Source organism: Adiantum capillus-veneris, chromosome 1 (genome assembly GCF_014529385.1).
Source record: "Adiantum capillus-veneris isolate H3 chromosome 1, ASM1452938v2, whole genome shotgun sequence".
Lineage (NCBI taxonomy): Eukaryota > Viridiplantae > Streptophyta > Polypodiopsida > Polypodiales > Pteridaceae > Adiantum > Adiantum capillus-veneris.
The window spans coordinates 184,339,859-184,411,947 of NC_140931.1; the positions used below are offsets into that span (position 1 = coordinate 184,339,859).

Sequence of the window (72,089 nt, forward strand, 5' to 3'; positions counted from 1 at the left end):
GTAGGCCCTTTATCCCAATAACCTACCACTTAAAGGTCAATGTGGCTATTGTGAGAGAGGCGGTGTGCCCGTGTGCATGCGTGCGGGAAGGAAAAACAAGAAAAGAGTAATTGGGGGAAACAACATACAATGAGAAGTCAATATGTGTTTCCTTTATTGTATATACACTTGAAGAGTAAATCAAGTTAATGAGCTAGTGTGTAGAGGGTGTTAGTCACGGACGGGCGGCCACAATCCTTTACCCCAACAATCTCCCACTTGAAGGCCAATGTGGTTGTAAGTGGCTATGACTAAAGGTAGTATGTACAACCGTGAAGCGTGACAACCACAATTGTATTCACCGTATACCCATTAACTCGATGCAATGTACAAACCATTTCATAGCCACGATCTTCGTAAGAGCATTCGCTAGGTTATTATTACTGTAGACCTTGACAAGACCCAAACCCTTATCTGTCAACGCATCCCAAATGAGATGATATCTCACCTCAATGTGTTTTGACTTGGAGTGAAACACCAGATTTATTGCAAGAGCAATGGCACTCTGACTATCACAATGCAAAGTTGGAACCTATTGAATCTCTAAATCTCCCACTAAACGTGCCAGCCATATAGCTTCCTTATTAACATCTGACGCTGCAATGTACCCAGCTTATGTAGTGGAAGAAGACGTACAATCTTGGCGAGATATGTCTTCTCCTGCAAATACTGTCTTTGCAACCCACATAATCTTCATCCGTGTAACCAACAATAGATGCATTGCTGTTACCACAACGTAAACACTTGCTCGCTATTCTCTTCAACTACTTGAGGATGTGTTTCACCGCTATTCAATGCTACTTGTTGCTAGGATTAGCTATACACCGACTAACCACTCCCACCGCAAATGCCCACCGCAAATGCAATGTCTAGCCTCGTAGCTACCATAGCATACGTAGTGAGAGTAGTTAATTTTTCTCATATATATTCATGAGCTCCCAGGAAAGCCAATTGGGCTTGAAGCTTGGCCAAAAGAATGATCAAAGAGAGGTGGAATCCAAGAGACAACAGACGTCCATCTTGGATTCTCTTGGACGAATCCAGAGAGATGTCATAACTCTAACACACCTCTCAATATCAAGAGAATTAAACTCCTTGGCGAGAAATAGAGGTAGAAACACCAGCCAAGGCTAGCTGCTAGAAAGGAGGTGGACACAACTTCTCTTCATAAATTGAACTACTCATCTAAACAAGTTACAAGTTCAAATTTTGAGTGCAAACAATGCATCATGTTTCTTCACCTTCTATTGATCAAAAAAGACGTTGGAGAGCTAAAACATCTTCTACTTGAAGGGAGAGTCTCCCACGAGAACAAACACAAGAGATGAAGAGTCGAGCACAAACATAGGCCTATATTGCTAGTCAATAGAGAGCGATGCTCCATTGTAAACAAGGTTCTCGCCAATGACCAAGGTTTGCTGACGGCATCGCTACATTCTTTCACAGCTGCTTGGAGACTATCAAATTGCGCACACCAGGTGAGAATTAGCTCGAACCAGAGGTCGTGGATGGTCTCAAACAAATGGGAGTAAGGGATGAAAGCATTGAGTTGCTCATGCGAACAAGATGGTGAGGCTTCTAGTTAGCTCGCCCAATACATCATACTCCTAACTGCAAAAGCCTGAGTGAAGAAATCAGAAGCGGTGGTGCATCCTTATCTATATGCAAAATTGTCTGCCCTGCGCCTCTCAGAAGTTAAGGACCGGCTAGAGACAGTCGTTGACCATGAAGGTGCTCCTAGTTAGCAATGCCACCAAGACTCTCTATAAGGCAAAGGCGAGATCACAAAGGCCACAACTCTAAATCCATCACCTCTCAACAACCCTCTTCGATAGTCACAAAGGCAATGCCATTGAAACTCCACGATATGGTCCCTTCACCAGGAGGTGTATTTTTCATGTTGCCTTCTTCAAATATGTACTACGTATTTCTATTTATTTTATTTTTACTTATTTTTTCCAAAACCCTTGAAAAGGTGCAAGTGAACATTGCATGGCCCGTGCGAAATGGTTGTAGCCAAACGGGTCTCTCACATCGAAAATCTAGGTCAGTCAATCAGGGACTAGTGGAGCCAATTAGTGGAGTGATTCTACCAATTAAATACCTGGACTTTTCATTCACACATAGACTTCAAATCTCACTTCCTCACTCAACACCAAATTGGCCCCGAAGTCCGGCGCCCCTCCGGTATTTCTTTTTCAATTAAGCATAGAGAAACTACAAAGATTGAGTGCTTCAAAGTACACGACCTCTTCACGGGAGATTTTCACCTATTCTGGAAAATCTCGGCAACATAACGGCACTATAACTTGCCCAAAACAAAATCTCATTTAGGGAAACACTTTCTTTGATCAAAACCCTTCCATTTGAGCCCAAACAGTAAATTTCAGACCGTTGTAAACCCTGCTTTGGACCTGTTTCCAGTTCTAATCAATCCCTCTCCTGTTTCCTATACCTTGGGCTAAGTTCCCATCAATTCTTGCACTATTCTGGAGGCGAAACAGTCCAAAACAACACTGATTCAAAGCTAAATTTTAGTATAGTACCTGTACAGAGAGGTTATCACCCTCTCTTGGGATAGTTTCCAAAACAATCTTCTTCTTCTTCTTCTTCTTCTTCTTGCTTTGGAGTAGCAATTAGCTACTCTTGTTCCTGGACAAAGAGGCTCTTGCCTCGGTGTTTCAACATCAAACCCACACAGTGATACATAAAGTCAAATGAGCAGCCCTCTAGTGGGGCATTACCACTACTCATAAGAGATAGTAGGAGTCAAGAGGGAGCAAGCTCAACCACATGTGCATGAGAGACAAGGAGAGGGCAGCACACAATAGCTTTAGTACCTGCAACAATCCACCACACTTGCAAAAAGAGCCCAACGCTAGATTTCAACACCCTCTTCACTCTCAAGTTGGAAAGTCGCCAAAAATATGCCAAGTGGCACTTATGCATGATTTCCCCCGTTTTGTACTTACCAATCTAAAAATATATCAACCGGTTGCTCAGTTGACTTAGCGATAGAGTAATAAAATGTTCCTCTCGTCATTCTGGAGCTAATAATGCGAACACTTTTCAAGGTCCAAAAATAGTAACTCCCTAAATTTTAGGGATCACTTCCATTGCATTCCCTCGGGTCTTCTGACCATCTTTCAACACCGTGACCGCATCTAAAAATGCAATGTGGCTCATATACGATGCCTTTCAATAAGTGACAACTCACAGGAGTGTGTTTTCATGTCCGATCATACACACTGATCAGCACATTCTCCAGTGACCAAGCACACGGTCCTGATCCACTGTCAATCTGTTCTCTCGTGCTAGTTCTAAGGCTTACACAACCATTAGTCCAATGTCCCAATGACCCTCTTCTTTGGCCATGCAATGGTCCAAGCTTAATCCAAGAAAATTGAAGGAAAGCAACAGCAGCAAAAGAAGAAGAAAAAAATATATCTATATATATAAATAGAGGAAGCAACTGCAAAAAGATAACAACCTGGTGACATAGCCCCCTCTTGAAACTATATATATAAATAGAGAAATCAACTGCAAAAATATCACCAACTCGTGACACAAGGATCTTGCAAAATGCAAATAACTTAGGTGGCCTAGAGATGGTCCATCTCAAGTACAACCACTCGTTTCCATTGTTCAAAAATGGGAAGTCAGAGGGTGACCTCTATCATCTATGGTAGAGCAGATGAGGCCCGAGGGGGTTGTAGGTGGGCTCAACGCGAGTGGAAGAAGGGGTTTCTGTGATATTCATCTAAGCAGAAGGAGAGGACCCCATATGTGTTTACTCCAGGAAGACTGAAGCGGTAGTGGAGGGAGAAGACACATCAATGGTGAAGCTGCAAAACATACTCAGGTGTGGCCGACAAAGCTGTGACAATGAATGTGTGCTAGTGAGTTAGGGCATATGAGTCGCCAGGGAAGATGTGAGTGAAAGAGGGATGCAAAGAGCAAAGGATTGCCCTGGGAAGGAAGGAGAAGGGGGTTTGGGCCGCGGGGGGATTTTGGGGAGGCGAGGAGGGGGCCAAATTTCAGTGTTAGGATTTGACGCCCTTCTTCCCTTCTTTGACTCTCGAGCCCTTCGTATGAAGGCCACTTTGAGGCAACGCCGGTGTTTTGAAGGGAGAAGGAAAAATCTGCCCATCCTCATGGAAGGATGCTAATCCCACTCTCCTGTCATTAGAAGGGCAACCCTTAGGAAAGCCCTTCGTGGAGTTTAACTGAGGTCAAGGCCCACCAACGATAGGAGTGGAGACATTTGCATTCACATTCACATTAAAAGTAGATGAGGGGGATCGGGGTCTGTGGTTAAGCCATTCATAATTTGGTAATTTTCTAAATTCTAATGGGAAACGGGCCAGGGGCCATTGCTAAGTTCTAACTTAACCTAATGGGAAATGGACGACTCAGTGCTTACCCAAAATTTGAAACGAGCCAGACTCCAGACCGTGGCACGAGCATCGCGAGTGTAACTCTTGCTCTCAGACTCTCTCTGTAGGTGTCTGTAGGGATTTGGAAACATATTGGGTGTCGATGGTCACAAGGGCGGCTAACATCATCCCCACACAACAAAGGAACTACAGCAAAAGAGGAGAAAGAAATGTGGGATTTTCTACATCAACGCATGAGAGAGTTGGAAGGTCTTGTGACAACATGAAGTGTCACAAACTGTGACGTGGCATGCCCACAACACACATACACACTCTCTGCTGCCTACACCCGAAATCCGGCTGATTGCTCACGTGGCACTACTGTACGGACAGGGTCCCGCAAATTCCGACGCAAATTACGGACGCCAGTGAAAATTGTGAAGACTGAATTGCAACAGATTTGCTTTTTGGGCATGCTTTTTGGAAATCTCACGCAATCTTTAAAAGATGCTTTATTTTACATTAAGCAAGAATGAGAGAGAAAGAGTCTCTTGCTTTATTTTTCAAGGAGCTTTTAACTTGAAGCTTTTGGGGGTTTTTAATTTTCAGTTTTTGGGGGCTCTACTTTTAGCATCCCTTTGTATTCTTTAAATAAGCAGGCAAGGCCTCACAACTCAAAGCATCTAGACAGAGTCTGAGTGTGAACGACTGCCCACACTCTTGTACTTTGAACACATTAATACATAAAGAAATATCGAAAGGGGCACCAGTCTTTGGGGCCAATATCTCTACGCACAAAACTCCGTCGGACTAGTGTCGAATCAATTGTGAACTATGAATTGTTCTAAAGTGTTTATTTGTGTTGTCGCGGTAGATTCTCGACTTGGAGTGTCCAAGTCTGTTACACAAAGACTCGTGAGCAGAGACTTGCGAGCAACCTTCGAACTCTTCTCAGGCTCTCAGTCTGTCCCCTATTAAGCTTCAGCCTCGGACAATGTAAGAATTGATTAGTTTCTTAATAGAGTCTACTTGTTTCTTGTATGGAAAATAAATGCCTTGACATTCAAGCTGCATTTTTACAAATGAATGTTGCTACAACTCTTTGCTGGCCTTTGTCATGAACAAGTATTTGGTAGTGCTAAAAAATGCTTGTTCTTTAAGTTTTTTGTGCTGTGTAAGGGGACATTTTTTACTCTTCCATCATCGAAAGGGCAATGTTAAATTTTTCCCTTCTATCCAGAAGGGCATACTTCTTACGTACCTATCTTTTGACATTTTGAGTTGCCTGTCAAATCCTAACACTCGGGCCAATATAGTTTTTGTTTACATGACGTACATACAGTATGGTACAGCAAAGTAAAGTAGCCTTTTTTTCAAAATTGAAATTTTTGGCAATAAATGAGGGATTGAATCGTTGAGATGCATAGGTAGGCTCCAGAGGCTTGAGGGAAAGGGGCCTCCTTTACAAGGGAATGGGAACCAACAGACCCAAGTTCAACCAGGGATATATAACAGCCCTATACAAGCTACAAGAAAAGAGTTAAACCTAAGTAAAATGGTCAAATCTTGAGAGGGAGACAGCTGCCAAATACAGGGCATTTACAAAACGGCCAGTACAGTATGTTACAGAAAAGTCAGTATGTAGTACAATTGCAGTTATGACACACATTCAATGCACAGACATGTAGTTACATCAAAACCGCATAAAGAATAGAGGTACGGTTTACTGATCTGTAAGATACAGCCATAATTTACATTCATGATTAAGTGGCTCCCATCCCAAAGTTGCTGCTAAACAGCTCAAAGGTAATCCAGGACAGCACGTTGAATTGCACGATCCCTGGTTGAGCCAATCGTAACATTTTGAAACACACGTGGACATTCCAAACTCGATAACCTGCTCAAAGGTGATTAAGGACAGCACCTTGACATCACGATATCCCTGGTTGAACGAATCCAAGCATTTTGAAACAGACATGGCATGACATTCAAGGCGTGGAGGACAGCCTTATGGAAGAAGACACAGCTCTTTGCTTATCATCTCCACATAGTGAGGTTGGGTGTGAAGAAACTGGAATGACAGGTCGTATTCCACCAGGATTCAAAGGAAAAAGAACCTTGTAATATCCATCCATTATAGTTGGCAAATCACATGTTGCAGCAACACCTGACATCTGAAAAAACAAGAGAAAACCAGTAACTATGTAAGCATACCAATTTCTACTTATCCTCTGCTCAAGTGTCACTCAACCCCCTCCAATTTGCCTGGATTTTGTCTCCGATGACAAAAAATTATATTAAAAACAACAAGTCTGTTACAGCACAGATTGCAGTTAATATTAACACTTCGGGGGCCATTAGAAAGAGGGAAAAGATACCGTCCATATATAAAACCAAATACCAGGAAGATAACTTAGAAATGAAAAACAAATCCTCAAATGTAATCCTTGGAACAGGCACGCATGAACACGGCAAGTATGAGCTATCACACCAGCATCAACCAAGAAATTGAGAAGGTCTTTCAAAGGGATAACAATTGTCACAGTAACTAAGACAACTCTCCAAAATGTGAGCCGAGGATAACACAGTATCAAGGCATGCAGATAGTAGACACAGAAGCTCAGCTAGCAACCTCAATGAAACTGTACCAATCAGTGGAGAGGACACTTACCTATACTTGAGATTGCACACTACGCTTATTTGAAACAACTAAAATTTGTTGTTAAAAGACCTACTCTTTCCTGTGCATTGATAACATCATTCTGATAATCACCTTCCAGAAATCATAATTTCCATGTTAGTCTTCAGATCGAACAAACTTACCAAGAGCCCATCCTAGATTTTCCTTAAACGAGCACTTTTCGTTGATACAAAGATTCACTTCTTTGTCTCCATGGAATGGCAATTGTAAAATTGTATTTCGTATAAAGCCTAATCTAGCTTTCTGCTTTATTCAACAGTTTTTATGGTCTCATATGTACCTATTTAAGATACAAATATTATAATTTTCTTTTAAATTACTCATAAACGCACATTTACAGTCAAAAAAACTTCACTTCATGCAAGGCAGTTCAGTGGTCATGGATGTTCTTCATACCTGAAAAATTTCACCTAAGTATCTATACAGACTAGGGTACTCCAGCAGCTTCTTCTTGGAGCACTTGAAAAGCACATAATAGACAGGATCAAATCGATAAAGGGTTGTAAAAAGGCGAATATCTGCAAGCGTAAGGATATCACCACACAAAAACTTTGAAGATGCAAGGTGTTCCTCCAGCATGTCCAAAGTTGTAAAAAGCACGTTTATGGCCTCGTCATATGCTTCTTGTCCCTGGGCAAACCCACACCTGCAAAACCACAAGCAGACATGCCTCATGTAGACTTGAGATAGATTATAACAAAAAGAGAAGCAATTTGCAGCTATCTGCTATGCTACAATTTCCTTCAGCTAGCAAGACCACTGACGAAAGAGTGAGCAACTTGCTGCACCTTTGGAAAGCTCAAAGTAGCCAAGCTCTTCCACCATGTTTGTGACAATTAGCAAGCAGAGGAGTCTGTTCTCATAAAAGGGGAAGCACCTTGTGTGGTGCCAAAGATGAGAGAGTCATGCATACCAGATCTTATGGAAGTCAAGTATCCTCATATGTATGGGTAGTACTAAGTAGGAGGTGAAGGAATGAAGAGAGGAACCGATGGAGGAGACAATATGTCACCCAAGAATCTCAGCAGGCCGAGTTGCCAAGCAAGTTGTCTATTTCAAGAATCACCAACACATAGTGCTCAAGGAACTTGGTTGGAGCAATAGATTGCCTCCTACGTGCCGGAATCTTTATGGTTATGAAAAAAGATCACCCCCTTAACCCCCTTTGCATCAGTGACAGATGGGACCAGTCTAACTGCCAGCCAAGCATCTTGATCCTGAAACAAATCAGCAAGCTCCAGATCTGTGAGCTGTTCCTCTGAGTCCCAACCGCAAGGAGGCCAACTCATCTCGGACACGAAACCCAGCATCATGTCAAAAATCGGGTCCGGCTCAAGGAGGGAAGTCCTCTGGAAGTCAGCACACAGGAAGCTCTCCCGTGCAGTACTCCAATGACGTAGCTTCCTCCAAATAATCAGGAGGAGAGGTGCAATCTACCACTCTGGTGACAAATCAAGTCCTATCTGGAAACCCAAGTATCTGACTGCAGTGCCTGATGGAATCCATCTTAAACCAGAGTCAGGCATCCACACAGGCGTAGGGGAAAGACTTATCCAAAAGGCCACAGACTTGCGCCAACTGATAAGCGTCCCTGAAGCCCCACAAAAGGTCAGCAAAGCCTGCTCTGCCCAAGTCAAGTTGGCCTCTTGGTCATGCAAGTATGAACCAGTGTCATCAGCAAACTCCGCAAACAAAAGATCATGACCCCGCAGGTGTGAGAGTGCGCGTGTGCGGAAGTGTGTGTGTGTGTGTGTGTGTGTGTGTGCGTGTGTGTGTGTGTGTGTGTGTGAGAGAGAGAGAGAGAGAGAGAGAGAGAGAGAGAGAGTAGACCACAAACGCAAGATATGGTGAAGAGGGGGCGATCAGCCCCCCATGACTACCATGAGCTGAAGACCCTCTCAATACATAAGATGATCTGTATGATGAGATGTGGAAGTGGGTACCCCCATATATAGGTGCCCAAGGGGAGGTAGGGCAAGGCCTGATAAAAATCCCCACGACCGGAGGCACACTAGCCGTACATGCATGCCCTAGACCTGTGAAGCAACAGAGTGGTGTAAGTCTAACACCCCCTCTCAGCACCTGATGCTGAACAAACCGCATGAAGCCAAAGATGCGAGGCAAATAATGAAGATGTCCGCTGCGATGTCCATTGAAGGACAATACTCCGGCGAACTCCGCGAGTGTAGCAGTAGTCTGGGGTGTCCCAACCGCCAAGAAATCTCCATGGTAAAGTGCCGTCACGAGCAATGTAGCAAACTGTTGTACTCCGTCGATACAAGGTGAAGATATTGCGTGAAGGTTCCGAACTGAGTGCGAAAACAACTCCTTGTCAAAAAAGAAGTGCCAATAGCCCAATAGGATCTGTGGTGTCTGTAGTCAAACCGTTTGGAGAAAATGGAGAAGCCCAAGAACCGTCATGAGAATGGCTGAAAGCCTATCAATGCATGAACCTGCAACCCAGTGTGGCTAGGTGGCTAAGCTGTGTAAAACTCCAGGAAGGCCAGATGTACTAATCTGCGCCATAAACTCCTCCGAAACAAGGAAAGCCAGACTAAACAATCTGCACTGTAGAAGCTACCGTAAGCTGCAGCAGTCACCGAGAGACCGCACAGACCACCACCGGATGGTGTCCTGTCAGTAGGTAGGGTAATCCAACATGAGGGGAAAGCCAAACTCAACAGTCTGCACTATGAAGGGCCTCTGAGAAGAGGGGTGGTCAGACCAAGCTGTCTGCACCGTAATCATTATGTATGAAGAAGGGAAGCTAGACTGAGAAGTCTGCGCTATGAAGATCCTCTGAGAAGAGGAAAGGCCAAACTAATTTGTCTGCGCCTATTGCCTGTATATCCTGCCTCCAATCCTCCGGTGTCAACCAAAACAAAATCCACGCCGACAACACCACCAAACCGCAACTCGGTGTGGCTCTCAATGTGAATGTGTTGGGAGTGACCTGCTGCCCAGGTCAGGGGATAAGTCTAATGTAAGGTAACCAAGGGTGAGTGTAAGCAACTCTAAAGGTAGCAATCCAAAGGATCAGGAGTATAGAAGAGCAACTGCACTACCATCCAAGCCAAGCTCCGGGTGACTCCGGATGTAGTCGCGTGATGATGCTTGATCTCCCGCAGCTCGCGGGTAAACTCTCCAAAAGAGTCCAAAGCACTAAAGTCCCACTCCAGTTTGTAGATCCAAGCAATGAACATGTCCAAGAAGAGATCCAAAATCCTCTCCCTAAGTCCATGTAGATGCTCCTATGTAAGCAAGTGATCTGACATGTCGAGGTCAAGTGGTAAGTGTCTGTCCACCCAAGATGGTGGTGTCTTCTATGGGAATGTTGGAATCCCATATGCCATGAGCATGGCCATATCTTGTGTGAACTCCTCTGATGAGTGCATAGGTGTGTCCATAGCAAACCACAAGTCACCACCCCCTCTAAAGTGCGCAATCGCCGAATGATGGCTGGAATGAATGGATCTCCCAAGGATCGTACGTCCGTAAATGATCAAGCCGATATCGAAGATACCGTGTACTACAACAGTCACTAACAGACAGCACGGACCGTGTCCTGGCAGGAGGTAACTTCATTCCTTTGAAAAACACAAACCGTGTGGTTGCTATCCACCCAAAAACGCAACTGCCAGGTGACAAAAACGCTGCTGTCCAGCGTTTTTCAGCATGCTCGTACACTCCTGGCAGGGTCCCAAGCGGTGCAGAGGGTCTGGGGAAGGTGGGGAATCAATGGCACATCCCCAGGTGGGTTGAAAACAGAGAAAGCAGCAGTGGAAGTATGGCTGAAATCTATAGCAAATGAAGAGGAACAGGACCGGCAAGGCACCGGATGCCGAGCCGGGTCGAGTAGGCAAGATCCAGGGTTGAAATGCCGAGCGCTGCCCTCCTGCTGCAAAAACGCTGCAGCTGTCCAAAAACCCAGCTCCCCAAAAAAAACGCAAGGGGCAGACAAAAAATGCTAATGGAAGAGGGGCATTTCTGGCGAGGATAAGGCCTGTAGAGGCTAGCGCTGGCAGCCAGTAGCAAAAACGCAAGCAAGGCTGATGAGATCTTGCAAAAACGCAGGTGGAGGGGGGGTCCTCCTGTCCGATCGCGTGCCTGGCAGATCTGCATAAAAACGTTGATGCTTTCCAAAAACGTTGGCTGGTGTGATCCCTTGGGAGGAGAACCTGTTGCTGAAGGTGATGCACCCCAAACTCTGGCAACTGATACCATGTGAGAGTGCGCGTGTGCCGAAGAGAGAGAGAGAGAGAGAGAGAGAGAGAGAGAGAGAGTAGACCACAAACGCAAGATATGGTGAAGAGGGGGCGATCAGCCTACCATGAGTTGAAGACCTTGTCAATACATCAGATGATCTCTATATGATGAGATGTGGAAGTGGGTACCCCCCTGGGCCCCATATATAGGTGCCCAAGGGGAGGCAGGGCAAGGCTTGATAAAAATCCCCACGACCCAACAGAAAAATGAAATATATGAGGGCGCCCGGACAAAGCCGCGGCCCAGAAGTGGGCGGCCGGACAATGATGCAGCCTAAATGCATATGCAAAGGGTGGCCAGCCCGGAGGCACACTAGCCGTACATGCATGCCCTAGACCTGTGAAGCAATAGAGTGGTGGAAGTCTAACAGCAGGGGGAGCTCAAGATCACGCAGCCCCACCTCTTGAGCCGCAAGATACATGCTCAAAGCCTCGGCAAAATAGAGAAACGGGCAAGGGGCTAAAGGACATCCCTGTCGGACCGATTTGGTCAATGCAAACTTAGGGCATCTTCCCCAAGCAATCAGAATCTGGCTATGAGCTGTGTTGTAAAAAAGGGCAATCCCCCAAATCCAGAGCTCATCAAAGCCCATGCACAAGAGCGTGCCCTCCAAGAATCCCCAATCCACCCCGTCATAGGCCTTCTCAAAGTTGAGAAGGATCACAGCACTGAGCAAAGTCCTCATCCTGCATCCGGGCCAAAGCAATGACCTCCCAGACAGTAAAGATATTGTCAAGGATGCTACGCTCCTTGACAAAGCCTGTCTGTCTCGCATGAATCAAATTCCCAAGGAAGGGCTGAATCCTCAAACTCAAAGTCTTAACTAAGACTTTGTAAACAGTATTGAGGATCGTAACAGGCATCCACTGTTGAATATCATCTAACACACCTTCCCCCTTGGGAATAAGAAAAATCAAGCCCTCTGCAAAGCCTGCCTCTATCCAGCACATGTTGAAAACCCCTGTGCTGCAAGCCGAGCCCAAGCACCTCCCAATACTGCATAAAGAAGGCTGGGGTCAAACTATCCTCACTTGGGCAATTGCTACGCGACCTTGTCCGCAATGCCTCAAAAAGCTCCTCCTCCAAGAGTGGCTGTGCAAGAGCCGCGCTCATGCTATCAGAGACCCGCCTCTATACGTGTCCAGACAAGCTTTCTACATGCTTCTCTGTGATATGAGGAAGCCTCTGAGGTCAAACGCTCTCCGTAGAAGTCTGGCAATATCACGCACCTCAGGCTCAACTGGTAAAGAACCATCCCGTCTCTGCAGCTGTCTAGCCCATGCCCTGGAATGTTCAGGGCCTGTGATAACTCCCCCATCACTCTGTCACCAAGCTATGTCCACAGGGAGGCCTGTTTGTTAAAGAAAAAATTGTGGTCTTTCCACAATCTCCCGAATCTCCTATCTGGCCTAGCATCTCTGTCCCTACATCCACTCACAAGCAGGCTGCCTCTCCTAGAGTCTCTGTAAAGCAGCAAGACTCCTCAGAAGTTGTCGCTCCCGCTCTCGAAGCTCCCCAATCCCGATGAGTGTTGTCTCATGCATAAAACGGCTCAGCTCAGAGATACACGTAGGACACTGATCTGCTACATCCCCATCAGACTCCATAGCTGCCTGCCACATCCTTTCGACCTCCACTGAAAGGCCCTCATCCAAGAGGACTCGCTTAGGGGTGTGCAGCTGCTGACCAGCCACTCGGTCCTGCTCCTCCAGAAGTAAAACATCAAGTGCGTGATCAAAAACAGAGGAGCTTTCCATGGAGCCACCTCACTAGCCTAGCCAGCCACCCATGTAAAAAGGATCTATCCAAGACAGATTAGATCCACCTTGCCAGCCATCTGATCTAGAGAAACTCAAGCTGCCCGGGGAGTGCACAAAAGCCTCATGGTACCATACATCAGAGCCGCAATGTCATACATGACCTCTCCCAAGCTGCTAGGTCGTTGTCATTCAAGGTGGTCTGACTTCCCCCTATCCGATTAGCAAGGTCCTTAAGCATGTTGAAGTCACCTCCAATACACCAATGATCCACATCAGGCAATGCATCACATATCTACGTCCAGAAATCAAGCCCATGCACTAGCCTGATTGGGAGCATAGCCATTGAGCACCCCAATGAGCTCATCATGAAATTGTATTAAGTATTCCACTACACTCTGCCAGGCACAACAATACCTCTATTCACAATGGCCGACTGCTAAGACTCTGCAATCGCCATACATACACCACCACCATGTCCTCCCATCAGACCAAAGCGAGCTGACCAAAATGTCTCATACGTACTACCAAGCAAGTGTCCATAGCGCCGAATCTGACTCTCACATAAGTGGTGCTCCTCAAGCAAAACAATATCAACGCTGCCCCCCACTAAACAACCTTGTAGCTCCTAGCAGAGGCGCCCCCGGTAACGCATGAATTGCAGTCCTCCTAATCCCTATACATTCCAGGATATAATTCTCATGAGGAATTTAAAAAAAAGGGATGATGCTGCAACTACCACCAAATGGTGTGCCTTTGCAAGAGGCTTGGATGGGGAGTAGTCCATGTCCGAGCGATTACAAGTCTGTGATGGCCCTGTAGCAAATGAGCTCCGTAGCAAAGCCCAATGCCATAGAGCAGTCTTCAAGGCTATAGTCTCCACAAGATGGTCCTCATGAATGTATACATAACACGACTATCATGTGGCGGACTCCATGCTCATCAACTGCCGCCGCCACAAGAAATTGTGCAAGATCCCACAATCTCAAGATCAGATCTGTAACCTCCAAATCACTGACATGATGTCACATGCACATGGCTCTATGTGCCACGTGGACATGCTTCATTCACTTCCGGAACCAATTCTGTAAATATTGTAACGAGACGAGCACCACGTGCCAACGGAAAAGAACAGACTGAACAACTTTAAACACTTCAAATAACAAATGAACCAAAAGAGAGAGAGAGAGAGAGAGAGAGAGAGAGAGAGCATGACACACAAGACGAGGAGTGGCGAAGTTCCACCCCGAGAGAGCAGTGGCCCCAAACCTTGGAGCCCCTTTCGGTATTTCTTTATATTGCTTCAACTCAGTACAAGCCGGAACTCCACACTATGCACCTTCACGCGGAAGCGTGCCAAAGAATGAGCCCATGGCACATATTTAAAGGCCCCACGCCAATGAAAAGCTTCAAACTCAAAAGCATCTGGCCTTGAAAGCTGCCGCCCAAAGCTGTCAGTGCGAATTACGGAACCTGCAACATCAACAACGCAATTCGCGGAAATTCGTACAGGCTGCCACGTCATCAGCGCAAATCACGAGTGTCCGTACTAGCTACCACCTCATCAAGTTTTTACACAAGCTTCTGGGAGTTTTATTTTAATGCCTTTAGTCACTTGGGCCCCATCGGACGGGGTCCCATAAGTTGGTGAGAACTCTTCTTTAAAAATAGGCCTCACGGTAAGACTTTGCAAGTTGGCAAAACTTCTTCTGCTGCTGCTTCTAGGGTTTATGCTCCTTGGCCGGGATCTGTATGTTGGCTCCGTTCTCTAGTGGCTTGACACGTGAGTAGTTTGTGACACATATCCCTAGATAGGAGTGTCTAGAACCTAGGAGGATTAGTACCGGCAATTTTGAGAGCCTGTTTATAGGAATTGCATGTCCGGACGAGTCCATTAGATTAGGTTTTCGAGTTTTAGAACCCTCTTGCATAAATGGTTTGTACAAGCGTTTTGACAGATGTTATTACACTTCGGTGAGAATTTGGCATGACGTGCATGTAGGTTTGTCTAGGTTAGAGGAACATGTCGGTCCGGTCGGTTCGTCAAACGGTTCACCGAGCAGGGAGTTATCGCCCGTGTGCGCACATTTTTCCCGACTTGAACTAATTTTCCCGGCTTGACCCAGAAGTCATATAAAAGCAGAAAATCGGATAGCGTTTTCATTTATGAGAGCCAATGCCAGCACAAACCAGCAGCCCCAGTGTTTTTGCAGATCAGCCCTTGGCCTTTGTGCTCCTTCATGGCGAGCAACCTTCCGGAATTGCAAATCAGTCCAGCGTTTCAAGTTTTCAGCCCTTTTCCCTCGCCCGAACCGGCCCGGATCTTCCAACGCGAGCCTCTCTGTTGCAGCCCAATACTTTAGCCGCCCATTGAGCCTCTTCTCGGTCGTTCCCTCGCCGCATCGAGTGCTCCCATCACTGTCCATCATCTGTGTTTCCAACCCTGCTTTACGCGACGGATCAGCTTTATTCTTGCAGCCAGCTTTCAGGCCTTGTTTCCTCTCACATCAAGAGCGCAAATCAGCCCCAGATCTACCCCTTGTGGCCATCAGAAACCCCTCATCGAAACGGATCCAAAGGTGCATCAAATCAGCCCGCTTCATCTTGAAGAGTTACCGCGGCGACATCCTCCATTCGAGTGAGTAGAGTCTGCATTGAGGTATTGCATGTGTGCACATTCCATTTACGCAATCAAAAGCAAATACCACACCAGCAACGGGGGGGGTTTGGTTGGCACCCCATCAGGTGTCATTCTCTCTCTCTCTCTCTCTCTCTCTCCCCCCCCCCCCCCCAAGGAAATAAAAGGAACCATCTCTCATGCTAAATAGTACACATCCAAGCAAGGAAAGAAGTGAAGATTTGTGGAAGTGCAAAGTCTAGATCTTGTCACCATTTCAATTTCGCAGCACCTGACATTGGTATCAAAGCTTTGAAGATTTTGCACTAATCTCCTAATCCCCCAAAAGAAAATTCTCTCATGTTTTCGGTTGTGTTTTGTAGCACTTCGGTGATACTCCTCCCACTCTTGGAACAGTAGGCCTGCCATAGCATGTGGGCCTGTGCGCCTTCAGCATCGGAAAATAGCAGCCAATTGTATACATGTAAGGTGCAGCGGAATGAATGTTGTTCTTTCTCAAGATGAGTGCTCCATAATGTGCTCAAGGTTCCTTTTTGTTCTTATGGAAGGGAGAGCCTTCCGTTCTTAATGAGAGAGTGCAATGATCATAAACAAAGTGAATGGACACTGTGCGTGCAAGTGTATGAGACTGAGAGATAGAGAGAAAAGAGAAATACGACACCAAGATGTTGTAAAACCCTCCTCCAAAGGCCCCACTCTCGTTGGCGAGAGTGGTCTACGATTGATGGCACAAACTGGTACAAAGTGGATGCATGTGACTGATGCAAGTCTAGGCTAGATCGACGACGACGACGGGGATGGCGAGACCGATCTAAGGGCTGAATTCTGCTGTTCTTTTACTGCTGTCCAAAAACGTTGCTGGCTGAATTCTGCTCTGCTGAAAACGCTCGAAAAAAACGCTGAATTTGCTAGTCTTTTGTCGCTGAAAATCTGCTGCTATGGATAGAGGCTGAAAATCACCTACTGAAAATCGCCCGAAGGCTTGAGATCGGTGGCGACCAAAGCCTGGAAGAAAACGCTGGCCTCGATGATGCTTGGCGATCTAGGTATCTGCTGAAAACGCAATGCACTGGAAGTGTAGGGCGATGTTGCCTTGTTGAAAACGCCAATCACTGGAAGCTATGGCGATGAGGATGAAAAACACTAGGGGGTTTGCTTGAGGGAAGTCGCCCAAGTGAGGGAGTCTTGCTGAGAGAGAGGACCGAAGGCCTGATAGTGCTAACCTTGGTTTGCTTATATATTATCTTACCCAATTTGCTTTACTCAGTTCCCAACAAAAGTCACTTAAAAGAATAAGTGAAAATTGTCAAAAATAGAAAAAATAGGTAAAAACACTGGAAAATTCCCCTGAAGGATTCTGATGGATTCTGATGGGAATGCTTATGATCATGATGTGTGCAACTAGAGGATATGTATCTACACTAAGTGCCTGGGCATGCACGGTCTGCGAACAGACTCACAAAAGTACCAGAACACTTCTAATCTATACTGATTGGACTAACGGAACCCTTGTTATCAAGTAGCTTGTTCACAGACACATAGGGTTGGATGTGTCACGTGGCATCCCTTCCTTTTTAAAGTGAGGTACTGGTACTGAGCTGCATGGCTTCCTTGTAGTCGGTCAACAACTCTTGATAATCTTTGAAAAACTCTTTGTCGACCCACACCGCTTCGTGGGTTCCTCAATCCTTGAACTTCAAAAAGTATTGTCTCACTTGCTTCTTCGAACCATGTCGAAACTGATGCAACAACACTTGCTCTGGCTCCGTGACTTCAGCTTCATCGATGATCTCGGGTTCTTCTTCTTCCGAAATGTCCTTTGGAGGCGTTCCTTGAAACACTTTCAACCAAGAAACATGAAAAACGTTATGCATTGACCATGAGTTAGGCAACTGCAATTTCATTGAAACCTCATTTATCTTTTTAATGACTGGAAATGGACCATACATACGAAAAGACAACTTGGGACACTTCTTTCCAACTTGCTTAAGACGTCGTTTCATGATTCTTAAATACACCCAATCTCCTTCCTTGATCGAAACATCCTGACGATGCTTACTAGCCAGCCGTGAATAAGATTCCTGAGCCTTGCTTAGCCGAAGCTTCACACTCTCACAAATCTCATCCAATGACTGACTTTCAGCATTGGCATCAGGCATTTGACTGACCGAGCGAGTCAAAAGTGACTGGAACGAACGGCCAAAAGCTGCCTCATACTGAGTTCGACCAATGGCAAAAGAAAAAGAGTCATTCAAAATAGCCTGAACCAATGGGAGATAGAGCTCCCAATGAGACTGCTGATAATGCACATATGACTTTAAAACATCAAAAGCCAATTGATTGTAAATTTCAGTTTGACCATCTGACTATGGATGAAAAGCCAATGAAAAATTCAACTTAGTGCCAAAATTTTCAAAGAGTGCGCGCCAAAAATTGGACGTGAACTTAACATCCCTATCTGAAACAATTGATTTTGGCAAACCACAGAGGGGGTACCAATGCTTAATGAACAACCGTGCTACATCTTGTGCAGTAACTGTGGCTTTACAAGGAATCGACATGCAAAACTTGCTGAAACGATCAACAATTATCAAACATTGAGTATTCTTTGAATGCAAACTTGGTGGTAGGTTAGTCACAAAATCCATGGAAATATCTTGAAAAGGTCCATCGGGAATAGGCAGCGGAAGTAAGAGGCCTTGCTGCTTATGTTGGGTTAAAGGCCCAAATTGCCCCCTTTTGTGTATAGTTTAAAGGTTATTAACCTTTGGCCAAGTTCACATTGAACTTGGCCACTAACTTTAAAATTGGTCCTATACTTTTAATAAAGGGAAGGTGAGTCATTTTACTCACTCAATTCTTCCCCTTCCAAAATTTAGCGCTACCTCTCTCTCTCTCCCTCTTCGTTCTGCTAGCGCCCACCTCTCTACTTGCACTCGCCCCTCTCCAAGGTACACACCCTGCACTTCTTCACGTGCTCTATCACTTGCACACACCGCTCCGCGCTCATCAACTGGTATCAGAGCCCAATTAGGGTTTACTCCCAAACCTGCAAACGCTGATTTTCATCCAAGGGGGTTAACTTTCACGTGAGATTTTGCAATTTCATCGCCAAAGGACTCGTTCCCGGACACTAGAGAGCTCCTGGCAAGCCAAATTGACCTAAAACAGACTGAAATAAGGTCAAAATCAGCAAAATACAGGTTTTGCAAATCGTGTATTAAGGTGTGGGAACATCTTTGCTAAGTCCCCGCTACTCGAAAACACTGAAATTGCCGAAAAACAGGTCCCAAAACAAGTGTTTTCAGCAAATTTTATATTTACGCAGGTTTTTGCAAGTGTTTTTATGATGCGACTACATTGGGGAAAGTGCAAATTGATGCAATCTACGCACATTTGACAAGTTTTGGCTATGTATGACCATTTGTGGCTCAATTTCGTGCAATTTGATGCTACAAATTGAGGCTCTTGCTCATGCATGCTTCTAAAGGCTATGCATTAGCCTTATGTATGTTCTGTGAGGTTAAAAACAACTAAAATTGTTGTTTTTGAGCACAAATTTGCTCGCTGAAATTTCCTGCGCATAAATTTCAGAAAAAAAAAAATTGCGCCTAAATCGACCTATTTTGCCCCAAATTGCTCATGTGACCATTTGGAGCTGTAGTGCACATCTCTGTGAGGCTATACTCCGGTTTTTGTGCATTTTGCCCAAAAAAATTCAGTGTATTAGCCCTCTTATTCGTGCAACTATGGCCTCATCTTCTTCGAATGTGAAGAATCTCTTCGAGATTAGGAGGTTCGATGGAACAGGTTTCGATCTTTGGAAAGACAGGATTCAGGGAATCCTATTTCTTAAGGATTGTGAAGGGGCATTTGAACATGTAAAGCCACAGAATATGACGGATGAAGCATGGGTTAGCCTGAACAGGAAGGCTGTTACAAACATTAAAATGGCCATGACCGATGAGACAGTCACTGATGTGAAAGGTCTCACAAGTGCTTTTGATGTGTGGGAGAGGTTAAAGGGAATGTATGAGAATACAACGCCTGTCAACCAAGTGCATTTGATGCGAAAACTTGTTGGCATGCAACTAGATGAGTCCAAGAGCGCTGCAGAGCACTTGTCGTTGTTCGCAAGTACTTTGTCGCAGTTTTGCAGGATTTAGGCTGGCCCTCTTTTGATGATAAGCTGAAAGCTATCTTCTTGCTTATGACCTTACCTGAGTCATGGAAAACATTGGTGGTTTCATTGTCCAATAACCCCAATTTGACCTTTGATGGTGTCAGGGGTTCTATCTTGAATGAGGAAATCAAGAGGAAAGCAAGTGGCGAGGGAGGCAACCCTTCCAACATGGTTAGAAGCAGGACAGAAAAGAAGAATGCCTATGCACAAAGGAGTAAGAGTAAGAGTAAGGAAAAGGGGAAATGCCAGCAAAGGCAAGGGTGATGTGACTTGCTATCAGTGTGGCAGGAAAGGTCACAAGAAACCCGATTGCAGGTACTACAAAGCCGAGTTAGAACGGAAAAAGAATGGGGGAGACAAAAAGAAAGAGAAGAAGGAAGTCAAGTCAAGGCAGATGCACAGGATAGCTCAAAGGACAAAGAGAAGGCCAATGTGGCTTCTAGTGTTGTGATTGAGGAGCTATCAGATGTAGAGGACATCTTGTGTGCCACTTTGTCGGATGATGATGCTTATGACATTGATGTCTCTCTTAATGTTCATTCACAGGACATGCAGATCACCAAGAGTGCACCAAGAGCGATCTTATTGATGCTTTGTTGACTACCAATGATGCATTATCCTAGACTTGGATTGTTCATTCCGGTGCTTCATTTCATGTGACTCCTATCAAGGAGTGTTCCTCTACTTTTGATGCAGGCAAGCATGGCCATGTATACCTTGGAAACAATCATGCATGTTCCATTGAGGGTATTGGCACTGTGCATCTCTCCATAGATGGCACGAATGAGCTTGTCTTGCATGATGTTAGATATGTGCCGGGAATCAATAAGAGTCTGCTTTCTGTTGGTCAGATGGACCTGCATGGTTACAGCATCTTGTTTGAGAGAGGATCATGGAAAATGACTAAAGGCTCAAGGCTGATTGTAAAGGGCACAAAGAAAGGGACACTTTACTTCATGCATGGAAAGGCCGTATTGGGCAAGTTTATTGCATTGGCTGAAATTAACTCTCACATGGAGTTGTGGCACAAGAGGCTTGGCCATATGAGCCAAAAGGGCCTTTCTAAGCTTTGTACTTTGAACAAGCTTGATGCTAAAGGCACAAAGCTTGACTTTTGTAATGAATGTCAATATGGCAAGCAAGTAAATCTTTTTTATTCCTTCAGTGTCTCTCCTAAATCTTGTGTGCTTGATCTTGTACATTCTGATGTATGTAGCATGCCTACTAAGTCTATGGGAGGTGCATGCTATTTTATCTCCTCCCTGGCGTTTCCAAGATCTGCCCTCTCCATCCCCATTGGCGATCCCCAAGAAGTAGCAGAATTAGCAAGATCCCTCACCATCAGTAGCGTTTTTGCCCCCATGCAGTTCAGCGTTTTAATCACCAATCATTAACGCTAAGGAGTACTGCTATCCAGAGTTTTCAGCAGGGAATAGACCCCCAGATTCAGCAGCGTTTTCCTTCTCCAAAACGCCAGCAGATCTCTGTTTTGATAGCGTTTTTACAGCAGGACTTTCAGCCTTGAAGCAAAGCAGTTTTCAGCCTATGAATCGATAGCAGAACCACCCCATTCAGTTGCAGATGATCCCCCAAGATTAGCCTCGAAAAACGCAGCCAAAAACAGTCCATTTTCAGCCTTGAAACAGTCCCAAAAAATCAGTATCTAGAAGATCTCAGATTTCAACCCAAGTCGCCGTCGTCGTCGTCGGCATAGTCCAACTTGCATCTGTCCATTGCATCTGCATTGTACGCATTTGTGCAATCAAAGTAGACCACTCTCGCCGACGAGAGTGGGGCCTTCGGAGGAGGGTTTTACAAACCTCTCAGTGTCGTATCTCTTCTCTCTCCTTCTCTCAGTCTCATTCATTTGCACGCACAATATCCACTCACTTTGTTCGTGACCACAGCACTCTACAAGACGGAAAGCTCTCTCTTTCCCTAAGAACTAAAAGGAACCTTGAGCAATAAAGATCACTAATCTTGAGAAAATACAACATTCATTCCGCTGCACCTAACAGTTGTACGCAGCAGGGATATTGTTTTTAATGAGGCAAAGCTGCTTCAAAACAATTGTGCCTCAAAGCATGACCATAAAAGGGTCAAATTTCAGTACGACCAGCCACCTATTAGGCCTATTTTTGACCCTCAGGATACACCACATATGGCTGAAAATGTAGATAATCCAGTGGTGTTTGAGCCAGATGATGTTGGGCAACAAATTGAGGCTCCTGAAGGGCATTTGCAGCCACGAAACAATGCTGAAAATTGTGCTGAAAATGATGTACAGCAGCCCATTGTTGATGATTTTATCATGCCACTGATGTAAACCCATTGCCGGATAATGTGGATCATTAGGTGAAACGGTCTACTCGTCAAAGACGACCTGTGAGCAAATATGATCCCTCTTTGCATTACATTATGTTGACAGATGAGGGAGAGCCTCTTACGTATGAAGAGGCAAAGACATGTGAGCACAGCGACAAGTGGGAGCTTGCTATGCAGGAAGAGATTAAAGCTTTGCATGCTAATCTTGGGATTTGGTGGAATTGCCCCAAGGAAGGAAGGCTATTCCTAACAAATGGGTGTATAAAATCAAGACAGTTGATGCAAAACCCAAGTATAAGGGAAGGCTAGTTGCAAAGGGATATGTTCAAACCAAGGGCATAGACTTTCAGGAAGTGTTCTCTCCTGTTGTGAAGATGACCACTTCGCGTGTATTGTTTGCCATAGTGGCTGCTCTTGATTTGGAAATGGACCGTACACACCGCTTTCTTGCATGGTGATGTGGAAGAAGAGCTTTACATGAAGCAACCCGAGGGTTTTGTTTATTCCTGGCAAGGAACATTTGGTATGTATACTCAATAGAAGCTTGTATGGGCTGAAACAATCATGTAGACAATGGTACAAGAAGTTTGATCGCTTCATGCTTAAACATGGTTACAAAAGAAGCCATGCAGACCATTGTTTGTATACCAAACGTGATGAGGATGGCAGTCCTATCATTCTTGAGCTCTATGTGGATGATATGTTGATAGCTGCAAAGAAAAGAAGCATTGTTGATGCTCTTAAAGGGCAGCTGAAATCTGCATTTTCAATGAAAGACCTTGGGACAGCTGAACATATACTTGGAGTGCGTGTTACAAGGCAAAGAGACAAGAGCCTATTGTATTTGTCACAAGAAAAGTACATTGAAAAGGTGCTGGACAGATTTAACATGGCTGAAGCAAAGCCTCTTGGTGTGCCATTACAGCCATATGTCAAAATCTCCAAGGATGATTGTCCCGAGTCAAAGAAAGAAGCCAATGACATGCAAAGTGTGCCTTACGCTTCAGCTTGTGGTTCACTTATGTATGCTACAGTTGCTACTAGGCCTGACATAGCCCATGCAGTGGGAGTTGTGAGCCGGTTTATAGCTAGTCCAGGCAGGTTGCATTGGGATGCAGTGAAGTCCATTATGAGGTACTTGAAAGGGACTAAAAACAAATGCCTCTGCTATGGTAAAGGACCATTGGAGTTGACGGAATTTTGTGACTCTGACATGGCTGGTGATGTGGATACACGGAAATCCACAAGTGGCTATGTGTTTACTCTTGCGGGATATGTTGTTTCATGGTGTTCTAGATTGCAAACGATTGTTGCATTGTCTACGACAAAGGCTGAATATATTTCAGCCACTGAGGCTTCCAAAGAAGCCATTTGGTTAGCACGTCTATCTAGCAAGTTTGGTTTGCCTGACAAGGCACCTATGCTTGGTTGTGATAGCCAGAGTGCCATATGCTTGGCAAAGAATGCCATGTTTCATGCACGCACAAAGCATATTGATGTGCGGTATCACTTCATACGAGAAGTGCTTGAGGATGGCCTTATTACATTGGTTAAGGTCCATACATCACAAAATCCAGCAGCTGCTCTCACTAAGTGCTTATCCAAAGCACAACATCATCTATGCATAGAGATGGTGCGAGTCACGTAGCTTAAAGGCGCCATTTATGCCTTTAAGTGGGATGTTGTTGGGTTAAAGGCCCAAATGGCCCCCTTTTGTGTATGGTTTAAAGGTTATTAACCTTTGGCCAAGTTCACATTGAACTTGGCCACTAACTTTAAAATTGGTCCTATACTTTTAATAAAGGGAAGGTGAGTCATTTTACTCACTGAATTCTTCCCCTTTCAAAATCTAGCGCTACCTCTCTCTCTCCCTCTTCGTTCTGCTAGCGCCCACCTCTCTGCTTGTACTCGCCCCTCTCCAAGGTACACACCCTGCACTTCTTCGCGTGCTCTATCACTTGCACACACCGCTCCGCGCTCATCAGCTTACCCCGAGGAGCTTTTACCTTTTGAAATATAGTGCAATGTGTGACATACCGAAACACATCTTTTCGCATTTAAGGCCAATAAAAGAATCTTTCTATTTTTTCCAAAGTGGTGTTCATTCCCTTGTGCCCACCCGTGAGAGAATCATGTGCATCATGCAATATGGTTGGCCAGAGAGAGGGCAACACACATAAACGTTGACGAAAATACAACAAACCATCACGAATGAGATAGTTGCTTGGCCCTTGGAAAGCAAGAGCCTGCAACCAATGCTTACCAAACTCGGAATCCGCATACTGATTCTTCATACTGTCAAAAGACTCACCCTGAATAGAAAATGTGGATCTTGACTCAAGAGCCAAAATCTATCCTTTGCGACTCAACTCATCTACAACAGGGTTAGCTTTTCCAAACACATATTCAATCAAACCTCCAAATTGCTCAAAAAATTGTGACCATCGTGCTTGGCGATCACTCCAATGTGCACTAGGCATAGACTGGAGCCACTTGAGGGCTTGATGATCTGTGCGAACTGTAAACTCTCTACCATAAAAAAAATGCTTCCAATGCTTAAGAGAGTGAATGACAGACAAAAGTTCTTTATCATAAACTGAATAATTCTTTTCCGCACTATTGAGCTTCCGGCTAAGGAAAGCTACAGGACGACCATGCTGCTGAAGCACAACGCCTATGGCGACATTGCTCGCACCCATCCATACCTCAAAGGGATCATCCTAAGAGGCAAGGATAAGACACAGTGCCTCTGTCACCGCAACCTTGAGAACTGCGAAAGCCTCAATGGCTGTTTCGGGCAAGTCTACGCGCTGACGGCGAGTTTTTACCCCTTTCAAAACATCAGTCATAGGTGCAGCAATGCATACAAAATTCTCTATGTGCGACTATATGCTTAACATAACCCAAGAAAAGAACGCACATCATATGCAGTTTTCGGCAAATCCCAATTACGAACATGTTCCACCTTCGCAGGATCTAGCTTGACACCTTCTGCAGAAATGATATAACCCAGATAAGTGACTTCAGTAAGAAAAAATTCAGACTTCTTAGCTGCAATATACAACTGACACTCATCCAAATGACCCTTTCGACATCTCTGTCATGTTGTTTACACGATGCAGAAAAAATGAAAATATCATCCAAGAAGATGAACACACATACACCGACCATAGCGCCGAAACGACCTACCATGAGACGATTAAATGTACCCACGGCACCTCTCAATCCAAAAGGCATAACAATCGCTGCGAAAAGCGGTCTTGAAGATGTTGCCTTTGAATACCCGTACCTGATGGTATCCACTCTTGAGATCCACTGTGCTGAAAACCTTTACCCCATTGAGCCTATCTAGGATATACTCAATGCGAGGCATCGGAAACTTGTTCTTGACGGTAATCTTGTTTAATGCCCTGTAATCAACACACAAACGAGACGAACCATCCTTCTTGCGAACAAACAAAATAGGGGCAGCAAAAGGACTTACACTAGGACGTATGAATCCTCTAGCCACCAACTCCATGAGTTGTCGCTCTAACTCTTCCTCCTGGGTCTTGTTCAAACGATAGGAAGCCTTATTGACAAGTTGTGCCCCCTCCATAAGCTCGATGCGATGGTCCTCCGGCCGCTCGGGTGGGAGACGAGGTGAAAGATCATCCTGCAAAAAGAGATGTTTAAACTTGGTAAACAAATTTGAATACTTAGCTAGAGCCTGAATGCTCTGGGAAATTGGAGCAGCATAGATGAATGCCGCTTGTGCTCCTCGTCGTAATTCACGCTTTACTTGCACATGAGAGATGAGAGGCAAAGAATGTAAGCCATCCTCAGCACGAATGATGAGAAGGGAGTCAGTTTTGGCATGCAAAGTGAGAGTGTTAGCCTCCCAATCAATGAGAGGGTTAAGCTCACGAAACCATTTTATGCCCAAAATTATATCACATCCTAGGAGAGAACACACAAGAAATTTCCGACGAAAAGCAGCTTGTTGAACGGTAAACATCAAATCAAGGCACTCTTTCGTGATAAGAGAGTCCACACCAAGAGCGAAGCCAGAAACCTCGAGAGGAGATTTGTGACTAACCTCTAGGCGGGCTCTCTAAACAAGAGAGGCACTAATCACATCATGCATACTGCCTGGATCAAACAATATGATAAAACGCTGACCCTTCACATGACCATAACACTTCCTGAGAGACTCATCAATGTGTGTGTCAGAGTCATGAGAAGATTCGGCTTGGTTCATTATAGTGCTTGTGGTTGTTGTGGGTGCCTTTGGTTCTTTAGGTGGGGCTGTTTTAGGACAAGCCTTCCTTAGCATAAATCACTTGTTCTTCAGCCATGATGTATCCTCCTATAATTCATCGGGGATTAGCTTAGGTTTTGCAGGATTGTTAGAGTTCTTTTCCGAGGAATTAGAGGAAGAAGGTCTAGAAGAATTACCATTCTTACTGTCCTTACCATTCTGCGTGTTCTGAGAATTCTGAGGGATTCCTTAAGAAGTCTTGTTTTCCTTAGGCTTTCCCTTGTTGTGCTTCATCTCCTGGCGAGAGCAATCGTTACCGCCTTGTTGAGATCAATTGGATCAAATACCTTCATACTTGATATACTTGTCCAATCCATAAAGGAATGCCTCCTTGCGCTCCGCATCCGATTTGCGTAATTGAGTGCCGAGCTGCAAAATACGATTAGAGAAAGACATAACCGGCATACCATTTTGCTTGAGAGCGCGCCAATCGTCCTTCAATCATGCGAGGTAGTGAGGTGGCATAAACCGCGCCTTGAGCTTGTCTTGGAAATCAGCCCAATTGAAGGAAAGGGGCGTGAATTCGTCGGCTTCCTCTAGGTGCGCGGCTAACTGTGCCTCTTGCCATGCGTGGTACCAATTGATGGCATCACCGGCAAGGTACATAGCTGTCGTCAAAACCTTGCTATTCCCTGTCTTCTTAGTTGTCGCAAAATAAGCATTAAATTGATGCAACCAAGAATGAATAACCGTAGCATCCATCTTACAGTCATACTTACTGAAAGTCAACTTCTCTGTGACTGGATTGTTGGAGTCCGCATTCCGGCTTACGCCACTTGAGGAACTACCAACATCTTTGGCTGGTTTAGACTTCAAGGCAAGAACTTCTCGAACCAATTCTTGAGTGCGGAGTTCTCTTTGAACCTCCCGATCGGCCTCCAAGGCCGCTCGTCTTGCTTCAGCTTCCTCCTGTCTTTGTGCTTTTCTTTCTTCTCGTTCACCGCGCTCGCGTTCCAAGGCAATGCGAGTCCCTTCTTGTATGGCAATTCTTTCGTTTCTTTCTTCGCGCTCGCGGTCCTTGGCTTCCTGTCGTTCTGCTTTTCTTTCTAGTTGTGCCAGCGCAACTCGATTCGTTTCTTGTTGTTGTGCCATCATCGACTTGACCATCGCCTCCATAGAATTTGGTACAACTTGTGGCGTAGATGGAGAAGGGGGAGGGTCGGGAAAGCCTCCTGGTGGGGAAAACTCTTCTTCGCCACTCCCATGCTCATCACTTGTATGCGAAGTATCCATTCCGCTTCGGGTGATGACCATGCACTATGATCTTTGGTTCTTAAGTTCTCGAAGAACTTGGGTTCTTGCGCGTCTTGGGTTCTTGAGGTTCTTGAGGGTCTTCTTTTGCTTACACTCCGTGTTTGAGAAGAATCTTCTCTTCACCCGAGTTCTTCTCTTTTCCATGGGCGCACCCCTTGGTGGCCTTGCGCTCACACCAAGGTTGCTTTTTCCCACCTTATGTCAATTGACCGGCCGCTAAGTGCACGTTCCACTCTCAATGAGTGAAAAGAGGCACAAGGGGAGGCTAGATAAGCCCTTCTTTCTTGGGATTCTTGTCACTCTTCAAAAACACTATTAGGAATCGACACGCCCAAGCGAACTTGGGTTCGTGCGACCGCAACAAGCCAAAAAAAAAAAAATCTTGTGATTCTTGTGATTCTTGTGGTTCTTTCCCTGAGTGATACAGAACACTACCAAAGCTCTGATACCAATCTAAGGTGCAGCGGAATGAATGTTGTTCTTTCTCAAGATGAATGCTCCATAATGTGCTCAAGGTTCCTTTTTGTTTTTATGGAAGGAAGAGCCTTCCGTTCTTAATGAGAGAGTGCAATGATCATAAACAAAGTGAATGGACACTGTGCGTGCAAGTGTATGAGACTGTGAGTGTAACTAAGTCAGACTTTGTAAATAATTAATTTATTTACGAAAAAAGAATTATCTAATTAGTTGTGTGCACACCAGAATAGACCTCGCAGTTCCAAGGCCTCAGGTGAGCCTAAATGCGGGCTAGAATACCTCAGAGGGACCTTAGCAGAAATTACCCTGAAGCCCTAGTGATTGGGAAATCGGGTCTTCAGAAAGGGGTAAGCAGTAGCCTCAGATTTTAGGCTCAGGAAAAATACGCGCGTCAGTACAAGCACATGAATGAGATGGGGTCCTTAGAACAGTGACCCTAAGGCTAATAAAGCTAATAAAGCCTTAGGGTAAGTTTCGTTAAATTAAATTTAACGGTCCGTGCCCGGGCGGACGGCCGGACAAGTGTGAACAGGTAAAGGCGGTGCAGTGCCAGTGCGGCATTGCGCCGACAGACCTTTGGTGTTCTCATAAAAGAATCATTGGTAGCAGTTGTTAGTTAGTTGCACATTTTTAATTAATGAGCTAGAAGTTTTTAAAGTCAAAAGTTGAATGGTTTTTAAGTTTTTAATAAAGTAAGTGTGCCAAGTGGCACACTTACCAATGCAAACTAACTCTCTCTCACTCTCACTCTCACCCTCTCTCTCTTCCTAGCGCCCCCTCTCCCTGATGGCTATTTAGGAGCCCCCCCTCCCCCATTTTCAAGGCTGGCAGTGCACCTACCCCCCCTAATGTGAGCGTGCTCTACGCGGTGGAGCCCTCCATTGAAGCTTGAGAGCAGCCCCTTGCGACATATGTGGTAGCCTTGTGCTCCCATTGTCAAGAACAAGGGATCTCACAGTCATAGACACCTTCTGGTGAAGTTTCATCGCGAGAAGCTGCCGTAGACGCTCCCTTAGCAGAGTGCGGCTGCTGTAATTCTCTGTTTTCAGCCCCTAATCACCTCGATTAGGGCTGTTTTCAGCAGATCAGCCATAGAAATTCTCTTCTCTCTCCTTATCCTAAGTCTACATCAAGTTTGGCGCGATTCCATCGCGAAGAAGACCTTTGTTTCGGCATAGGAGTGTGCACAGGTAAGAATTTCAGGTTATGTGCAGAAAATTACAGCAAGCATGTGCGTGTGCATTTTGCTTGTTTCTCTTTTGTGTTCGATGCATGAATGAATGAGCATGAAGGCAACACATAACGGAAGATGGACTCTCCTCTGCGAGAGCTTCCGATGAGCTGTTTTGGAAGATAGACTCTCTTTTCGAGAGCTTCCAACCAGTCTCGCAGAATAGGGGAAATCCCCTAAGCAGAAAGAAAGTGGAAACACTTTCTCAGTCAGTAGTCAGAACAGAACAGAAGAAAGAATAGAGGACGGGCATATGCCCCGTTCCTGTGCTTGTAAAGATTCTCCCTTAGTAATAAAGATATTCTCTTTATGGGGGGGGCCCAGCCCATCTTCTGGTCCCCAATGAAGTGTCAAGTTTTCTCGCTCCCTCTAATTCTCTTGAGTATTTGAAGTGCAATTAAACGTCAGTTTACGCTTCCGTATTTTTGTGACAGTGAGATAGAGAGAGAAGAGAAATACGACACCAAGACGTTGTAAAATTCTCCTCCGAAGGCCCCACTCTCGTTGGCGAGAGTGGTCTACAATTGATGTCACAAACTGATACAAAGTGGATGCATGTGACTGATGCAAGTCTAGGCTAGATCGACAACGACGACGGGGATGGCGAGACCGACCTAAGGGCTGAATTCTGCCGTTCTTTTACTGCTGTCCAAAAACGCTGCTGGCTGAATTCTGCTCTGCTGAAAACGCTAGAAAAAAACACTGAATTTGTTGGTCTTTTGTCGCTGAAAATCTGCTGAATTACCTGCTGAAAATCGCCCAAGGCTTGAGATCGGTGGCGACCAAAGCCTGGATGAAAACGCTGGCCTGGATGATGCTTGGCGATCTAGGTATCTGCTGAAAACGCAATGCATTGGAAGTGTAGGGCGATGTTGCCTTGCTGAAAATGCCAATCACTGGAAGCTATGGCGATGAGGATGAAAAACGCTAGGGGGTTTGCTTGAGAGAAATCGCCCAAGTGAGGGAGTCTTGCTGAGAGAGAGGGGGAACCTGTCGCCGAAGGCCTGTGTTCTCCTTGCTCATCTGCCAAATAGTGCTAACCTTGGTTTGCTTATATATTATCTTACCCAATTTGCCCTACTCGGTTCCCAACAAAAGTCACTTAAAAGAATAAGTGAAAATTGTCAATAATAGGGAAAATAGGTAAAATACACTGGAAAATTCCTCTAAAGGATTCTGATGGATTCTGATGGGAATGCTTATGATCATGTTGTGTACAACCAGAGGATATGCATCTATACTAAGTGCCTGGGCATGCACGGTCTGCGAACAGACTCACAAAAGTGCCAAACACTTCTAATCTAGACTGACTGGACTGACGAAAGCCTTGTTATGAAGCAGCTTGTCCACAAACACATAGGGTTGGATGTGTCATGTGACAATACCGGGTGTTGCATCCGGGTTGCCCGATGAGCGGGTAGATAGTGTCCCGAAGATCAGTCTGCGACCTCCCTTGAACCAAGAGCAGATATCCTTGAATGGTCGAGACTCGTAGCGGTGTGGAGAGACTCGTAGCGCCAATTTGAAGTTGCATTTGCTGAAGGGAATTTTAAAGAAAGATCCAAGCTTCGCCATGTTAGTTTGTACCTGAAAGGCACCGCCAGCAATTGGTGGTTAACCCTTATCCTGGAAGATCGCAAACCCAAGATTGGACCGCTTTCAAGAAGCAGTTCTACGCACAATTCCTTCCTCCAGATCTATGAGGAAGAGGTAAAGAAAGAATGGGATCGACTTTCACAGTCAGAGAACGAAACTGTTCCACGCTATGTGGATAGGTTTTGGGACGTTCTCTTGAAAGTCACTCCATTCAAGAAGATTGACGATTCGGAGAAGATGCGCAAGTTTGAAGCAGGTTTGCATGAAGCCTTGCAAAAGGCTATGAAGCTTTACCCTCGAGGTAACTTGCAGATACTTATGGAATCAGCCCACATAGCTGATGGAATACATGACGAGGGTACTTCAAGGAAGATGGAGCAAAGCACTTACCATGCCAAGCAGAAGGCTCTCCATGAGCAACCTACCTCTTCTACTTCTTCTCAAAAGAAGAAAAGAACCGCCTCCGAAGCAGAAGCAAAGCCAAATCAGCCCAAGAAAGGGAGATATCTCTCTCCTGCTGAGTTGCGAACCTACATTAGTGAAGGAAGATGCTTCAAGTGCGGACAAGTTGGTTATATGAAGGGTGACTGTCCAACCAAACCTCCACAACCACCCTCCTCCAATGCAGTCCCAGATGTACAGGGAAATACAACCAAGGATGGAAAAGAAAGAGCTCTTCTCAAAGCATGGGGTAGTATCAACAACCAGCGGGCTCTTATTTTGTTTGACCCTGGTAGTACAGACAACTTCATCTCTACCCAGCTAGCTGACGACCTGAACTTGCAGCCCAATCGTTTTGGAGTCTCTATTCAAGCGCAATCAGCTTTCAAAGGGCAGAACTCAAACTCTACTCCAATCATAGGGAAGTTGAATCTAAAGGTCGACGACTACAAGGATCAAGAGTCTTTCTTACTAGCTTCACTTGAAGGATGCGATGTTATCTTGGGAATGCCTTGGCACTACATATGCATCCCATTCCTGACTATGTTCAGAAAACCTTATCTTTTGCTCATAAAGGAAAGGAGTATCTTGTACTTGCAGATGCAGGTGATTGGCGTATTCCTATCGCCAACCACATTGCCATCAAGAAAGAAATGAAAAAGTGTGTTTCAGCGTACTTGATTTTTGCAAGAGAGAGAGATGTGTCTGTTTCACAACTTTCTTCCTCTTTAGAGCAAAAAAGACTTAAGTTAATAGAAAGATATAAAGATTGTTTTGCAGATGAACTTCCAAATGAACTCCCACCTTCGCGACCTGAGGATCATACCATTGATTTGATCCCAGGAAGTTCTCCTCCAAATCAGCCCCCTTATCGAGTTAGTCTAATGCAGCAAGAGGAAATTCTCAAGCAGGTTAACGAACTTTTGGAGAAGGGCTTAATAAGGCCTAGTACTTCTCCATATTGTTCACCTGTCTTGCTAGTACAGAAAAAGGATGGCACATTCCGCATGTGCATAGACTATAGATCTCTAAACAAGATCACAATCAAGAATCGATTTCCAATCCCTCGGATTGACGACATTCTTGACGAGTTACAAGGAGCAAGTGTTTTTAGTCGTATAGACTTGAAGAGCGGTTATCATCAAATCCGCATAGCTCCTCAGGATGTGCATAAGACTTCATTTAGAACAACCTTCGGGTTGTATGAATTCTTAGTGATGCCTTTTGGACTCACTAATGCACCAACTACATTCAACAGAATGATGGATAGAATCTTCCACTCATATAGAAGTTTTACATGCGTTTTCTTTGATGACGTCTTAATCTTCTCAGAGACGGAAGACGAACACTATAAGCATCTCGCCTTAGTGTTTGAAGAATTACGCAAACACAAATTATTTGTGAATGCTAAGAAGAGTGAGTTCTTTTTAAAAGAAATCCACTATTTGGGCCATATAGTATCTCACAACCAGGTGAGAATGGACCCTGAAAAGATTCAAGCAGTTGTAGAATGGCCTACGCCAACTACAGTACATGATGTACGAAGTTTCCTTGGCCTCTGTTCTTATTATCGGCGTTTCATTCGAGCTTTTGCCACGATAGCAGGTCCCCTCCATGACCTGACAAAGAAGCGGATTCCATTCCATTGGGAGTCTCGACAAAAACAAGCTTTCGAAAAGCTTAAGTATCTACTCAGTCACGGACCCGTTCTTACCGTCCCTGATCTTCGCAAACCTTTCGAGGTATACTGCGATGCATCTGGAGATTGTGTAGGAGCAGTTTTGAACCAAGAGGGTCACGCGATAGCCTATGAAAGTCGGCGCCTTAAAGATGCAAAGTTGCATGCCTCCATATACGAAAAAGAGCTAATGGCAGTAATTCATGCTCTTTCCATTTGGAAACACTATCTATTAGGAGCTGATTTTATTATCAAGACAGATCATCAAAGTCTTCGCTACTTTCTCACACAGAGAAAGTTATCAGAAAAGCAGATGAGATGGGCCAACTTTCTTTCAATGTTTCATTTTCAGATTTTACACACTTCTGGAACAAAGAATGCAGTTGCAGATGCTCTCTCCAGGCGTCCAAAGATCAATGCACTAACAACAATTTATCATGAGGAACTAGAATCTCTCAGCGAGATGTATCCTCAAGATCCAGACTTCGCCACAATTTGGGTAGATCTTCAAGCTGGTCACTCAAAGCCACCTTATTCTATCAGGGATAATACACTCTATCGTCAACAAGCAATATGCATAGCTCAGCCTTTACGACAAAAGGTGATGGATGAAGCACATAATTCTCCTTATGCCGGGCATCGGGGAATTGCTTCCACCACTAGTGCCCTCGAAAGGTATTTCTTTTGGCCAACACTCCGTGCGGACATTGAAAAACATGTACGTGAGTGTTTAGTATGCCAAAAAGTGAAATATGACAGACATAAAGTTTATGGCAAACTTCAGCCGCTCCCTGTGCCTAACACGCCATGGGAAAGTATTGCCATGGATTTTATTATGGATCTTCCTAGATCCAAGAATGGAAATGATGCAATCTGGACTATAGTAGACAGGTTCAGTAAGCAAGCACATTTTCTTCCAATAAAAAAAGACGATCAAAGCTGATCACATGGCTAGAATATTTCTAGCTCAGATTTTTAAACACCATGGATTGCCAAAGACTATTGTCAGCGATAGAGATCCCCGCATGACTAGTCTATTTTGGCAGGCATTGTTTGAAAACTTGGGAACTAAGCTTGATTTTTCATCAGCTTATCATCCTCAAACAGATGGTCAAAGCGAAATCGCTAATGCCACTGTTTTAGATCTCCTCAAGTGCTATGTTTCGGAACGACAATCCGAATGGGAACAGTACTTACCAATAGTTGAGTTTGCGTATAATAATACCATACATTCCTCAACTGGTAAAGCCCCCTTCGAAATTATTTACGGGAAGCCACTCTTACTTCCTATTATGGTGACCAAAGAAAACATCTTCGCCGCAGATGAATTTGTGCGCAATATTGATATCGCCCATCAACAAGTAAAGCAAGCAATTCTTCGTACTCAAGAGCAACAGAAGAGAAAAGCAGACAAGCACAGAAGGAATCTCAATCTTGAAAAAGGACAATATGTCCTGCTTCGGTTTGAGAAAGCTAGATTGAAAAAGCGGGTCGGCAAAGGGAAAGTTGTCAAACTTTCCCATAGATTCTACGGCCCTTTCAAAATTACAGATAAAGTCAATGATGTGACTTTCAGATTGGATTTTCCTTCTCACTGGCGCATCCACAATGCTTTTCATGTCAGTCTCCTCCGACCATATGTTGGACCTCCTCAAGTGGCGCCAGTACAAGAAGATCCTCCAGAAGTCGAAGAGACTGAGAAAATCCTTCAACCTGAACAGATAATACACCACTCGGAGAGACAACTCAAGTCGGGGAGTCTACATCGAAAGTATTTATTCAAGTTCAAGAATTACACTCCTTTAGATGCAAAGTGGATGACTGAGTCCGATCTCAAGGACTACCTTGACATATTGCACAGTTATGTTGACGCTCTACAGTTGAGGTCAACTGTTTAGAACCAAGAGGGATGTAACTAAGTCAGACTTTGTAAATAATTAATTTATTTACGAAAAAAGAATTATCTAATTAGTTGTGTGCACACCAGAATAGACCTCGCAGTTCCAAGGCCTCAGGTGAGCCTAAATGCGGGCTAGAATACCTCAGAGGGACCTTAGCAGAAATTACCCTGAAGCCCTAGTGATTGGGAAATCGGGTCTTCAGAAAGGGGTAAGCAGTAGCCTCAGATTTTAGGCTCAGGAAAAATACGCGCGTCAATACAAGCACATGAATGAGATGGGATCCTTAGAACAGTGACCCTAAGGCTAATAAAGCTAATAAAGCCTTAGGGTAAGTTTCGTTAAATTAAATTTAACGGTCCGTGCCCGGGCGGGCGGCCGGACAAGTGTGAACAGGTAAAGGCGGTGCAGTGCCAGTGCGGCATTGCGCCGACAGACCTTTGGTGTTCTCATAAAAGAATCATTGGTAGCAGTTGTTAGTTAGTTGCACATTTTTAATTAATGAGCTAGAAGTTTTTAAAGTCAAAAGTTGAATGGTTTTTAAGTTTTTAATAAAGTAAGTGTGCCAAGTGGCACACTTACCAATGCAAACTAACTCTCTCTCACTCTCACTCTCACCCTCTCTCTCTTCCTAGCGCCCCCTCTCCCTGATGGCTATTTAGGAGCCCCCCCTCCCCCATTTTCAAGGCTGGCAGTGCACCTACCCCCCCTAATGTGAGCGTGCTCTACGCGGTGGAGCCCTCCATTGAAGCTTGAGAGCAGCCCCTTGCGACATATGTGGTAGCCTTGTGCTCCCATTGTCAAGAACAAGGGATCTCACAGTCATAGACACCTTCTGGTGAAGTTTCATCGCGAGAAGCTGCCGTAGACGCTCCCTTAGCAGAGTGCGGCTGCTGTAATTCTCTGTTTTCAGCCCCTAATCACCTCGATTAGGGCTGTTTTCAGCAGATCAGCCATAGAAATTCTCTTCTCTCTCCTTATCCTAAGTCTACATCAAGTTTGGCGCGATTCCATCGCGAAGAAGACCTTTGTTTCGGCATAGGAGTGTGCACAGGTAAGAATTTCAGGTTATGTGCAGAAAATTACAGCAAGCATGTGCGTGTGCATTTTGCTTGTTTCTCTTTTGTGTTCGATGCATGAATGAATGAGCATGAAGGCAACACATAACGGAAGATGGACTCTCCTCTGCGAGAGCTTCCGATGAGCTGTTTTGGAAGATAGACTCTCTTTTCGAGAGCTTCCAACCAGTCTCGCAGAATAGGGGAAATCCCCTAAGCAGAAAGAAAGTGGAAACACTTTCTCAGTCAGTAGTCAGAACAGAACAGAAGAAAGAATAGAGGACGGGCATATGCCCCGTTCCTGTGCTTGTAAAGATTCTCCCTTAGTAATAAAGATATTCTCTTTATGGGGGGGGACCAGCCCATCTTCTGGTCCCCAATGAAGTGTCAAGTTTTCTCGCTCCCTCTAATTCTCTTGAGTATTTGAAGTGCAATTAAACGTCAGTTTACGCTTCCGTATTTTTGTGACAGTGAGATAGAGAGAGAAGAGAAATACGACACCAAGACGTTGTAAAATTCTCCTCCGAAGGCCCCACTCTCGTTGGCGAGAGTGGTCTACAATTGATGTCACAAACTGATACAAAGTGGATGCATGTGACTGATGCAAGTCTAGGCTAGAGCGACGACGACGACGGGGATGGCGAGACCGACCTAAGGGCTGAATTCTGCCGTTCTTTTACTGCTGTCCAAAAACGCTGCTGGCTGAATTCTGCTCTGCTGAAAACGCTAGAAAAAAACACTGAATTTGTTGGTCTTTTGTCGCTGAAAATCTGCTGAATTACCTGCTGAAAATCGCCCAAGGCTTGAGATCGGTGGCGACCAAAGCCTGGATGAAAACGCTGGCCTGGATGATGCTTGGCGATCTAGGTATCTGCTGAAAACGCAATGCATTGGAAGTGTAGGGCGATGTTGCCTTGCTGAAAATGCCAATCACTGGAAGCTATGGCGATGAGGATGAAAAACGCTAGGGGGTTTGCTTGAGAGAAATCGCCCAAGTGAGGGAGTCTTGTTGAGAGAGAGGGGGAACCTGTCGCCGAAGGCCTGTGTTCTCCTTGCTCATCTGCCAAATAGTGCTAACCTTGGTTTGCTTATATATTATCTTACCCAATTTGCCCTACTCGGTTCCCAACAAAAGTCACTTAAAAGAATAAGTGAAAATTGTCAATAATAGGGAAAATAGGTAAAATACACTGGAAAATTCCTCTAAAGGATTCTGATGGATTCTGATGGGAATGCTTATGATCATGTTGTGTACAACCAGAGGATATGCATCTATACTAAGTGCCTGGGCATGCACGGTCTGCGAACAGACTCACAAAAGTGCCAAACACTTCTAATCTAGACTGACTGGACTGACGAAAGCCTTGTTATGAAGCAGCTTGTCCACAGACACATAGGGTTGGATGTGTCATGTGACAATACCGGGTGTTGCATCCGGGTTGCCCGATGAGCGGGTAGATAGTGTCCCGAAGATCAGTCTGCGACCTCCCTTGAACCAAGAGCAGATATCCTTGAATGGTCGAGACTCGTAGCGGTGTGGAGAGCTCCCCCAACTCACAAGGTGAGCAAGTTTCCCCTTCGGTTCCTCCAAGTAGTCCTCCCCCTAACCCTCCATCCTTGCCACCCAGTTCCACGGATTCCATGATGCGGATGATGATGCGGCAAGAAGAAGCATGCCGACAAGAGCGTGTGGACGCGAAGGAGACACATCGACAAGAGCGTGTAGAAGCGGCGAAGCGAGAGGAACGTCGATTGGCGGCCAAAGCCGAGACTCGTAGACAGGAGCGCGAGGCAGACGTCGAGGCTCATAGGCAGGAGAGGGCAGCCATGCATGATCTCATCACATGTCTGGCAGTCCGATCTAATACCCCATCCTCGGAGCCGGATTATGAAAAGCTTGCCAAGACCATCGCGGTGTCAAAGTAGACAATGCGGAAGCGGAGAGAGAGAGAGAGAGAGAGAGAGTCTCCTGAACCAATCAACCTTGGCAATGAATAACTGAATGTGTGTACAATGGAGGCAAGGGGTTGCTTATATAGCAATCCCAGTAAATTGCCCTACCCAAGACTTTGACAAAATAAGTAAAATAAATACCTAAAAGCCAAACTAAATAATGGGATCACATTGAGCAGTTCACTTGAGATGCCTAAACTTTAACACCCTCTCTGCAGCTCATAGTGGACATCAATAGTGAGACCACGTCGATGAAGAAGCTACCATGGACACCCCAGCACCGGCTGGGATACTGGATACACCTCGGTGTTGCTATCCTCAACTTTGTACCTGAAAGTAATGCCATCTTGAGCATCGGTTGACTTTGTAGAAACTTTGAAATGTAGACCATACTACGCCCAATAATCCCCATTTGTGAACTCTAAACACATCACGTCCAAAATATAGAACTCCAAGATAATGAACTGTTGGAACACATCCTGTCCATAATCTAACCAACAACAATGAATTGGGGCGCCCTTCCCTGCCAAATGCATGTGCATTGAACTCCGACCTACGGGTCCAAACACCAATAACTTGAACTCCAACACAAGGGTCCAAATTAATTATAGGAAGCATTGCTTGCCCCTCTCTGCCACTCACAAGCCTCTCTCTGGCTGAAGCTAGTGGTGACACTTGTCATTTGACTAGAAATCTGACGTCGAGGCCACTGTGGCCACCGCCACGAGTGCCATGTCGATTTCCTCTACCAAATCTTTACTACCATAATCTCTGTCCAGCTTGCCTTTATCCTTGTCTTCAAGTGAATTCTTGCTTTTGCCTTTGGCTTCAACCTCCAGAGCCAAACAAAGCGTCGAATCACAATCATAACAATTGTGGTCGTACCTCCCGAGTACCGAGACAGCTAACTGAGTACTGGTACTACCATCCGTGTCCAACTGACCTTTGCCATTGTTCTCTAGCAAACTCTGCCATTTGCTTTTGACTTCACAAACTTGAGCCAAACAATTTGCCGGGTTCCTTGAGGACTGTGACTGTGCATAGGCCGCTAAATGGAGGGTTGATGATCCGTTATCCATAGCTTTTGGTTGTCTTTGGTCGATGTCGTCGCGGGTGCTCGAGCAAGGGGAGGCCATTTTGAGTTTGCAAGAACTCGAAACTTGTACTCCTCGCACTCCAAGGGCCTTTACACTAATCCCAAGTTGCTCCGCTCCACTCTGTTCGCCTTTCCGTCTCCCAAGCACTACGGGAAAATTCCTCCCTTCAACTCCAAATTCCCGCCTTTTTGTTCTCCCAAGCCAATCCACGGAGCTCTGATACCATGTCAAAGTTGACGATGCGGAAGCGTAGAGACCAAGGGGAGTGAGCACGAGAGAGAGAGAGAGAGAGAGAGAGAGAGAGAGTCTCCTAAACCAATCAACCTTGGCAATGAATAACTGAATGTGTATACAATGAAGGCAAGGGGTTGCTTATATAGCAATCCCAATAAATTGCCCTACCCAAGACTTTGACAAAATAAGTAAAATAAATCCTAAAATCCAAACTAAATAATGGGATCACATTGGGCAGTTCACTTGGGATGCTTAAACTTTAACACGCGAAGGCAACCAATGCTACACGAACGACCAACGAACCAATTCCTGAGAAGATTGCATTTCAGTAAGTATGACAGTAAAATAAATGCTATTGTCGTTTATTCTTGGTTGCATCAATTTACACCTTATTTTGCGATTGTTATAATAGCAAAGTTCTCTTGGCTTCCATGCATCTCATGGGTGATGCTATCACCTAGAAGGATGAGTGGATGGAGAAGGAGGACACCCACAAGGCGGGCCCCATTCCAAGTCTCTCCTTGTTCTTCCTCTCGAGCTTAGTTCAAAGGAGTTGGAGGAGGATCTAAATACTCACTTCTTGCCTCCACAGAACCTGAACCGATTGAAGGATGATTTTGTCTCAACAAGGTAAACCTGTGATGTCGTATGCTAACCGTGTGTTGTTGTATGCTAACCGTGTGTCCCAGTTAGGTGGACAATTGAGGAAATTGGATGAGGAAAGGTTGGAAGCCTTTCTCTTTGGATTGGACCACTTGATCAAGTTCGACATGGAGGCCGGTGATCAAAAGACATTACAAGAGGCGATACGCTTGGCTCAACTCCAAGAGATGAAGCACAAGAAGGATAAGCTCAAGACGGACTACGATAATGGTTACTCTTCCTCTCATGACTCCTTTGCTGACGAGGAAAAAAATTCTAAAGGGAATGGTAACCATTAAAAGAACTCTCCAAATTCTCAATCTAATTCTCCATCTACATCTCAATCTAAGAGTGACAAAGCTAAGGATATGGGTAACAGAAAATCTAATACACCTCAACTCACACCCGATGAGAAAGTTGTTCAAGGAATCGTAGGTGGTCAATTAAGTAAAGAACAAGCATTGTATGCAAAGGAACGAAGGCGTTTTCGTTGTCACACAGTAGGTTATGTGAAAAAGGATTGTCCTAAGAACAAACTGAAAATACACCTGCTACTACGTCGAGTTCTGACTCTACCCCTCAAGTGACTGTTGTGAGTGTGGTTGGTAGAGCAAGAAACTAAGCACGGACTTTTGATGAGGAGGAATTCATAAAATGCTATGGACAAATTAAGGTCAAAAAGTGCTTGTGTTATTTGACTCTATAGCACATAGGACATCATTGGTGACGCCATCATGACACGTGCCCATCTCCCATCCACTCCTATTCTCACCTACCCGGTGATGAGATTCTCGCAAGGCATGAATTCCTCTCTCTCTTGCATGTCATCATGTAGATCTTGACATTCAACAAGTTCAATTTTGTGGTTGCTAAATTAAGTGGATGTGATGTTATTTTGGGCATTAAGTGGTTTCGCAGTTTCAAGCCACGCATTGATTGGGATACCTCCTCTCTTCACATCACGTCGAATGTTTCCTACCCCAATACCATCAAAATGGATCCAGGCATCCCATCTGGTCCTCTCATCTCTCATGTCCACACTAGCAAGAAACTACACAGTGGAGTATCGGACTCGATCATTCGGGTCAATTCGACATTGACCAATTTAGGTATTCTTGACAAGTATAGTGAAAGATTTTTCAAGGTCACTTCCATGCTTACCCAAGATCATCTTTTCCTTGGACACCATCCCCATCGACAGATGGACATTGTCTCTTACCAATTTCATGACGTAGAACACGTAGGTAAAATTTTCTCTGATTTCCATAAACCAAATAAAGAAAAGCCAAAACCAGGTGAATTCTTTTTTAGGAGGCTTCGCCCTCCCAAGGTACAGTCTTTTTGGTTACAAGTTCACTTTGTTCGTAAGAAACCAACTCATTTCATTTTTGTGTGCATTTCAGGGCACTCAGGACAAGTACGGTCAAATTCCGGAAGTCGTTCTCTCTCTCTCTCTCTCTCTCTCTCTCTCTCTCTATATATATATATATATATATATATATATATATATATATATATATAGCATTTCAGGGCACTCAGGACAAGTACGGTCAAATTCCGGAAGTCGTCTCTCTCTCTCTCTCTCTCTCTCTCTCTCTCTCTCTCTCTCTCTCTCTCTCTCTCTCTCTCTCTCTCTCTCTCTCTCTCTCTCTCTCTCTCTCTATATATATATATATATATATATATATATATATATATATATATATATATATATATATATATATATATATATATATATATATATTGTCACGTGCACATCTAACCCTATGTGTACGTGGACTAGCTACTTCATGACAAGGGTAGGGTTCAGTTCAGTTCAGTCAGCCTAGCTTAGGAAGTGTTCTGACACTTCTGTGAGTCTGTTCGCAGACCGTGCATGTCCAGGCACTTAGAGTACATGCATATCCTCTGGTTGCACACAGCATGATCATCAGATTACCATCAGAATCCATCAAGAGCATTTTACAGTGCACACAACCTATTTTCCCTATTTTAGCCATTTTTCACAAGTGACTTTGTTGGGAAACTGGGTAGGGCAATTTGGCCAAGTGACTATATAAGAAAACCTAGCACTAGCACTTTCTGGCAAAAGAAGCAAAGAGAGCACATGCAACCTTTGCAGCAGGCCCTCTAGCAACCTTCTCAAGCAAGAAATCCCTGCAAGCCCTGGCGTTTTTCAACAATTACAGCATTTCCAACACCAGCGTTTTCATCAGATCGGTATGGCAACATTTTTGCGATTTTCAGCCTGCTGAAATTGCGTTTTTCAGCCCTGCAATCCAACGTTTCCAGCAGACAGAACCAGCATTTTCAGCTTACCATCAGAATATATCATGAGCATTTTACAGTGCACAGAACCTATTTACCCTATTTTAGTCATTTTTCACTTATTATTAAAAAGTGACTTTGTTGGGAAACTGGGTAGGGCAATTTGGCCAAGTGACTATATAAGAAAACCTAGAGCTAGCACTTTCTGGCAGAAGAGGCAAAGAGAGCACAGGCAACCTTTGCAGCAGGCCCTCTAGCAACCTTTTCAAGCAAGAACCCCTTGCAAGCCCTGGCGTTTTTCAACAATTACAACAATTCCAGTGCCAACGTTTTCATCAGGTCAGTATAGCAGCGTTTTCAGCCTGCTGAAATTGCATTTTTCAACCCTGCTGTCCAGCGTTTCTAGCAGACAAAACTAGCGTTTTCAGCCAACTGTCGTCTTTAGGACACAGAGAAACTTTGCAAATAAAAATCTGTAAGGGGAATTGACACTTCAAACACACACGGTTTAGAAGCTAGAGCGCTACCAAGAAGACGCCAACAACTTGTTGGCCCCAAAGACTGGCGCCTCTTTCGGTATTTCTTTATTCTTAATGCAAACACTTTCACCTAATTCTCACCAAGTTGCCCAAACCTGTCCATGGCTGGCGCCTCTTTCGGTATTTCTTTATTCTTAATGCAAACACTTTCACCTAATTCTCACCAAGCTGCCCAAACCTGTCCATGGCTGTAATTGCAGGTTTTTGACCCAATTTCGCCAACATAACGGCACAAAATATCTATAGGTCAAAAGTACACCCCTAGGACGCTTTCCCCCGCATTCTGGAAGCTTTACGGTGAGCTGCTGGTCAATTTCAGCGTGCTGTAATTTTCTGTTTTGCCTCTGTTAGTGCCTACAGCCCTGTACACGCATCCCAAGGCCTTTCCGAGGCTCCCCTAACGATTCCCTACAGTTTAGGTGTGAAACCCTAAACTTGCAAAAAAACACAAGCAGCTATAATTCTCTGTTTTGGACCGTTTCGAGTGGAGCGAACACGTCTACGCACGTCTCAGATTGCTTTTGTACGCAATGGGACAGTTCCCCTGCGATGGAACTGTGCGTACCTGTGGGGGATAAGCAATTAGCTAATCCGGTTCCTGTTCAAAAGGCTCTTGCCTTGGCGCACGTGCATAAACCCTCAGAACTGTACATGGTCAATTGAGTAGCCCATCTAGTGGGGCATTACCATATGTGCCAAAGGGGGGAGAGAGATACGCGAGAGCAAGTCATCACGTTGCATGAGACAAGGGAGAAGGCAAGGTTTCCATTAAAGTTGTGATCACCTACACCCACTACTCACCCACACATTGTAAAGCACTTGGGGAGTAAAAATCAGCCCCCTCTTGAAATGGGCGCCCCCTCTAGCTGATGCTTCTGGCAAATTGCTACGGCAAAGCCACGATGTGTCCAGTTTGCCTCTTTAGAGTTAATTCCTTGTACCCACCGACTTATAAGTGTAGCGAGGGGACCTAAATGACTTTGAATTGAGCCTAGACACCCTTTTACTGCTCGATTGCAGTGCCAGTCGGCCCAATCAACTCGTGACAACAAAGCCTTCCCGTTTGCGGGTGAAACTCTTTTAGATTTACACCACTCTGCTGCTTCACAGGTCTAGTGTTGCTAAATGGCTTTATCTGACATAAAAATAATTCTAAATGAATTATTGGATTTCTAAGTGAGAGGGTTTTCTCGCTTGGAACACCAGGAAAAATAATTCTAAATGAATTATTGGAATTATTGGAATTTTAAGTCAGAGGGTTTTTCTCACTGGAGACATCCGAGTACAGAGTATTCCTAGTGCATCATTCAAAGTAATGACGGGAGCACTGAGAACAGGAATATATGTAAGGCCATCAAGAACGGGTACTTCTGATGCGTCACATCGGATGGGTGACAGGGAGCATTGGAAAGAAGTATCCGACCATCCGGGAACGGACATCTTTGATGCGTCATAGGATGGGTGACATAGAGCATCGTGAAGAAGATTGTACCGTAAGTTCAATAGGAAAGGACTAGCTGATGGGTATTCCGGACTAGCTGATGGGTATTCCTGATGCGTCACAAGGTGGGTGACGGGTGCATCGGAAAGGGGATATTCATAGTCAAGAGGAAATTCCGAACTATGTTAGAATTGTGCACAAGGAAAAAGCAAGCACTTGAATGAAGATGGGTTCATAGGAAACTTTGAGGAAAAACAGATGCTTTTTGAGAAAGTGGGATTGCTTTTTGAGAAAGCAGATGCTTTCTCGCGAGGAAGTTTATGTCTGCATTGCAATTGTGCGTGTGATTGCATCCAGGGACGCTTGGGAAGTGCTGTGAAAGCATTGTTTTTAACTTATAAGGTTTTATTGAGTTTTTGGGCAAATTCAGACTATTTTTAAAATACGACGGCCCCCATTTAATAAGTGGGTAGCCATCTGATAAATAAGGCAACAGATCAGCCAGCGTTTTCTCCCTCTCCTTTTCTTGCAGAACAACGAAAAAACAAAATGAAAAAAAAAATTGAAAAAAAAACAAAAAAAAAAACGGCCGCGATCTCTACGCGAACAGCTATTTGTGCCGTGGCTAGGAGCTATAAAAGTATCACATGCCCTCACTCAGAGGGGGGGATCAGTTTTCACAAGGAGGAGATGCTGCTGCAGATTTAAGCCGTAAAGAAGACGTTGCCAGTGATGCCCATGGCTGCTCCAAGTGTACCCGATGTCGCCAAGACCCAATGCGCGAGTTCCCTCGCGAAGAAGTGCCTACGGAGTGTGTTTCCATCGCGACAAGCTGCTGTTTTTTTGCTGTTTTCAGCCCATAAACGTCGTAGACGAGGCTGATTTACGAGAAGGAACCCGAGAACACATCTCTTTTGTGTGAAGGATTGGAAGAGAGGATTTTCTATGTGGAGATCTCTTCCGGGCAATTGCTTTTCGAGAACCGAGTTGCGTTTCGAGCGTCGAGACTTTGAAGGTAACGATTTTCATGTTATAATCTCTGAGTATTTGATTGCAGGTGTACTTCCTCTTCGTGAGGGAGTAGGAGCAGAGGAAGGCATGAGCCTCTACAGGAGAAAAGCGCTCTGAGGAACTAGAGCCAGATCAGCCCAAGGGTTTCGTACCCGAGTTTGGGAAGTAGACCCACGGATCGAAGAGAGGTAAACTCTCGAGATGTGATCCGGAAGTTGAAATTCCCAAGGGAAGGACTTCGTGTCTAAGAAAGCAGAGTTGTTCTACGGGAAGAGTACTCTGGAAACAGAGTTGGGAAAGAGAGTTGCAGGGATGTCATGCCCTGAGTCTGGAAGGTGAGATCCAGAGGCGAGAACCTTGGTTCTCAAGGATTTGGAATAAGGAACGGAAGTTCCTTGGAATAGGGTTTTGCCCTTGGAATCGGAAGCGGAGGCTTCCAGGAACCATCAAGTCTTATTCTAGAGCGAACGTGGTAATACGTTTGGTTCAAGTGCTCGTATAGACTTCTCCTCAGTAATAAAGATACTATTATCGGGGGGGGGGGACCAGCCCATCTTCTGGTCCCGAGTACTGTGTCGGTCTTCTCCTTCTCTATCTCTCGCTCTATCTATTTCTCTCTATATCCTCTGGCTTCAGTAATAAGTGATAAATCCTATTTATCCGAATGTATCTTATATTGTTATGCACTCCCGTTTGTGACAGTGGTATTAGAGCTAAGAGGACTCTGGAAACAGAGTTGCAGGGATGTCATGCCCTGAGTCTGGAAGGTGAGATCCAGAGGCGAGAATCTTGGTTCTCAAGGATTTGGAATAAGGAACGGAAGTTCCTTGGAATAGGGTTTTGCCCTAGGAATCGAAAGCTGAGGCTTCCAGGAACCATCAAGTCTTATTCTAGAGCGAACGTGGTAATAAGTTTGATTCAAGTGCTTGTATAGACTTCTCCTCAGCAATAAAGATACTATTACGGGGGGGGACCAGCCCATCTTCTGGTCCCAGTACTGTGTCGGTCTTCTCACTCTCTATCTCTCTCTCTATATCTATTTCTCTCTATATCCTCTGGCTTCAGTAATAAGTGATAAATCCTATTTATCCAAATGTATTTTATATTGTTATGCTCTCTCGTTTGTGACAGTGGTATCAGAGCATGGTCTCTTGTCTTTCTCTGTAAAGGAGGACGACTATGGGAAGATACGGGAAGAAGCCATGACAAGCCAAGAGAGAAATATGCAAGCGGAACCCTAAATCCTGCAAGGAGAACCTCGCAGTTGGGAAAATTTTTCTCTCTCCAAGAAGTCGACACAAGACTTGGGATTCTCTAAGAAGGCGACAAGAGCATGATGCTCAAAAACCTAGAGAATCCAAGGAGCGGAATGCTCAAGATCCTTCAGAACCCAGAACATATCCATGAACATCAATACACCACGAAATTCCATTATTTCGGGAAGGATATGAAGAAGGTCTCTAGACCTAGGAACACTTCCAGTCAAGTTTGATACTTTTGACGGCAGGGAAGATGCCGCGAAAGCTATACCGCTTTCATTCGGTTGCCTTTGCAAACAGCAATTTCTAAAAAGCGTCGAAGGTGAGGCATGTGACCAAACACCTCAAGGGGATTGCAAGTGCTTGGTGGTATACCAAAGCTCTGCAAGGAACTTACAACAAGACTTGGATTCAATTCAAGGCTGAATTTTCCGACAAATTTTTTTTCTTCTACGCTTTGAGGAAGGCATCCAAGAAGATTGGGATCGGTTTGCCCAATAGAAATACGAGCGAGTCCAAGCAAGTAGTGGTTCACTCTTGCCAAAGTAGCTCCACTCTGACACTCTCTGAGGAAGGAAAGATGAAGAAATTCAACGAAGGACTTTTGCCCGAATTTTGTAGACGCATGTGCAAGATACTTTGCAGCAAATGGTGGAGTCAGCAATACAAGCTGAAAGTGTACATCTCAGTGTACATAGAATCTAATCCCTGCAGTGGGACGGGAACCATTGAACACAGAAACAACGAACTTTTGTTATATCTCCTCGAAGGATACGTTGCTATCCGGAGAAAGTTTGGAATAAGGGAATTCAATCTAACTCCTGAGTCTTGAATAGAAGACCCTCGAACTTTAAGTGAGAGGGCAGGTTTTCGATCAAAGTTACATCTTTGCGGAAATCATAAAGTGCATGGTGCTTGTTTGCTCTTTTGCACGAGGTATTGTTATGTCTAACCAGGGCTACTCACTCTCGAGTGTTTATGAGAGTAGGATCAATTTGAAACATTGTTTTCTGAGATGAATTGGTTTGCTCAACTAGCCGGAAGGTCAACTATTGATCTGGTATCCGATAGTTCTCCCACAAATTACCTGCTATTGCGGGTAGGACGGCAAAAAGGAAGGAACCTTTCCGAGATTTCAAACAGAGTCAAAAAAACACCTTTCACTAAACTTCGAGCCTAAACCAATTAATGGAAGCTATGGTAGAGCTTTTCGCACAAGTGAATGAACAACTCCCTTTACGAGGGAAGGAATAAGCGACGGCTACGACCTGTGCTCGAGGAATCCAAGGATTAAAATCCTAGTTCATTTGATGAGCGGGTTTTGCTCTAAGATTGAGCCAAGGGATCGTCAGGTTGAGCGTCTTCGCTCTAAAGATCTTACCAGGCTCACTGAAACTTATGTACACCTTTGGGTACATGGATAACACACGAACATGCAGACCTATGATAAGGTGGATCATCTACCAATTCAATTTTTTTCTGCTGAACGGAATGAGATGAACCAACTTCCTTTTCAGGAATTGGACGAGAGTTTGTCATACTCTCTTGAGCGCCTTTTTGCACGCAAGGATATTCCGACACGAGAATCTCTATTTGAAATGTGTTCGGTAGAAGGAATTTGAGTTTCTCTACCAAGAAGAGGTTTTCTGATGGTCGTTGATCATTGAGTACGCTATGTGCTTCTGCCATTACAGTAGCAACTTTTGGTTAAGGTATATGTTTCTCCATGAGAAGGTCAAGTAGCATTTACACACTGCTGGAATAAATTCGAACTATTATGTCCGTAAGAATATAGTTCGCCAACCGTTTCAAAATGGTAAGAATTACATATGGGAGAACATCCCTGAGAATCAAAGAGGGTTCGCTCTATTGTGAACCGGGTTTGAACATACGTTCAGAAAATGCTATGGCTAGAATCCTATCTGCCTGAGATTTTGCAAGTCGTCATTGATGCTCGCAAGGTGAATCATTTTTTATGATTTTGTAAGGAAGAGACGCTAATGGGCGTCGGGAAAACACTGTTCGTGGTAATAACTCGCAGGAGGAAAAGATTGGAAGGAAGTGCCGCCATGCACAAAGAATCTTCGGATTGGAACCGTACGCCTACGTTGAGCGACGGCCCAGAACAAGAACCTTCTTTAAGGTGATCGCAAACTTACTTTGTGAAAGAAAGACATCGGGCTTAATGCTCTATGACTTGGGCATTCCCTATGTGGGAGGACGCAAGAGGTTTAATACCCTCTGGACTAACAACGTAGGATTATGCGCAAGGACAGATACCTAGATTGATTTGTAGGAAGATTATTCTTCTCGATTTTGAGAAGATGGAATCAAGTTAACAGAGTCTCGGATAAGGAAACTTTGGATCATAACAATTGGCCTACCCAAAGCAAAGGCTCCGGAATAAGAACTTACTTTGGTAAGATGGCACGCTTTGTCTGCCACACAGGAAGATTCACATGAGCTTAATGCTCTCGACGTGCCCTATGCGGGAGGACAGAAGAGGTTTAATATCCTCAGGACTAATAGCACAAGGTTATGCGCAAGGACATAGACCTAAATTGATTATTAGGAGGATGATTCTTCTCGGATTCTCGGAAAGACGCGAATGACGAGTTCTTACATGGCTCGTAAGTTTAATGAATGGTGAAGGATATCCTCAAGGTACTAGAGGAAGGACATGAACTGGTAAGGTAAGTATTGAATTATGAAATTTTTTGTTTAATTTACTTTTTAAGTTCTCTACTAAGAAAGGATCAGCTCAACTCACCATTAAGCAAGATTAAGAATTTTTTCCGGTTTCTCCCCGGCAGTTCAGTTGGATCTCTGCAGTTGAGGGCACCTGTTTATAAGTGAGAGGGATGTTGCTAAATTGGCTTTATCTGACATAAAAATAATTCTAAATGAATTATTGGATTTATAAGTGAGAGGGTTTTCTCGCTCGGAACACCAGGAAAAATAATTCTAAATGAATTATTGGAATTTTAAGTGAGAGGGTTTTTCTCACTGGAGACATCCGAGTACAGATTATTCCTAGTGCGTCATTCAAAGTAATGACGGGAGCACTGAGAACGGGAATATCTGTAAGGCCACTACGAACGGGTACTTCTGATGCGTCACATCGGATGGGTGACAGGGAGCATCGGAAAGAAGTATCCGACCATCCGGGAACGGACATCTCTGATACGTCATAGGATGGGTGACATAGAGCATCGTGAAGGAGATTGTACCGTAAGTTCGGTAGGAAAGGACTAGCTGATGGGTATTCTTGATGCGTCACAAGGTGGGTGACGGGTGCATCGGAAAGGGGATATTCATAGTCAAGAGGAATTTCCGAACTGTGTTAGAATTGTGCACAAGGAAAAAGCAAGCACTTGAATGAAGATGGGTTCAGAGGAAACTTTGAGGAAAAACAGATGCTTTCTGAGAAAGCGGGATTGCTTTTCGGAAAAGCAGATGCTTTCCCGCGAGGAAGTCTATGTCTGCACTGCAACTGTGCGTGTGATTGCATCCAGGGACGTCTGGGAAGTGCTGTGAAAGCATTGTTTTTAACCTATAAGGTTTTATTGAGTTTTTGGGCAGATTCAAACTATTTTTAAAATACGCCGGCGCCCATTTAATAAGTGGGCACCTTTCTGATAAATAAGGTAACAGATCAGCCAACGTTTTCCCTCTCTCTATTTTTGGCAGAACAACGGGGGGGGGGGGGGGGGGGGAAACGGCCGCAATCTCTACGCGAGGAGCTATTCGTGCCTGTGGCTAGGAGCTATAAAAGCATCACATGCCCTCACTCAAAGGGGAGGATCAGTTTTTGCAAGAAGGAGATGCTGCTACAGAGTTCACCCGCAAAGAAGACGTTTGCCGGTGATGCCCATGGCTGCCCCAAGTGTACCCGATGTCACCAAGACCCAGTGTGCGAGTTCCCTCGCGAAGAAGGGCCTACGGAGCGTGTTTCCATCGCGACAAGCTGCTGTTTTTTTTCTGTTTTCAGCCCATAAACGTCGTAGACGGGGCTGATTTACGAGAAGGAACCCGAGAACACACCTCTTTTGTGTGTAGGATTGGAAGAGAGGATTTTCTATGTAGAGATCTCTTCCGAGGAATTGCTATTCGAGAACTGAGTTGCGTTTCGAGCGTCGAGACTTTGAAGGTAACAATTTTCATGTTATAATCTCTGAGTATTTGATTGCAGGTGTACTTCCTCTTCGTGAGGGAGTAGGAGCAGAGGAAGGCATGAGCCTCTGCACGAGAAAAGCACTCTGAGGAACTAGAGCCAGATCAGCCCAAGGGTTTCGTACCCGAGTTTGGGAAGTAGATCCACGGATCGGAGAGAGGTAGTCTCTCAAGTTGTGATCAGGAAGTTTGGATTCCCAAGTAAGAACTTCGTGTCCAAGAAAGCAGAGTTGTTCTGCGGGAAGAGGACTCTGGAAAGAGAGTTGCAGGGATGTCATGCCCGAGTCCGGAAGGTGAGATCCAGAGGCGAGAACCTTGGTTCTCAAGGATTTGGAATAAGGAACGGAAGTTCCTTGGAATAGGGTTTTGCCCTAGGAATCGGAAGCTGAGGCTTCCAGGAACCATCAAGTCTTATTCTAGAGCGAACGTGGCAATACGTTTGGTTCAAGTGCTTGTATAGACTTCTCCTCAGTAATAAAGATACTATTACAGAGGTGGGGGGGAGGGGGACCAGCCCATCTTCTGGTCCCCAGTACTATGTCGGTCTTCTCACTCTCTATCTCTCTCTATCTATTCCTCTCTATATCCTCTGACTTCAGTAATAAGTCATAAATCCTATTTACCCGAATGTATTTTATATTGTTATGCGCTCTCGTTTGTGACATCTAGGGCATACATGTACGGCGTGGGAGGGAGAGGGAGTGTAGGTGATGGTGAAGTAAGAGGGGGGCAGGGGGGGAGAGGGGGGGGGTTTATATTGTTTTGCGCAAAAACAAAGAGGGGGGGCGTAGGCGAGCAGCGAGCTGTTCACTACGGTCAGGTAAGCTTAATCTAATATCATTCAGTGTCGTAAACCATCCCTCAAGTTAAACATAACAAAAACTTTCACAGTGACCAGACTGATATTTAATTATGTTATAGGAAAGACAACACACCTGTACACACCATTATTGATGTTGGGGTAGATCAGATCGTTCCACTTCTCAATGTCACTTTGAAGATGTGGAGGTGCAAGGTCCAGTTGTGGGTCGCAAGCAAAAATATTGAATTCCATATTAAGTATTTCAATAATGTCAGCGCTCTCATTGTTGACAACTTCCTCGCAAAAAGAGTCCCAAAGCATAGGGACGGTGGCTCTGCCATCATAACCTCCTTTCGTAAGCTTGTAGACATCCATCAGCCGTGCTTTTTTATGAGCTCGGTCCACTGTGGGGAGGAGGATATGATGATCAGTTGACATACCTTGATGAGGCCTAAATTCCCAAAGACCTGTTTCATTCGGAACAGCAATAGACAGAGGAACGGCATCTCCAAGGCCCTTCAAGGCATGGACAATGGCTGTTCTGTGGGCCCAGGGGCAAGTGAGGGAGACATACAGATGGTACCTGACAAAGGTTCAAACAAAGTGTAGAAAACATTATAGTTTCTTGCACCCAGACAAGCTGAAAGTGAAAATTTTTGAAATTGAGAAATGCTAAGCTGTCTTCAGGCTATATTTTCTGTAAAATTAAGCTTCTATGTCACAAGTGAGGCTTTAAAAAAACCCTTCAAATACCCTCGAATAGATAAGCATTCATACGGTGAGGAAATTATGAAATAATACTTGGGTAACACAATGACTGAAAAGCAGCCACCAAACTGGTAAATCAAATGCGAATGAGCTATCCGAAGTTGCAAAGTTGCAATGGAGAGGATAGCGTATTTCAGTAAGGTACCTGCCATGGTCGGACACAGAGACTGGATTTAGAAGGCGCTTCTGAAATTTGCTTTTGGGCCTCTGATAGCCTCCTTGCTTGTCACTCGGAGCCAGTTGCTTCATCATGATTGCCCATCCTGAGGTCCAGGCCGATCGAACAGCTCCAACAAGAGCTCCTGGAGGCAGCCCCTTGCCCCACAGCGATTGGCCCACTTGCTTGATTATATCGGGGAGCTCTGCTGATGAGCTGCTGGCTCGAATGTTGCTGGCAGTGTATCCCTTTAGCCGCAAGAATGGCCGTGATCGGCTTCCTGTCTGCCAAGTGGGTCGTCTCGACTTGTTCGGAAGACGCAGGGGGCAGAGCAGCTCGCACACTAAGTGCTCTTGCTTAGAAGCCATCTCTGTGTCCGCTCACAGAGAAACCAGTTGCCTCATCAACGGTCTCTCACACACGAATTGACAATACGTCTTGAGTTCGAAACTCGTCTCTCTCCTGATCAGGCTGCGTTCAGGTGGAAGAAAGCTGAGCTGGAGCTATCATGAGGAACGCAGTCAACTCTCTTCTTTCCACCCTGCTAGTATTCACATAAGGGTGGAGGAAGGAGATGCTCTGCAGGGTGGGCCAGAGACAGTGGATATAGGGGTGGAAGAATTTTTCTTTTTTCTTTTTTTTTTGGGTTGGGGGGGGGGGGGGGGGGGGGGGGGGGGAAGGCCTTCTTCTTTGAAATGGGGGAAATCGGAGTCTCTTCTTCCACCACCTAATGTGAACCCCCTTTTGCCAAGTATGAGCCATGATTGGCTGGAGACTTCAGAGTTGGGCTTCCACCACTTGATGTGAATCCATCCTCTCCAATTTCTACATTGCCTAGAGGAACCCGTGTGTGGATCAACCTCCCTACGAAAGATAACACCAATTGAAGTTGAAGCAAGATAGCATGGTCAAAAGTGCATTTGAGTGGATCTATGGAAAAAGTCGCTTGGATGAAGGGTGGATGAACCACTCTCTATGTATACAGCTATGAATCTTGACAAGCTCCACTCGATTCAAGTTTCCAACTTTGGCACTAATTTGGTTGGCCTTGTGTATGTAGGCAGTGTTTCATCTCCCACCTCTAACCTTTTCACACTTTGATCAAAATTGATGGAAAGTTGATGATGCTATCTGTCTACACGCCTTGCAAAGAAGCACATCTTATTTCCGAAGGCCCTCTTCAGCTCGACATTAGGCCTATGAGCAACCAATCGTTTCATCACCGATCTTCTCTCCCAAGAATCAGGCGTCATGCACAAGTGCCATCGTGTGCGACAAGAGCATCCATGAAAGATCTGACGTGAGTATCAAAATAGCTCAAACATTGGTCTTGGGAGACTTAACCACATTGACCTCCTCAAGCTTAGCTTTGCCCTTTCTATCACTGTCAAACTTATTCTTATCCTGAGACTTCTTCTTGTCTCTCTGCCATGATCTACAATCCTTTTTCACATGCCCTTTTTTATGGCAATAATAGCATTCTACATTGCACATCAAACTACAAGATTTGATATAGGAATTTTTTCGATCCTTAGACTTGGCACAATCATAGGTTCGACCTCAGTGCTTCAGTGAGCTAGGACCATATGCCATCACCATTTTTTGTAGGCTCAATGGATTTCTTGCTAATCTCTTTATCGAAGTAAACTATCAACTACATCATTGTACACCAATTGGCCCTTGGGCACAGAGTTGTTTACGGTTGTGTAGCAAGTGTCCCATGAGGAAGGTAAAGAGAATAACAAGAAGATAGACTGCACCTATTCGTCAAAATCAAGTCATCATGACGTTGGCTGACTGAAAACTATGTTGAACGCTTTTAAGTGTCCAAAAACTGTGTCGCTTTCTTTCATACAAAGTTCAAACGACTTCTTCATTCAACAAACCTTATTACTTGCACTCTTGCTCTCATATGTATTGCACAATGTATCACATAAGGCTCTAGAAGTAGCTTCACTAACAATAGTGAAGTACACTGACTCTACAAGATATAGACGAATAGTGGATCTAGCTTTGGTATCAAGCACTTTTCATTGTGCATCCATGTAGCCATCATCCTCTTTGTGCTCAAATAGTGGCTCTGATTGACCTTTTTTTCTAAATCAAGACGTCACCCTCTTTGCGCTCAAATAGTGGCTCCAATTGACCTTTCTAAATCAAGACGTCATAAATCTGCTATTTTCATATGGAAAAGTTTGTGCCATCAAACTTTCTGATGTTATAGACGTTTTTCTCAAAAAAAGAGGCCATGATTGCAACAGATAAACACTTGGCGAGAAGACCAAATTTGTGGCAAGAATCTTGGAAGAATTTTAGGAAAATCTTCCCTGTAATTGGAACAAAATCTCAACTTAGAATGATAGAAAATGATAACAAAATAAAAGGCTAACACATAATAAGTAATAGCTACTAGTTGTTCACATGAACTAATCCAAATATACCGCCAAAACGGTGTGAAATGTTCAATACGTAATCTATGGTGGCAAGGCCTTGAAAAATGGATGCTTCAACAAACCTATATCATCGAAAGTATCTCAACATTTCAAAATCTCTAAGCTCAGTAAAACTTTATTGTGCCCCTGCAAAGGCTCAACAAACTCGACTATGGTCACACTAAGCAATGACCACCACCTTTCGAACCAAGTCTCATAAATAGACGGGACTACCGTAAGTGCCAAAGAATGGTTCCACAAAAGCGTAATGTGGCAATAATCATAACACAAGGTACATCAAAGTATAATCACTACTATGATGGCACGAAATTGTGCATAAACAGGTACCAGATAATGCAAATAGTAATGTCCAATCCCTGGACATCGCTCTCAGAAGAGCATACAACACTTAGAAGTGCTCGAAACACACGTGCGTATATGCATAACCTCCCATGAAGTACATAACTTGCTCTAAAGTCCCTATCAAAGTAGATGTGAAAACCTACGAACATGTAGACATGCTATGAACAATAATTTGAAGTCGGTGTGGCTATGCACAATCTATCCACACGTAATCATAAATAGCCCAAATGCCTAGGCAAATCAATCTCTGAAAAACACAAGAAAATCGGCAAATAGCCTGTAGTTGTCAAATATGCATAAATGAAGCAATAGTGTTGCCTCACTCTACGAGCTTGGATAAATAATTGTAAGCCTATAACTCCACATGTAGTGTTGATGCAAAAAACTACGCTTCATCGAGAAAGTGTCTGTTAGTTAGTAACCAAATTCCACTTGTAGTATCCCTCTCCAAACTCTACATTGTGAGCTCTCTCTAAGTGTGTATCTGTTGATGCCAAGAACCTTATTCCAGCTCCAAAATAGCTATCAAGAATCGATCTTTTGATGTGCCGCTCAAATGGAGATTTTGAAAGCGAGAACGGCTTTGAAAGGGGAGTAAAACAACATGACACCTGTTGGGAATACTCCTAGGATGACGAGTATGTTGCGAATGCGGATGAAAATTCTCAACTCTCAGACACACATGAGCTCTACCCCCAAGTCGATGTCATGAGCCCTCATCTTTGGCTCTGACACCAGTTGAAGGTGCAAGGATGTGTGTGCAGGAAGAGCGTGCAAAGAGGAGACGAGAGCAACATATGTTTGGTGGAGCTACAAAGTGAGATTAACCTCACAGTCCTTATTGCTCTATATTATCCAACATAATAAAGTGATTTGTTAACAAGTTAGAATGATGGGTGTGTGGTTGGGGTTATGGCCACATTGGCCCTTCACCCCAACATGTGTGTGTGTTTGTTTTTGTTTTTTGTTTTTTGTTTTTTTTGGGGGGGGGGGGGGGACATGCAAAGTAATTGTTCACACACACCGAGAGTCAAGTGTATGATGCGAGAGCGGCATAAATTTATAATAATGTTGTAATCATAATGTATACACCGCTGATGTGATTTACATTAATATGATTCATATTGGTATCTAGCATGGTGGTCACCAAATCTTATAATATTAATGTTATAGATTTAGGTTGGTCAAAATATCATAAATTTTTTAGTGCTTATATGTGATGCTATGATAATTCAAGGATAGATATATCATGCTTGAATTGTTATAATAAAATACAACACTACCTCATATTGTTTAACATTCCTTAATTTAATTGTTCTTTACTATAGGTGGAACCCTTTCTTATGTTTAAAGCATACCACCTTGGACTTGGCATAAGGCACCTTGCATTTGAGTGCTTGAGGCCTTATTTTGTTTGCAAAAATTGACGGACCAATATATGTGTTGCTACATTTTACATGCACAAATGTTCTGCTTTTTGGTCGAAAGGAACTAGGACTCTATTTGCTGCTCTTGAAACCATTGAAAGATCATATGGCTGTTGGAAGTTTCCAATTGACCCAGATTCCATCAAAGTCTACAGATAATTGCCTCTATGAAGATCTTCAGGGACAAAAGTTTCAGTTGATCTCCACAAGTCAAACTCAAAATCATACAAATCCAATAGTGTTCAAATAGTTACATGTGACCAAGCTCACTTATGCATATCGAGGTGCACATGGGAACGAATATAAGCAAGATCATGACATTGTACAAACCCATACGGATGGCCCGATTGAATTCAAGGATTATCTGAAGATGATGCAAAGTCTCAAGCTGTCAGAACAGGTGACAAAAAAGTGAAAGTCAATAGAAGCTAAAGTTCTGAAGGCTACACAAAGGTCACCACCAAAATCTCCTCCGAAGAGACAGATTCTGCCAGACAGTACAATGGATCTTCTAAGATCAAAAGTTACCCAAATGCAGGCGGACAATTCTCAACAGTCAGTTGCAATCAAAAGGTGCAATATTAAAGCCAATGGAGCCAACATCGATTGAAGCAAGTGGTCAAAGCAAAGAAAATGCAGATAAAGCTTAATCCAAGGACACTGCCACAACAGAATCAATCAATACAGGAAGAAGTCTTGAGACGATCAAGTGCAACATTGCTGGTGAGAATGAAGAAAATCTCTCAAGTGAAGTAAAGCTAGATTTTCAGTTAGACAAGAACCTCATGTCCTTTTACACTTGGAAAAAATATGGCCAACCACAGTTGGAAGATTCTCCTGAATTGGTTAGCATATCATGAAACAAACGAGTAGAATGCTCGAGAATCATCTCCACCACCATTGAAGTAAGTTTACAGGATGTTATAGCCCAATTCCATGTGATCACAGTAAAAGATGTACCCGATAGCCTCATATTGGGAAAGCCACTATCTCAAAAGGTAGAGATACAGAATGCAAACAAGATGCAGTCTTCAAAGACAACCAAGAATGAAGACCAACAATGGTCACTCGCGAACGACAACACAAAGTCCTCAAGCACAATTAAAATGGAGACTTATATCAAAGCATATCTTATTAAAGATGATTCATCTCCATCAAATAGAACTCCAAAACATCTTAAAGCAAATCAGGCAACAAGAAGTGCAGATCAAAGAGAGCAAAGAGCAACCACGATTAGCTATTGAGTAGAGAATGCCACCAAAGCCAGAAGCTAAAAAGAACAAGATTGCAGACAACCAAGAAGCTATAGGAAGTCCACAAATTGAGACTTTGAAAGTCGAATCTACCGATGTAAGTCATATTGGATAATGGAGTCTCAAGCCACCCTCCATAGAGACACGGTTAGATCAAGATAAGACCATTGCAAATGCAGGACAGAGATCTTCAATGCAACCAACAATGAGAATAGCTATAGTCCTCATTAATACAATTGGAGTGAGTGTCAGCTGCAATGCTCTGCTAGATAAAGAAGCAAAGTGCAATATGGTTACAGACAACATCAGAGCATTCTAGAGATCACTCTAGGCAAGCCAGATAACAGAAAATCATGGATAAGGCTACAAGTCAAGAAGAATTGTTTGCTAGTCTTAGCATCAAGCATCATGAAGAGCAAGTAAAGTTTCAGGTGAAGCCTTCAAAGGAAATGCTTGCAGATGTCATCCTTGGACGGCAATGGCTAGACCAACACAAAGCCTACAAAGAAGATACAATGCTCATACTCTCTTTCCCAAGAGGTAGCCAACAACATTTACAGGTATCGTTAATGCTAGATTCAGAGTTGCAGAAGTCACAAGAATCAAAGACAAATCTTACTGACAAAGGTAAAGCCAAAGTGTACCTTCCACCGACTAGAAAAGAAGGTGTGACATCATATGCCTCTACATCAAACAACCCTCATGGATCAGCTTCTTCAAGCAAGTCAGGCTTTCAAAACTTCAAGTCAATTGCTGACCCAACTGAAACCCTCTAAGGAGCCACCCAAAAAATCAAAGGTATATCAGCCAAAGTACTCAAGAAAGCACAAGAAAGTCAAGCAAGTGTTTGTTCTGAGCAGTTTAGTCAAAGTCAATGATCCGATTCGGATTAAGGATGGAAAATCAACACAGAAAGACAAACACATGGGATGGATAGCATCACAATGGAGCTTAAAATAACATGAGTACCATGGAGGCAACATATAAAATGGGTACCAAAACCGCAGGTTAGAGCATATGAAGTGACGTCAAGTCCCTCCCAAGAAAGAAGGCCCACAAGGTATCAACCTCGACAATATCCTAGGATACCTAAGAAGCAGGTATACAACAGAACAACATTGAAAGATGCTAAAGTCTACCACAACTCTCAAGAGGATACAAAACAAAGACGGATCTCAAAGAATCTTCCTCTAGGACAAGGATCCTACACAGGTTATACAAAGATTTAGCTACCAGTCAACCAACTGTAACTACACTAGAGTTACATGAAGATCTCAAGAACTCAACAAGACCTAGAGCGAAGCAAAGTCATCAAAGGAGATACAAAGGTCCTTGAGATTTGGATTCCTAAGTCTTCCAATGCTCCTAGTCAAAAGCCAAATGCCGACAATGAACAGAGGCCTACAACAACATCAAAGACTTCTTACAACAGGCCTAATTGGAGAATCAAATAGATAATCGAGTCTTCACAGTCAAAGAAGGACAACCCAACACACGCAAATGTTTTGAAGAAGATAAAACAGGTATGGCAAAAGAAACCTTCAATGCCAACTTGGTCCTTCACTAATCCTCTTTTTGAGGATTCAAGCTTACTTTTACCTGAAGAAATGTTTGTAGTAAGCACAAGAATGTTAAAAGTCAAGTCGTCAGGGTGAAAAAAACACTCTTTGGCATAGTCAGAGTCGGGCTGCTAAGCCAAAATATGAGCAAAGCATTAGTCCCAAAGCTTCAAGTCATAATAAACTCTGTGCTAAGAGTCATAGTTGGCTTACACTCAAGCTGGAAGAGTTGAGCATATTTAAGTCATGGCGCTCATGCTGGATGAGATGAGCATAAGAGTCAAAGTTTATTAACGTAATCATCGTGGAGTGTCGTAGAGTCCAACACTCACGCACAATGCATAGTAAGATGAGAGCACATATCCTCGACAATGAAAACCATTCCTAAAGGGGTGCCAACTTGCAAATCCATGTCATGTGCTTTTATAGCTACAACATCTTTCTAAAGAATCCCTCAAAATCTTTCGTGCACAGCATATTTTTTCGCATGCATTTTTATGAATGCATATAGGATGTCCCATTCGTTGGACATATGCATTAGACACTCTTTTTTGCTTCCACCTATGCACCTTGAGTGGACTACAACAGGCAAACCCATGTTCCATCATGCTACCCTCTCATATTTGCTGCCTTTTTGATTCCATATCTATCAGCAAATAATCCCTTGAGTACTTTATTAATATTTCCCATGCTAATAAGTAGTCCAATAATGCGCATATCCCAAAGGCTCCTTTTTCCCACTGGGTTTTTTCCCTTTGGTCATCCAAGTATTAGACCCTAATTTAGAACCTCATCATTCTACTTTCCTTGTACATACTTTTCATGAATAAATAGTAGCCTCATCATTATGCTATTACAATGGACAAATGCAACATCATCTCTCACATTAGACATATTTGGACCAATGAAGATGCTGCAGCAAATTGAACCTCATCAACAAACTGAATGAAAAAATGAAGACAATCAGCCCATCAACAACCAATCAGAAACCTTCCACGGCCTTCATAGACAAAGTGATCACGGGGCCAGACCACCATGACCACAATTTTGAGATAGCCTTAACTGCATTAGATATTGGTGAGCTGTTGGTGGTTCTTTATGGTTGTATATATCCGTAGTTGTTTGGGGCTTTAGGGATTATCTACTTTTGTGTGATCAATCGTCTAGAGTCTATCATCTTGAGTTCTACACAACACGTCTTCACCATCCCTGCACAGTTGAGCCTTGACACCCCCACTGTACCTATGAGATATGGGTTGGAGCTGAGTTGCTGCCATGTCAGAGTCTGTATTGGTAGTCAAGGAGCTACTGGCTTCAGCTCCTTGTATCACTCGATTTATTTGCACAGGTCTGGGCCTGCCTCATCTTGGTCTCGTCTAGTTTTCCCTCGACTTGCTTAGTTTTCAACCTACTCATCTAGACCTGCTTCTCTAGTCTCTCATCCTGGCCTAGTAGCCTCTAGGCAGCTGGGTCTAGTCCTCTCTCGTCCAGGTCTAGCGAGGAGGTCTAGTCACTCGCCCTGGTCTAGTGGAATCTGGACCAGTGTGAGGTTAAGGCCTTCGTGTTGCTCAAAGCTTGGGTGGGCTTTTGGTTACTGCATGACACATACAAGGCAGTCAAAAGAGCAAAAAACCCACTACTAAGTCCTTTGAAGTACTATCACAGGAAGCTTCAACCCTTCGTACCAAGTAGAAGTCCACCAGCCCCATTATCCCTACCTTCCCCCTCAACCAATTCCTTACCTCCCCAGTCACCCCCATCAGTTAACTTCTCATCCACTATATTACAACAAACTCCAATGCAACAAGCTCCTGTGCAGAGACAACCATGGAGGAGCTCACAAGCGTTCTAGCTAAGGTGAATATTAAGTTTTCGACTTTCAAGGGTCTCTCCACAGAGGATGCTCATGACCATCCCCAGACACAATCTTGAGAGAGCACATTAAAGCAATTAGTGTTTGCCCATACCGTATGATCTATCTCATGATCTCTTGAACCACACGATCTCCTACAGAAATCAACAACTAGGCTCCAATACCATGTAAAGAGATATAGAAGTAGAGAACTTGAGCGCTTGCAAGCACACATGAACACAACCAAGAGAAAACACTATGGAGATAGAGGCACAATGCTATTGCTTCTTCTCGTAGAACGATCAATGTGAAACCGCTAGTGAGTGAGCAGGCAAGATAAGAGGCCATCACTCTCCGTAGGTAGACCAAATTGGTGAAGTCCACCGATAGAATCACTTGTGATTATCCCAATGTCTAGTACCTTGTGCAATGACAAATGTAAGTGAGAAGTCATCCATGCATACCCTTTGTTGAGATTGATATATCAACAAAGAGGACCATTGTTTGTAGAAAAAGAGATCACCTACAAATTTTTGTGTGTGTCATCTACACAAAAATAGTTACATGTTGGATTACCAATCCATTGATTGAATCTCACTCTGCTCCTTAAAATTATAATTCTTTGTAAAGTTGACACATGAGACAACAACATCATATGTAAACTTTTGGATACACTTTCTTATATTTTAGTGCTAGTTTATATTCATTAGTATCAGGTATACAAGAATTGCTACAAATTTCCATGACCGAATAACACGTACAAAAAATATATCTACAACTGTTTTGGTCAAAGTATATGCTCGTTTGATCACAATGTCGAAGCTTGATTTTTGATGGAGAAGAGTTCGTCTCTGAACAAATTTCTGGGTTCACTCGGGTAATATCCTTCAGCTCCAGAGAGGATGGGCTATAATAGTTTCTATCATCTGAAATGAACCATCCTATATTATCTATCACTGGACGCACTTCTATGAGCTGGGATGTGGGCCGTTCAAACATTGGTTGATCCTTTTTGTATAGTTTCCCTTTTTGGTCCACATAGTGTGCATATGAATTATGGGTGCCATACAATGCTAACAGCATTCTGTTTGATGTGTCTCTTAGACTTGTGACAATGGATGCATAATCATTTTCAAACCTAACAGCCTTTTCAACATTCGTGATATCTGGACACCTTGACCAAATTCATACAGGAATTTCTTATTCAAAGAATCAATTTTAAGCTTTTCAGGTGCGTGTACATCTTTATGCAAATTTTGAACTTGCAGTGCTTTTACTGGTGCTTCTAACAGTAATGCAGAATCAGATCCCTGTTGTTTGGATATTTTGGACAATATTTAGAAAAATGTCCACCTTTTCTTCCACAATTTGAGCAATACGCCATGATTGGGGGTATTTCAATTGGTTCTGTCATGTCAAGCTCTAGCTGAGAAGTTTCTAGTTTTCTGTTTGCCAAGTTGTCAGCTTCTTCTTTTAGACCACTAAGCATCAAGCTGTAGACTGCTCCATCTTGACCTTTGTACTGTCTTTGACTCGATTCTCCAATTAGATTTTCTTCTATTGGTTGATTTGTTGGATCTTGCAATTCTGGCTATGGACTATAGATCTGACCACTATAATCCATGTACAATGACCCTGATTGCATATGCACCAACTGAATGGTTTGTCGGCTTGTGCAGATTTCTTGGATAAACACTTGGGTTGACTTTCTGAACTTCCATCTGCACTTCTTCTTTGAGTTTGCAATACCTCACTCCACTGAAATCTGTGAACATCTGGGAGTTCTCTGAATCTAGCTTTACTCTAATCAATAGAATCGTGGCTTCCCTGCTGCTTTTGCTGCTCATCAAGTATCTATGGCCTTTTGAATATGTATACAAAACCTTATCTCCATTGTAGCCACATAGGTGTAAAATCTGCTCTATTGCACTTGTACATGTGTTGCCACTACTACTGGCTTGCTTTGTTGCACTTGAACTCTCAGCTCGATTTGAGTCCATGTCGAACTGGTGCTGTAAAAACTGTTTCCTAGCAGATTTTGATGTTGCTTAGCATAATTTATCATGCTTGGGTTTGATAAGACTACTTTAGCCAAAGTACTTTTGCAGTTGACTGCTCTTAGACTCACAAGAGTTGATTAACTCTAGTCGCTTCATTTTCTGCTTGATTTTGACAAATTTCAAAAAAAAATCTGCAATCATAAAAAGCACTTCTATCATTCATAGTCGATCTGGCCCGCAGAGCATCTTCATAATTAAAGATACAAATAAGTTGTTTTTTTTTTTGGTTTTCATTTGTTTAATGAGAGACTCTTTATTAATCCTTGAAGCGTCCCCACAACTAGAGACGTAGAGACCTAGAAAGGATCCCTTCTGATTGCCAAACCATAACCATTACATGATTTCTATACCATCATTGCAAAAACATAACCATAACTTGATTGCCAAACCCTAACCATACCATGATTGCCATACTATCATTGCAAAACCATAACCATAACTTGATTGTCAAACCCTGACCAAAACCTATGTGCCATACCATAACCATAACCATAACCATAACCATAACCTCTATGCCATACCATACTTGAGAAACCATAACCATAACCTAATTGTCATACCACAATCATAATCACAAACGGAATGCAAAACCATAAACATATGCACTACAAAACTGTACATGCAAACAATCAATGAGTAAAACTGTATCAAGAAGACCATAGCTACAAAAAAGACTGTACCAAGAAGACTGTATCAAGATGACTGAGTAAGACTATATCAAGAAGACCCTCATGGTAATGCCTCCCAGTCGACGTCCTCTCCCTCCTCCTGCACCTGGGTCAAAAGGGCCACGCTTCACGAAAACTTCCTGCAAAATTATGATTTAATCATGAGATAAATCTTTAAATAACATATATATTTTCAACAATGCAAAGCATACGTATAATACTTACAAACTCATGTCAAAGTGTGTCATAGCCTCCACTCCCAAGATGCAACGCTCCAACAGACTCTACACGTGCTCTGGCTACATCTCTCTGCTGTTGAAATCTATTAGGATTGTCTTGTGTCTCTCGTGCAATCCCCACCCACTACCTCTGTTGATCCAAAAGAATTGCATTTTGGTCTATCTCGACTATGGAACAGATGCTCATCGATGCTAACATCCTTTCTATCTTCTTGGTCCCATACTTTGTGCATGAATCCTCTTGGCACATTGCTCTTCTCCAGCTTCTGATATTGTTGGTTTTAATTTGGATTCTTCTATTGGACCCTCGTAGTGCTATTCTTTGGCCAGTGTAATCATGTATGGCTCCTGTAGTCCATCACCGATGGCCTTCCTAACAGCATGCTATATGCTTCTTGGATACCCAAAACTAGAAAATTGATTTTGAACTTTTCTGATCTAACTTTGATCTAAAGGTTCTCAATCAGACCACTCACCTAGAAAATCCTTTGACTTCTTATGCATGTTGTCATCCACATACTGCATATTCTAGTGTCACATACCACAAGCATAAGCATTATGTGTCATATCGTGATGTATTAGAATATCATTCATGTAATGGAATTGGCCTATTTAACTCGAGAGTAGCGGAAATTAATGAGAGTACTTTTGAATAATGAATTTGTGGGCATAGCGGGTGAACATAATTGAAGATAGCGACATAATCATAGCAATTAGGTAACTTGGCATGAACAATAGTTTTGCAAGAGAGAGAATTTAGAGAACATGGCAATAGTTGAGGACCGGACTTATGTGGAGCCGATCTCCCTCCAATAGGCATTTGTATTATAATTTCTCCCATTTAGAAAGACTTGTTACAATACAATCTTTGTGTTCCTTGTAACCTAGGTGATGCAATGAAGACGAAAGCTTCATGCATCACAGGCATAACATAAACTTGAATAAATCTTTAACTATCACAAGCCTCAGTCCCAAGACCTCAAACACCTTCGAAGGTGGAGAGAGCTAGCAAGGAATAAGGGTAGGGAAGAGGAAGAATAAACATTTCATAGGAGAAAGAATTACTTCCTCACTTATCATAACTCTTCTTGCTAGCATATATAATAGCATAGTAATGAAGAAGAAGGAGATAGCAAGCTTAAGCATTGAAGCATGGCTCTTGGTTCGATTTGCACTCCATAGCCAAGAGTGTTGGTTTAGGCTCTCAACCTCTACTTGCCTGGAGAAGGAGCGGGAGCTCTTGCACTTTGCATAGCACACAATAAGAGTGTTCGTGAGTGTGTGTGGGTGAATATACCCCCTAAGCAACCTCCTAGCTTGCTTAGGTTGACCCCCCCTTGTAGCTCATGCTTGAAGCTCATTCGACCCCTCCAGGCCTAGCCAATCACAAGCAGGAGGCATTACAAGCAGCAAGCGTAGCCTTGGGACAAGTGTCCCCTTTTCCCCTTTGAGAGAGAGGACTTGATAAATGCAAAATCAATTAATTAAATCTCCTAAATTATCATTGGACCCCTTGGGTGGCCAACCAATAGGCTTCAGGCACACCACGAGGGCAACATGAGGAGGAACTTGACAAGTGTCCCTTTTGCTTTCTTTGTACCATGCATGCCTTGTGTGAGTGTGTGGGTGTTCTCTCTCATCCTCCCTCTTGGAGGGCTCGCCCCTTCCTTGTAGGGATTGAATCTTGACCTTTTGACACCTCAAGCCCCTCATGCATAGGCCCACTTCCCACCACAAGCTTGGCCTTTAAGCACTTTAAGCTTGGGTTGGGTTCTCACCTCAAGTGCAACCTTAGCATGTCAAGCACCTCAAGCATCTCAATCATCAAGCACCTCAAGCATCTCAAGCATCTCAAGCACCTCAAGCACCTCAGTCATCAAGCATGACAAGCAGAACAAGCACCTCGAGCTGGGTCGGGTTCCCGCCTCAAGCTCAGCCCTAGCTTACCTAAGGTCAAAGGACTTTTATACACATTATTGGAGGTCTTCAATGAAGCTAACCCTAAGGTCTTATGCTCCATTGTTTAGCCTTGCTCTTTGATAGACCAACTCTCATTTGGACCCCTTTACCATTGGCCCCATGTTGAGATAGATCTATAAGCACATGTTTATATCTTAACCCTTGTTCCCATTTATTCTCCCACATTAAGCGATCAGTTTAATATGAGAAAATCATTTGGGTTGGTTAGATATCAGATATTAGATTTTATGACATTACCTCTCTCTTGAAATCATAGTCGTCCTCGACTATGAGGTAGAAGATATAAAGCCTTAGTCATTAGTCAATTTTACTTAGCGGGTAGAGGGTCCCTTTTTATCCTACAACATCTTTCCAAGATGGATGACTAATCCATTTGGTGCTTGGGAGACATAGCTGCCGCAAGCATGTCTGCTCTTTAGTCCATTTCATTCTCCCAAAGTAGAGTGACAAATTCTACTTGGTGTTTGAGAGACGTTGTCATCACAAACATGATTCTAAGCATGCATACTAGTTAAATTTGTGCACAATTAAAGAGAGGACTAGTCTTATAAGACTAAAACATGAGTCATTTAAAAGAAATTTGTACATTCGCTTACTCTAATGTAGCAATGTAACCATTGACAAGGTTCATACTATCCTTAAACTGTATTCCTTGCATCCATCTAGCATCTTCAAAAGGATAATTTTTTAACTTAATAAGATGCTAGATGTACATTCGCTTACTTTAATGTAGCAATGTAACCATTGACAAGGTTCATACTATCCTTAAACTGTATTCCTTGCATCCATCTAGTATCTTCAAAAGGATAATTTTTGAACTTACCATGTCTTAGTACCTTGTCTTCATGCCGAAGGATAGCTTTGGGTTGAGGCACCTCTTCTTGGTCTTCAACTTCGGGAGGGTCTTCAATAATTGGTTCACTTGGTGGCTCTCCTTTGTAGGCTTAAGTAGGCTTACATGAAAGGCATTGTGTATGAGCCAATGGTTGGGCAACTTGAGTTGATAAGCCCTCTCATTGATGGGCTTCAAGATTTGAAAGGACCATTAGCATAATACTTTTGATGGCCCGTAGGATTTTTTCCCGTCATTTGCCTTAATCGAGCCTTATGAAACTTGAGTAAGACCCAATCATTTTCTTTGAACATTAAGGCCCTTCTATGCTTATCAACAGCAACAGCTTTTTGCCTTTGTTGAGAGATGGCCTCCTTAACCTTTTGAAAAGATTTTTGTAGGTCTTCCCTCAATGATCTCAAAAGGTGCTTTTCCCGTAGAAGTGTGTACAATGTTATTATAGGCATACTCTACAAGAGGTAAGTACTTTTCCCATTGTGAGCGTTGATCTACTTTGGTAACATAAGTCTTGAGTAGATCGAGTATCGTACGATTGGCTATCTCACTTTGGCCATCCGTTTGTGGGTGGTAGGCCAAAGAGAAATTCAATCTTGTTCCTAGATTTTCAAAGAGACCTTTCCAGAAATTACTGGTCATTCTAGGATCTCTATCTGACACGATGGATGTGGGTAATCCATGGTGCTTAAAAATCTGAGATATGAAGAGAGTTTCCATTTGATGTGCCTTAATAGTCTTTTTGACAAGAATAAAATGTGCTTGCTTGCTAAACCTGTCGACTATTGTCCATAGTCCCGTATTCCCATGGATAGACTTGGGTAATCCAAAGATGAAATCCATGGATATACTCTCCCATGGTGAATTTGGGATAGGCAATGGCTGGAGTAATCTAGGTTTCTTCCCTCTATCATACTTGGTCTTTTGGCATACTACACATTTTGAGACATACTCTTGTATGTCCACTTTCATGATAGGCCAATAGAAGTATGTCTCTACTCCTCGGAGAGTAGGTTGAATACCTCTATGCCCCGCATATGGAGGAGCATGGGATTCATACATAACTTTATCACGAAGGGAATGTGTAGCACATAGCCTATTGCCATGGAGAAGATAACCATCCTGCAAAGCAAGGGCTGACATTATGTCTCTAAAGTCAAGGTCAGTAGCATACTCATCTATCATAGAAGATAGATCATTGTGAGTAGCTATAGACACTACATTAATTTTTGGTCTTCGTGAAAGTGCATCGGCCACTTGATTGTGCTTACCAGCAACGTGAGCAATATGAAAATTAAATTGCGAAAGAAAGTTTTCCCACCTCATTTGTTTGTCGGAAAGCTTGGTTTGCGTCATGAAATACTTGAGACTTTGGTGATCGGTTCGTAGAATGAATGGAGTCCCCAATAAGTAGTGCTTCCATGTGTATAGGGCATATAGAACAGCTAAAAGCTCTTTCTCATAAATGCCCAAGACTCGTTGATTAGTATTGAGCCTTTGGCTCTCATATGCTACGACATGCCCTTCTTGAAGCAAAACTGCTCCAAGGCAATCACCACAAGCATCACATTGGACCTTAAATTGCTTTGAGAGATCCGGAAGTATGAGGACTGGTTGGGAAGTAAGCTTCTCTTTGAGCTTATCAAAAGCATTTTGATCCTTAGCAGTCCATACCATACATACTTAACGTTCTTCTTAGTTAAGTCGTGTAGTGGTCCTACTACTTGAGAGAATTTTGCTATAAAGCGTCTATAGTATGCACACATACCAATAAAGCTTCTTAGCTCATGTAGATTACTTGGGTTAAGCCATGCTTTTATTACCTCTAATTTTTATGGATCCATAGGGATACCATCTTGAGAGATAATATGACCTAAGTATTGAATCTCTTGAAGGAAAAATTCACTTTTCTTTTGGTTGAGAAAAAGCTTATTCTCCCTTAATGCTTGAAAAATCACTTGGAGATGTTGTTTATGTTCCTCCAAAGACGTGGAGTAGATGAAGATATCATCAAAAAGCACTCCAGTGAATTTACGATAAGGTCTAAAAATTTTCTCCATTAGAGGATTGAACGTAGCTCATGCATTATTCAAGCCAAAAGGCATGACTAGATATTCATAAAGACCAAATGTTGTGCAAAATGCGGTCTTTAGGTTTATGTTCCTCCAAAGACGTGGAGTAGATGAAGATATCATCAAAAAGCACTCCAGTGAATTTACGATAAGGTCTAAAAATTTTCTCCATTAGAGGATTGAACGTAGCTCATGCATTATTCAAGCCAAAAGGCATGACTAGATATTCATAAAGACCAAATGTTGTGCAAAATGCGGTCTTTAGGATATCTTCATCCACTATCCTTATTTGATGATAGCCACTCTTAAGGTCAATACTACTAAAGTAGGTAGAGCCTTGTAGCTTATCAAAGAGATCTTCTACCCGAGGCACGGGAAATCTATTTTTGATAGTGATATGGTTTAGTGCTTGATAGTCCACACACATACGGTATGTACCATCTTTCTTTTGCACTAGAAGGACTGGAGAACGAAAAGGAGAGGAACTAGGCCTCACCATCCCTTTGTCTACCAATTCCTGTACTTGCCTCATGATCTCCTCTTGTTGAGCTTGTGAGACTCGATAAGGAGGCTTGTTAGGTGGTGAGCTTCTTGGAAGGAGCTCAATGCGATGGTCATCATCCCCTTGTTTTGGAGGTAAGTCCATAGGGATATCATCGATGAACACATCTTGGAATCCTTTTAGAATATTAGACAAGTCTAACTCTTCTTGATTCCTACCATTTACATTTGATGAAACATTAGGATCTTTTAGAGACTCTTTGACAAAAATCATGTACACAAAAACTGAGCTCTTCATTGACTTATCAAAAGCAAGAGGAATTACAAGTGGAATAGTGCAACCACGCTCACTACATCTATATACATGTTCCGCCTGCTGTCCTTTGAAACTGCATCAACCATTACCATATCTCCCATCTCAAAAGCTTGAATGCCCAACTTGGTGGCCAACTCCATTGATATGAAGTTGTGAGTAGAGACAGGGTCAAACAAGATGAAGGCATCATGCTCACTTACCTTTCCCCAAGCATAGGAAAGTGATGATCCTTTGCAATGAGCATCCTCTTTTGGAGCTTCGATGGTGGAAGCCCTAGGAGTCTCGTTGCGAGTATTCTTCTGGGGGCAAGATCGATAGCCATGTCCTTGCTCCCCACACTTGAAACACTTATGGTCCTTGCGAAAATCTTCAAGCTCATTAGGAGAGAGTTTGTTTTTACCTTTGTAAACTCCCTTCTCCTTGGACCGATTGTTGTTGTTGTTGTTGTTGGAAGTGCCTTGGGAAGAATTTTGAACATTGGTTTTCCCCTTTGCATCATTTTTGTCTTTATTCTCCATGGGCTTGACATTACGTCTAGCCCCTTGATGGAAATTGATGCATGAAGAAACCATGGTGTGATGGATTACTTCGCTAATAGTACCATGCCGTTGAGAGTTGATGTATTCGGACATCTCTTCAGGTAATCCCACACAGAATTGCTGCATTTGCTCGACAAATTCTATCTTTTAAAAGACAGTAGCCTTGAGATGTAAATCCCAAAACTTGCCTACATATTTGTGGATAGACTCATGGGAGAGAAGCTTCAAGCTGGGACACTTGATAAGCACTTTGTCCTTTGCATCGCTCGCTTACAAGGAATTGCTTCATGATGGAAACTCGTAGAGTTTTCCAATGTCTTTGGGGCTTCCATGTCTTTGTCCCACCATTGACGAGCTGATTTTTGGAGCTGCATAGCTACATGGCATAGCTTGGAGGACTCTGTGAAGCCCTCGTCTCCAAAGGCTGCATCAAATTGCTAGATGAAGGCCAACACTTTGTCGGTAGCACCAAAGGTACCATCATAAGTGAGAAAAGAGATACTCTTTCCTCCCTCCTTGAACTTCTTTAGCTTTTGTGACCTTCGCCATGCAGGGAATGATTTGAGATGTCCTCCCCTCTTGTATTCTCTAGGAGAATAGCCATAGCTTTCGTCAGAAGAGGAGGAAGGTGAAGAAGAAGGAGAAGAGGGTGACCTCTTCCTAGCTCTTTTCTTCCTTTGTTTCCTCTCTTCCCTTTTGGAGTGACGGGGAGAAGGACTATGTGTTGATGTTTTCCACTTGGGAGGAGTGGGCGATCGTCTAGACCGCCATCTTCGTGGAGCCACATCTTCAAAGGAACTTAAACTTTCATTGCTTCATTGCTCTTTGGATTCCTCCTCTCGAATGGGAGAGGGTCTTCTTTTGGGGGTCTCTTCAAGAGGCCTCCTAAGCTCTCTCTCCTCTTGGAGAGGAAGAGAAATTCCATAAGCACGAAGTTATCGAGTAACTTCGGCTTGCAAAGTAGGGTTTCCCATAGCTTGTTGCAACCTAGGGACGAGATAATTCACAAACATGGGAGCATCATCATTAGCACCTTCATGTGCAAAATCAAAGCTATCAATGTTCATTCTACTCTCTTGATTATTGTCAACCATGTTAGCAAAATTTATGTATGTACTTAGTGTATGCTTTGGCAATTCAAAACCTTAGTTGCCACTCCTCTTAGCCTTTGAAAATATGCTCTTAAATAGTGTGCGCTCCTTGCCGCACTGTCGAAGCAAGGGACTTGCCGATACACCGTGTGCGACCACAAATGGCTTCAAGCACACAACAAGACTAATCTAGCAAGCTCAAGAGAGCAAAGGGTGTGTCACTCACCGCTCTACGCTCGCCTTCATGGTGGATTCCCCGCCGCGATGAAGAAGAAGCTGCAATCGTGCCGCGCTCAACTGCTTCATCGCCGTCGTGCCTTCGTAATGC

At 43.7% G+C, this 72,089-nt stretch overlaps 1 protein-coding gene across 1 annotated transcript; it reads right to left on the reverse strand.

Annotated features, from left to right (window-relative positions):
- Positions 1 to 5,955: 5,955 nt before the first annotated feature.
- On the reverse strand, positions 5,956 to 53,148 carry LOC147466145 (Glutathione S-transferase family protein). Its single transcript, XM_086524362.1, has 4 exons — positions 52,551 to 53,148; positions 51,771 to 52,220; positions 7,513 to 7,762; positions 5,956 to 6,589 (listed from the first exon to the last, which is right to left on the reverse strand). The coding sequence occupies exons 1-4, from the start codon at positions 52,928 to 52,930 to the stop codon at positions 6,404 to 6,406; spliced, it is 1,266 nt and encodes a 421-aa protein (XP_086380488.1). The 5' UTR covers positions 52,931 to 53,148; the 3' UTR covers positions 5,956 to 6,403.
- Positions 53,149 to 72,089: the final 18,941 nt, after the last annotated feature.

What these genes read in the sequence shown, in the direction of transcription:
- LOC147466145 (XM_086524362.1), bottom strand. Translation starts at nt 52,930, where the DNA reads ATGGCTTCTAAGCAAGAGCACTTAGTGTGCGAGCTGCTCTGCCCCCTG. An exon ending in TCTGTGTCCGACCATGGCAG is followed by an intron (nt 52,221 to 52,550) that starts GTACCTTACTGA and finishes AACCTTTGTCAG; the next exon opens with GTACCATCTGTATGTCTCCC. An exon ending in ATCAATAATGGTGTGTACAG is followed by an intron (nt 7,763 to 51,770) that starts GTGTGTTGTCTT and finishes GTGGTTTTGCAG; the next exon opens with GTGTGGGTTTGCCCAGGGAC.